The 72,089-nt window shown below is 36.6% G+C and overlaps 4 protein-coding genes across 4 annotated transcripts; all 4 read left to right on the top strand.

The window, feature by feature from the left end:
* Positions 1-32,321: 32,321 nt before the first annotated feature.
* On the top strand, positions 32,322-33,527 carry LOC137935315 (uncharacterized). The gene is made up of 4 exons (XM_068779986.1): positions 32,322-32,424; positions 32,663-33,024; positions 33,128-33,200; positions 33,247-33,527. The coding sequence occupies exons 1-4, from the start codon at positions 32,322-32,324 to the stop codon at positions 33,525-33,527; spliced, it is 819 nt and encodes a 272-aa protein (XP_068636087.1).
* Positions 33,528-58,886: 25,359 nt separating this feature from the next.
* LOC137935314 (uncharacterized) lies at positions 58,887-59,597 on the top strand. The gene has a single exon (XM_068779985.1). The coding sequence runs from the start codon at positions 58,887-58,889 to the stop codon at positions 59,595-59,597; it is 711 nt and encodes a 236-aa protein (XP_068636086.1).
* Positions 59,598-61,877: 2,280 nt separating this feature from the next.
* Positions 61,878-62,402, top strand: LOC137935313 (uncharacterized). Its single transcript, XM_068779983.1, has 2 exons — positions 61,878-62,174; positions 62,205-62,402. The coding sequence occupies exons 1-2, from the start codon at positions 61,878-61,880 to the stop codon at positions 62,400-62,402; spliced, it is 495 nt and encodes a 164-aa protein (XP_068636084.1).
* Positions 62,403-68,849: 6,447 nt separating this feature from the next.
* LOC137935312 (uncharacterized) lies at positions 68,850-70,410 on the top strand. The gene is made up of 6 exons (XM_068779982.1): positions 68,850-68,921; positions 68,984-69,117; positions 69,208-69,550; positions 69,703-69,840; positions 70,125-70,239; positions 70,328-70,410. Exons 1-6 carry the CDS (start codon positions 68,850-68,852, stop codon positions 70,408-70,410), a joined length of 885 nt encoding a protein of 294 aa, XP_068636083.1.
* The last annotated feature ends 1,679 nt before the right edge of the window (positions 70,411-72,089 follow it).

The raw sequence follows: 72,089 nt of genomic DNA, 5'->3' as shown, positions 1-72,089 counted from the left end.
GGAGTGAACACTCAGTTAAAAAGTCCACGCGCCCCCCCCCCCCCCCCCCCCCCCCCCCTTTTCCAATGATTGCAAAACCTTATATATGAAAAACTAAAAAATTTTACAATCCTTAAAAATCACAGATACTTTTCTGAATTATCTGTCTCATCATTTGTGCATTCCCATTTTGGATGTTAAATTTTTTTTCAAATCCAAACCTGAGTTTTCACTGTTCCTTTTTTTATCGTAAATAAAAAGAAAGGTAGATAGATCAAAACAAAATAATAATTTTAGAGTTTATGTATGCAAAAAATTGAAAACTTTAATATATGTAAGTGCAGAAATCTATTTCACGCACTAAAAATAAACACCAAAGTTTTTTTGTCCATGTTAGGAAAATTCCACTAGTACCACCCCCTAATAGCTTGGTGAAATTTTATAAGAAAGAGATTTCTAATTGATCATAACATGTTTTAAATGTGGATATGCATGCCTGAAACATGTTGAAGAAGCAAATGACCTAATGATCCAAATATTTCAAGGAGTAGAAAAAATTAAATTCTCAAGTTAACGTGCGGTGGGATATTTACCGGAGACAATAAACCCACTTGTTGCCTATTTTAGAAAAAGTAGACCTAACAATCATAGATTATCGTAAATGTTTAGATCGATTAATGATGTGTAACGGCTATAATTTTTGTTAGAAATGGCTTAAGGTTTGGGAGTCAACACTAAGTTAAAAATGCTTTACACCCCCCCCTTTTCCGATGATTGCAAAACCGAATATATAAAAAACTAAAGGAGATTAAAATTCTTTAAAACCACAGATACTTTTTGGAATTATCTCTCTCAGCATTTGTGAATTTCCATTTTGGATGTTAATTTGTTTTTCAAATCCAAACTTGAGTTTTCACTCTACCATTTTTATCGTAAACAAAAAGATAAGGCAAATAGATCACAACAAAATAATAATTTTACAGTTTATGTATACAAAAATTTGAAAACCATAATATATGTAAGTGCAGAAAATTATTTCACGCACTAAAAATGAACACCAAAGTTTTGTTATCCATGTTTGGGAAATTCCTCTAGAACAACCCCCTAATAGCTTGGTGGAATTTTATAAGAAAGAGATTTCTAATTGATCCTAACATGTTTTAAATATGGATATGCATGCCTGAAACATGATGAAGATGCAAATGACCTAATGATCCAAAAATTTTGAGTAAAAAAAATTAAATTCTCAGGTAAACGTGAAGTGGGATAATTACCAGAGCCAAACAACCCACTTTTTGCCTATTTTACAAAAAGCGAACCTGCCAATCATAGATCATCGTAAATTTTTTGATCTATTAATGATTTGTAATGGCTATAATTTTTGTTAGAAATGATTTATGGTTGAGGAGTCAACACTCAGTTAAAAATGACTCGCCCCCTTTTTCGATGATTGCAAAACCTAATATATAAAAAACTCAACGAGTTTACAAGCCTTAAAAATCACAGATTCTTTTTGGGATTATCTCTCTCAGCATTTGTGCATTTCCTTTTTGGATGTTCAATGCTTTTTCAAATCCAAACTTGAGTTTTCACTCTCCCATTTTTCTCGTAAACAAAAAGATAACGCAAATAGATCACTACAAAATAAAAATTTTAGAGTTTATAAATGCAAAAAATTGAAAAATAAAAAAAATGAAAGTGAAAAAATTTATTTCACGAACTAAAAATGAACACCGAAGTTTTTTTATCCATGTTTGGGAAATTCCACAAGTACACCCTAATATCTTGGTGGAATTTTATAAGAAAGAGATTTCTAATTGATCCAAACATGTTTTAAATGTGGATATGCATGCCTGAAACATATTGAAGATGCAAATAGCCTAATTATCCAAAAATTTCAACAAGGAGAAAAAAATAAATTCTCAAGTTAACGTGTTGTGGGATATTTAGTAGAGTAAATAAACCCACTTTTTGCCTATTTTACAAAAAGCGGACCTAACAATCATAGATCATCATAAATGTTTTGATCGATTAATGATGTGTAATGGCTATAATTTTAGTTAGAAATGACTTATGGTTTGGGAGTCAACACTTAGTTAAAAATGCCTCACCCCCTCTTTTCCGTTGATTATAAAACCTTATATATATTAAACTAAAAGTGTTTAGATTTCTTCAAAATCACAAATACTTTTTGGAATTATCTCTCTCAGAATTTTTGTATTTCAATTTTGGATGTTCAATTTTTTTTCAAATCCATACTTGAGTTTTCTCTCCCATTTTTCTCGTAAAAAAAGGATAAGTCAAATAGATCACTACAAAATGAATTTTTTTGAGTTTATGTTTGAAAAAAATTGGAAGCTATAATAAATGTAAGTGAAGAAAATTATTTCACATACTAAAAATGAACACAAAAGTTTTGTTATTCATGTTTGGGAAATTACACTAGTACAACCCCCTAATAGCTTGGTGGAATTTTATAAGAAAGAGCTTTCTAATTGATCCTAACATGTTTTAAATGTGGACATGCATGCCTGAAACATGTTGAAGATACAAATGACCTAATGATCCAAAAATTTCAAGGCATAGAAAAAATTAAATTCTCAGGTTAACATGCGGTAGAATATTTACAAGAGACAAACAACCCACTTTTTGCCTATTTTACAAAAATCCGACCTAAAAATCATAGATCTTCGTAAATGTTTTGATTGATTAATGACGTGTAACAACAATAATTTTTGGTAGAAAAGATTTATGGTTTGGGAGTCAACACTAAGTTAAAAAAGCCTCGCCTCCCTTTTCCAATGATTGCAAAACCTAATATAAAAAAACTAAAAGAGTTTACAATCCTTAAAAATCATAGATACTTTTAGGAAAAATGACTCTCAATATTTTTTCAAATCCATACTTGAGTTTTCAATCTCCCATTTTTCTCGTAAACAAAAAGTTAACGCAAATAGATGACTACAAAATAAAATTTTAGAGTTAATAAATGCAAAAAATTGAATACTATAATAAATGGAAGTGAAGAGAATTATTTCATGATCTAAAAATGAACACCAAAGTTTTGTTATCCATGTTTGAGAAATTCGACTAGTACAACACCCTAATGTCTTGGTGGAATTTTATAAGAAAGAGATTTCTAATTGATCCTAGCATGTTTTAATTGTGGATATGCATGCCTGAAACTTATTGAAGATGCAAATGACCTAATGATCCAAAAATTTCAATGAGTAGAAAAATATAAATTCCCTAGTTAACGTGCAGTGGGATATTTACCAGAGCCAAACATCCCACTTTTTCCCTATTTTACAAAAAGTGGACCTAACAATCATAGATCATAAAAAATGTTTTGATCGATTAATGATGTGTAGTGGCTATAATTTTTGTTAGAAATGACTTACGGTTTGGGAGTCAACACTCAGTTAAAAATGCCTTCCCCCCTGGGCCTTCTCCGATGATTGCAAAACCTAAAATATGAAAAACAAAAACAGTTGATAATCCTTAAAAATCACAGATACTTTTTGGAATTATCTCTCTCAGCATTTTGCATTTCCATTTTGGATGTTCAATTTTTTTTCAAATCCAAACTTGATTTTACACTCTCCCATTTTTCTTGTTAACAAAAAGATAAGGCAAATAGATCACAACAATATGAAAATTTTAGAGTTTATGTATGCAAAAAATTGGAAACTATAATAAATATAAGTGAAGAAAGTTATTTCACGCACTAAAAATGAACACAAAAGTTTTTTTATCCGTGTTTGAAAAATTCTACTAGTACTACTCCCTAATAGCTTGGTGGAATTTTATAAGAAAGAGATTTCTAATTGATCCTAACATGCTTTAAATGTGGATATGCATGCCTGAAACATGTTGAAGATGCAAATGACCTAATGATCCAAAAATTTCAAGTAGAAAAAATTAAATTCTCAAGTTAAAGTGTGGAGGGATATTTACCAAAGCCAAACAACCCACTTTTTGCCTATTTTACAAAAAGTGGACCTAATAATCATTGATTTTGATCAATTAATGATATGTAACGGCTATAATTTTTGTTAGAAATGACTTACGATTTGGGAGTGAACACTCAGTTAAAAATGCCTAGCCGCCCTTTTCCAATGATTGCAAAACCTAATATATGAAAAACTAAAAGAGTTTACAATCCTTAAAAATCACTGACATTTTTTTGAATTATCTCTCTCATGATTTGTGCATTTCCATTCTGGATATTCAAATTTTTTTCAAATCCAAACTTGAGTTTTCACTCTCCTATTTTATTGTAAACAAAAAAGATAATGCAGATAGATCACAACAAAATAATAATTTTAGAGTTTATGTATGCAAAAAGTTGAAAACTATAATAAGTGTAAGTGCAGAAAATTATTTCACGCACTAAAAATGAACACCAAAGTTTGTTATCCTTGTTTGGGAAATTCCACTAGTACAACCCCCTAATAGCTTGGTGGAATTTTATAAGAAAGAGATTTCTAATTGATCCTAACATGTTTTAAATGTGGATATGCATGCCTGAAACATGTTGAAGATGCAAATGACCTAATGATCCACAAATTTCAAGGAGTAGAAAAAATTAAATTCTCAAGTTAACGTTTAGTGGGATATTTACTAGAGTCAATAAACCCACTTTTCGCCTATTTTACCGAAACCCGACCTAACAATCATATATCATGGTAAATGTTATTATCGATTAAATATGTGTAACGGCTATAATTTTTGTTAGCAATGACTTATGGTTTAGGAGTCAACACTCAGTTAAAAATGCCTCGCCCCTCCTTTTTCGAAGATTGTAAAACCTAATATATAATAAACTAAAAGTCTTTAGAATTCTTAAAAATCATAGATACTTTTTGGAATTACCTCTCTCAGCATATGTGCATTTCCATTTTGGATCTTCAATTTTTTTCAAATCCATACTTCAGTTTTCACTCTCCCATTTTTCTCGTAAAAAAAAAAAAGATAAGGCAAATAGATCACTACAAAATGAAAATTTTTGAGTTGATGATTGAAAAAAATTGGAAACTATAATAAATGTAAGTGAAGAAAATTATTTCACGTACTAAAAATGACCACAAAAGTTTTGTTGTTCATGTTTGGGAAATTCCACTAGTACAACCCCTTAATAGCTAGGTGGAATTTTATAAGAAAGAGATTTCTAAATGATCCTAACATGTTTTAAATGTGGATATGTATGCCTAAAACATGTTGAAGATGCAAGTGACATAATGATCCAATAATTCCAAGGAATAGAAAAAATTAAATTCTCTAGTTAACGTCAGTGGGATATTTACCAGATCCAAACAACCCATTTTTTGCCTATTTTACAAAAAGCAATCCTAACAATCATAGATCATCATAAATTTTTTGATCGATTAATGATGTGTGACGGCTATAATTTTTGTTTAAATGATTTATGGTTTTGGAGACAACACACAATTAAAAATGGCTCGCCCCCCTTTTCTGATGATTGTAAAAAAAATATAAAAAAAAACTAAAAGATTTTACAATCTTTAAAAATCACAGATACTTTTTGGAATTATCTCTTTCAGCATTTGTGCATTTCCATTTTGGATGTTCAATTTTTTTTCAAATCCATACTTGATTTTTCACTCACCCATTTTTCTCGTAAACAAAAAGATAACGCAAATAGATGACTTCAAAATGAAAATTTTAGAGTTTATAAATGCAAAAAATTGAAAACTATAATAAATGTAAGTTAGTACAACCCCTAATACCTTGGTGGAATTTTATAAGAAAAAGAATTATAATTGATCCTAACATGTTTTAAATGTGGATATGCATGCCTTAAACATGTTAAAGATGCAAATGACCTAATGATCCAAAAATTTCAAGTAGTAGAAAAAATTAAATTCTCAAGTTAACGTGCGGTGGGATATTTACCACATCCAAACAACCCATTTTTTGCCTATTTTACAAAAAGCAAACCTAACAATCATCGATCATCGTAAATGTTTTGATCAATTAATGATGTGTTATGGCTATAATTTTTGTCAAAAATTACTTATGGTTTGGGAGTCAACACTCGATTAATAATGTCTTGCCCCCCCCTCCCCCCCCCCCCCCCCCCCCCCCCCCCCCTGGCCCCTCTTTTTTGATGATTGCAAAACCTAATATAGAAAAAACTAAAACAATTTACAATCCTTAAAAATCACAGATACTTTTTGGAATTATCTCTCTTAGCATTTGTGCATTTCCATTCTGGATGTTCAATTTTGTTTCAAATCCATATTTGAGTTTTCACTCTCCCATTTTTCTCGTTAACAAAAAGATAAGGCAAATAGATCACAACAAAAAGTAAATTTTAGAGTTTATGTATCAAAAAAGTTGAAAACTATAATAAATGTAAGTGAATAAAATTATTTCGAGCACTAAAAATGAACACCAAAGTTTAAGTATCCATGATTTGAAATTTACTAGAGCCAAACAACCCTCTTGTTACCTATTTTACAAAAAGCAGACCTAACAATGATAGATCATCACAAATATTTTAATTGATTAATGAGGTGTAACGGCTATAATTTTTTGTTAGAAATGACTTATGGTTTGGGAGTCAACACTCAGTTAAAAAAAATTATTTCACATACTAAAAATGAACACCAAAGTTTTGTTATCCATGTTTGGGAAATTCCACTAGTACAACCCCTAATAGCTTGGTAGAATTTTATAAGAAAGATATTTTTAATTTATCCTAACATGTTTTAAATATGGATATGCATGCCTGAAACATTTTGAATAAGCAAATGACCTAATGATCCAAAAATTTTAAGGAGCAGAAAAAATTAAACTCTCAAGTTAACATGCGGTGGGATATTTACAAAAGCCAAACAATCCACGTTTTGCCTATCTTACAAAAAGCGGACCTAGCAATGATAGATCATCCCAAATGTTTTGATCGATTAATGATGTGTATCGACTATTATTTTTTTATAAATGACATATGGTTTGGGAGTCAACACTGAATTAAAAATGCCTCCCCCCCACCTCCCTTTTCCGTTTATTGCAAAACCTAATATATATAAAACTAAAAGAGTTTAAACTCCTTAAAAATCACAAATACTTTTTTGAATTATCTCTCTCAGCATTTGTGCATTTTCTTTTTGGATGTTCAATTTTTTTTTTAATCCAAACTTGAGTTTTCACATCTCTCTCAGCATTTGAACATTTCCATTTTGGATGTTCAATTTTTTTTCAAATCCAAACTTGAGTTTTCACTCTCCCATTTTTCTCTTAAACAAAAAGATAAGGCAAATAAATCACAACAAAATGAAAATTTTACAATTTATGTATGCAAAAGAAATGAAAAATATAATAAATGTAAGTGCAGAAAAAATTTTCATGCACTAAAAAGGAACACCAAAGTTGTGTTATTCGTGTTTGGGAAATTCCACTAATACAACCCCTAATAGTTTGGTGGAATTTTATAAGAAAGAGATTTCTAATTGATCCTAACATGTTTTAAATATGGATATGAATGCCTAAAACATGTTGAAGATGCAAATGACCTATTGATCCCAAAATTTCGAGTAGAAAAAATTAAATTACAAGTCAACGTACGGTGGGATATTTTCCAGAGCCAAACAACCCACTTTTGCCTATTTTACAAAAAAATGGACCTAACAACCATAGATAATCGTAAATGTTTTGATCGATTAATGATGTGTAGCGGCTATAATTTTTGTTAGAAATGACTTATGGTTTGGGAGTGAACACTTAGTTAAATTTGCCTCGCCCCCCATTTTTCGATGATTGCAAAACCTAATATATGAAAAACTAAAAGAGTTTAAAATCCTTAAAAATCACAGATACTTTTAGGAATTATCTCTCTCAGCATTTGTGCATTTCCATTTTGGATGTTCAATGTTTTTTCAAATCCAAACTTGAGTTTTCACTCTCCCATTTTTCTCGTAAACAAAAAGATAAGGCAAATACCTCACAACAAATGAAAATTTTAGAGTTTCTGCATGCAAAAAATTGAAAACTATAATAAAATTAAATGAAGAAAATTATTTCACGTACTAAAAATGAACACCAAAGTTTTGTTATCCATGTTTGGGAAATTCCACTAGTAAAACCCCTAATAGCTTGGTAGAATTTTATAAGAAAGAGATTTCTAATTGATCCTAACATGTTTTAAATGTGATATGCATTCCTGAAACATGTTGAAGATGCAAATGACCTAATGATCCAAATATTTCAAGGAGTAGAAATAATTAAATTCTCAAGATGACGTGCAGTGGGATATTTACCAGACCCAAACAACCCACTTTTTGCCTATTTTACAGAAAGCGGACCTAAAAATTATAGATCATCGTAAATGTTTTGATCAATTAATGATGTGTAATGGCTATAATTTTTGTTAGAAATGACTTTTGGTTTGGGAGTCAAAACTTTTTTAAAAATGCCTCGCTCCCCCTTTTCCAATTATTGCAAAACCTAACATATAAAAAACTAAAAATGTTACAATCCTTAAAATTCATAGATAATTTTTGGAATTATCTCTCTCAGCATTTGTGCATTTCCATTTTAATGTTCAATATTTTTTCAACTCCAAACTTGAGTTTTACTCTTCCATTTTTCTCGTAAACAAATAGATGACAACGAAATGAAAATTTTAGAGTTTATGTATGCAAAAAATTGGAAACTATAATAAATGTAAGTGAAGAAAATTATTTCACGCACAAAAAAGGAACACCAAAGTTTGGTTATCCAAGTTTGGGAAATTTTACTAGTACAACCCCTATAGCGTGGTGGAATTTTATAAGAAAGAGATTTCTAATTGATCCTAACATGTTTTAAATGTGGATATGCATGCCTGAAACATGTTGAAGATGCAAATGACCTAATGATCCAAAATTTTCGAGTAGAAAATTTTGAATTTAGGATCCCTTTTCCATGATCACGAACAAGAGAAAGAAGAAAGAAAAACGAGAAAAAGGGGAGGAAAGTTCTCGATAGAGAAGAGAAAATATAAAAAAGAAAAGGGTGAGTTGCACAAGTAAGGAGAGGGAGAAAGAGAGAACCACGCAATTGAATGTCTGATTTTTTTTAATTCTAACTACAGTTCCTCTATTTATAGTGGAGGAGGAAGTAGAGTCCTTATACAACTTGTCATTCAATCCTAATTACATTCCAACCCTAACTCGTCAGTATAAGTAAGTCAATTCAAACTAGAACTCCTAGAAGACTAATAGGAGTAGAACTAGGAATCCTTTATTACCCACGAGATTATAAGGGATAAGCCAGCTCGTGGCCTTATCCTTGTGGGCCCCTCATGATCCTCAAGCACACCTTGATAAGAGTGCCAACTCGTGAGATCTTTGTGGGTCCCACTTGATCTTCAAGTCTTCTAAATCAATTCAGTTTGTGCTTCTTGATTCCTTAACTCGTGCTTGCTTTGGGAGAGGACTCTTCTTGGTGTCCCAAGTCCTCTAGTATTCTTCTTGATGACCTACGTCCTCATGGTGGGTCCCACAGCTCGAGCACCATGGTGGGCCCCACATTGTAACATTCCCCTTCAAACTGGGGGTGAGAAGATGTCATAAACACCTAACTTTCTGCATGTGATAGACATAATATTGTCAGTGATTGGTTTGGTGAGGATGTCTGCAACTTGATTTTGTGATGAGATGTGCATGAGGGATAAGAGACCAGCTTGAAATTTTTCTCGTATAAAGTGTTTTGTCCTCTCATGGAAGACTGGATTCGATGCAATATGTATTGCTGCTTGGTTATCAAAGTATAGGTCCATTGGAGCTTCTTTATTAAATCCCAATTCAGTGAGAAGGGACCTTAGCCATAAAAGTTCACTTACAATGTGTGTCATGGCTCTGTATTCTGCTTCTGCACTTGACCATGCTACTACATTTTGTTTTTTGCTTTTCCCTGTCACGAGATTTCCTCCAACCAGAAGTAGATTTTCTATAAAATGGGGATCCAGTCCAGTCTGCATCCCTGAATCCCTCAATGTTGAAGTGACCATGTTTTTTATAGAGGAGCCCCTTTCAGATAACATAGTATCCTCTCAAGTACTTGCCAATGACTAAGTTGTGGCTTGTGCATGTACTGACTTACCACACTTACTGCATATGAAATGTCTGGCCTCGTTACACATAGGTAAATAAGTCGTCCCACTAACCTTTGATATTTGCCAAGATCAACATCTTCACCAGTGCCTCCACATAATTTTGTATTTGCATCCATAGGAGTGTCTACCAGTTTGCATCCCATCATACTTGTTTCCTCTAGTAGATCAAGTGCGTATTTTCTTTGGGATAGAATAACCCCATGTCTGGATTGTAAGACCTCAATCCCCAAAAAGTATTTCAGTAATCCAAGATCCTTTATCTTAAATTCAGCACATATTCTTTCTTTTATTTTTTGAATGCCCTCAGAATCACTCCCAGTTATAATAATATCATCAACATAAACAGCTAGAATCACCTTACCTCTTGTTGTGTTCTTAATAAAGACTGAGTGGTCTGCGGAGCATCTGTAAAAACCTGCCCGTATGATTGCTTGACTAAATTTCTCAAACCATGCCCGTTGGGATTGCTTTAGCCCATATAGCGATTTTTTAAGGCGACATACGGACTCCCCCTCAACCACATATTCAGGTGTTTGTTGCATATAAATCTCTTCTTTGATATCACCATTGAGAAATACGTTTTTAACATCAAGTTGATATATGGGCCAAGAGAATTAGCTGCCAAGGATAATAATATACGTACCGAGGTCATTTTTGCCACTAGAGAGAATGTCTCATCATAATCAATGTCATAGAATTGAGTGTAACCTTTTGCAACAAGTCGAGCCTTCAATCGTGCAATGGTCCCATCCGGATTATGTTTTACTGTATAAACCCATTTGCAACCAACGGGTTTTTTATCTATAGGTAGTGGAACTAGAGACCATGTGTGATTATCATTAAGGGCCTTCATCTTTTCATCCATTGCTGCCTTCCACTGTGGATGTTGTAGAGCCTCCTGATATGACTGAGAAGAAAAAAACTGACAACATGAGGTGAGAGGCGATCATGAGACACAAAATTGGAGATAGGATGAGAAGTAGAAGGTTGAGTGCATGAACGAGGTTCTTTTCTTATAGCAATAGGACGAGTATCAAATTCAGGACCAAAAATGACTGGTGATGAAGGACTTACCTCTGGTGGATACGACAACTCGACAGGTGTGGTATCAGTCATTGTCTCTGGGGCCTAAACAATCTCTGTATCATGAGGCACAACCGGTCGAGTAGAACTTGGTACTGCTGACATACCAGGTGGAGCGCTATCAGAATCATATGAGGAGTCTTCAAAGAATGTTACATCCCTGGACACGAATAAATATTGCAAAGAGGGACTGTAAAAAACATAACCCTTTTGTGTTCAAGAGTATTCCAAAAAGATACACTTTATAGATTTAGGGTCAAGTTTGTTGTGTCTAGGTAAAGTATTATGAACAAAACATTGAAAACCAAAGACTTTCAATAGTAATGCAAATGGATCATCATGTGGTAAAAGTTTCAAGTAGGGGGATTTATTCCCAAGAACAGTAGACGATAGATGATTTATAAGAAAACACACTGTAAGGACAGTATGTGGCCAATAAAAATATGAGACTTTCATGGCATAAAATAGACCTCGAGCTACCTCAAGAATATGACAATTTTTTTGTTCAGATACACTGTTTTGTTGAGGAGTGTAGGAACATGATGTCTGATGGATAATGTCATTCTCTTGACAAAAGGAGTCAAGGTCTTTTGAAATATACTCTTTGGCACTATCAGACCGAAGGATTTTTATCTTCTGACCAAATTGTGTGAGTACCATCGAATAAAAAGATTTAAAAATGGATGGTATCTCAGAACGCTCCTTAAAAATAAACAACCAAGTTGTGCGAGTGAAATCATCAATAAAAGTGATAAAATATTTGGCTTGAGAAATATTAGAGACACTCAAAGGCCCTCAAACATTAGTATGAATCAATGAAAAAAGGAATGTTACTTTTGACTTATGGACGAGGAGAGTATGTACTCCTTTGATGTTTACTTAACTGACATACCTTTCAACTGAATTCTGACCTTATCTTAAGAGATGGAAACATATGATTAAGAGATTGTATGGAAGGATGTATATTAAATAAATAATTCTCTAATTCTTATTTAAAAACTAAATATCAAACAAATAGTTGTTCACAATCCAAGCTTAGTTTGTTACAAAAATCAAATGGTATCTATATTTAAAGAGTCATTAGGCTTAATATACATTGTTGTTCTTTTGGATGAGCCAAGCCCGTTGGACTTTCTTTCATTGTAAAGTGTTTTGTGCTCTTGTGGATGGCAAAATTCTATTGGGTTTGGTTGTGGTAACATAATTCCATAGAAGTTTTTTTATAGAATCTCAATTCAATAAGAAATTGTGTGTGCCATAATTTTGTATTCTGTTTTTGTATTTGACTTTGCAACAATTTTTGTTTCTTTATTTAACTTTACCTTGAGGTAAGTAAGTTTTTATAAATTCTTGGCATTTCTTCTCTTTGAGTTTTGTCATGCAATCCATTTAAGATGAAATCATTTACATAAACTGTTTGTAATAGTTTTCTCAAGGTATTCTTGAGAACCTTGTAATAATCTAATAAATATCGATTGATTGCAATATTGTTAGGTTAAATTTGTCAAACCAAATCCGAGGAGATTATAGAGACTTCCTCAATTTGAATATTGATTCTCCTTCAACCTCAAAATCAAGTGGTTGATGTATATAAATCTCTTCTTTTATGTCTTCATTCAGAAATATATTTTTTACATCTAATTGATATATCGGCCAAGAGGAATTAATAGCTAAATTTGGTATTAGTGCCACCTTAATTATATCATATCTTTTAACTCTTTCCTTAAAGCTAAGAGATAATGATAGTGATCTTATTTTGAACCAAATAATATAGATGTAGTAATAAGTTCGGTAGAAATGGGTTATAAAATATAAGTCAAAACTAATTTTAAATGATTTCGAACAAACATAGTGATAATGATTACTAAAATGGGTAATATTTACAAGACCATAAAAATAGGGTTTCGAAAGAGTTAAAACACCTATATAAATAAAAGCGACCAACCAAAGTAATGCTCCAATAGGGTTGGTCAAACTTGTCTAGCCAATGGGTAATGGATAATGAGGAAGATACAATGCTAAGGCCACCATGTGTTTTATTTTTCGAAGAAATTCAAATTATGTATTAGACAAACCAATGCCAACAACAGTTAGCAAATAATGAACCTAAGGCAAGCAACTGGGGAGTTCTTAGCAGTAGTAGAAATGGGTCAATGCCCTAATAGTATGTACCAAATGTGTAGTTGTATAGCAGTGGATAATCGGTAAATTTAAACATGAAATAATTCACAGTAAGTCCATCAAGAAGTGGTGCCCCTAGTAATAAGTTCGATCTGAGTAATAGACTGCCAATAATAAGTTGAACCCAATAATAAGTTGACGTATAACTCCATAACTAAACGAGTTCTGAAACCAAGTAGGCGAAGCCAAATAATAATTGTTGAACTAGTGATTTGCTGCAAATAAGCAACAAAATGAACCTGGATTCTTCATTGGGAATCCAATTCAGTAATCTTCAATTTATATTATCCAAACAACATTCACAAAATACTTGTTGACTCTGATATAGATAGTCCAAATTTGATGGGCTTTATATGATCCCCACTAGTTGCAAACATGTGTGCATCCATGATACCCCATGAAGAGTAATTATTGACCAGCTAGATTCAAACAAAAGATGAGAAGGTGCTGCTTAAATCCCATTGCTGATTACAACAACTGATTCACCTGCTTGATAAAAATAGTAACGGTGATATGTTTCAGCAATAAATCAAAACAAGCTTATTAAATCCATTGTTGGTTACAACAGCTGACTCGCCAACTAGGTAAAACAACCGTCTTGTTGGAATTCAAAAAAGAGGCTACAACGTGACCTTGATTTCAAACTTCATCATCATCGTCTCCAAACAGAAATCTCATTCTGTATAAAGTCTGCTGCTGGTAATTAAAGTCTGCAAATACCTCTTCAACAAGAAAATATAATGGGCGCCGTCATCAAGAAGATGATCACTGCTGTATGCAGTAGCTTGTAGCAACGACAACAACAAGAAGATAATCACTGCTACAAGCAATAGATAGCAGCAACACTAGTAGAAAAAAGATAATCTCAAAGGCTCAAGTGCAATAATTTCAAAGGCTGGAAGAGTTGTAGGCCTCTCTGATGATCATAAACCAAATAGATGGCTGCTGCAAAGTTATCTCTTTACTCTGCTGATGTATCTAGGTAAATAAAGAGGAACAAAGTAATTTCAAAATCCAATGCCTACACCAAGTAAGATACCGCCAATGATAAGCATAAAAATGTTAACAACAACAACATTAACGACTATACCCAAGAAAAAAACTAGTACCAGAAAACAAAAGAGTAAAAGACAATAGACAAGACAGGTTCAAATTTCTGATTTGATAAGTTTATGACTAGAACAATTACTGTGTTGAACCAAGTAGGACTTGATATGGATTGTTGTAACTTCCTGAAAAACATGATTGTTGATCAGCCATAGATATTAAGAGATAACTAAAAGATAAGATACAATATTATTTGAATCACGTGCACTCACAAACCAATGAAGAAAACACGCAATAAAAAAACTGCCATGATGTAGCAGAAAATGTTTTGTTTTTATCCACGATGATAAAGTTACTGGAAACCAAGATCCATAAACCAAAATGCCACGGCAGCAAAGACAACACAAATTGATAGATTGATCATCACAAAACATAGAAGATGATTCTTAGAATAAGAATGTAAAGAAAACAAAGAAATGGCGATTCTCAGAAAAAGACTCCGTTAGCTTTCTTAAAAATAACAATGCCTTCATGAAGTATAATCCGAGCAGGAAAAAATAGTTAGAATCCTCAAAATCACTGCTCTGATACCATGTTGATTTTCAGGATTCCATAGATCACATTGTTATGCAACGAATAGAAGAAAGAAGGAGAAGTAAAACGAAAAACAAAAGAGACAACCAAGGATAGGGAGAGAGCACGTTGAGAAAAAAGGATTAATTAGGGTAGTTGATTTCACACCTTCCCCATAAGCTTTATATATATACTTCAGATATACAAATATTACAAGTATACCCTTCACCCTAATAAGAGTGAAAAAGAGACAAGAAACTTAAACTAAGTACATTAGTCCCACCCTAATTACATCATATCTTCCAACAAATATGCGTACCGAGTTTCATTTAGCCACTAGGGAAAATGTTTCCTCATAATGCATTCCATAACACTGAGTGTATTCCTTGGCAATGAGTCGGGCTTTGAGGCAAGCAATAGAACCATTTGGATTGTGCTTGATAGAGAAAACACATTTATAGCCAATGGGTTTCTTGCCGGGAGTAAGAGGAACTAGGGCCTAATTCCAATTCTCAAATAATGCATGCATTTCTTCTTCTATGGCTACTTTCCATCATGGATATCTCAGAGCCTCCTGATATAACTGTGGAACAATGACAAAAGAAATAGATGCAAGAAATTGATAGAATAAAGAAGACAATCGATGGTGAAAAACAAAATTGGATATAGGATGAGAAGTAGAGGGCCTAATGCAAGTCTGAGGCTCATTCAGAAGAGCTATGGGTTGAGTATCAAATTGTGGGCCAAACACAACAATGGAAGATGGGCGTATCTAGGTGGGATCCGTAAACTCCATACACTAGTCTTTGGGGGGCTGAAGTAGATCAACATCAAGTGGCACAATGGGCTTCAGAGATGCCTAAACTGATGAAAGACCCAGAGGTGTATCTTTAGAAGAGTAAAAAGATGTGTTCTAAAAAAAGTGGCATCCCTAGAAACAGTTAACTTCGAAAGAGAATGATTATTACAAACATAACCTTTTTGGGTATGAGAGTAACCCACAAAAAATACACTTAAGAGACCTAGGCTTAAGTTTCTTACTCTTTGGAGGGGATGTGACATGAACAAAGCATGTGCATCCAAAGATCTTCAAAGGAAGGCGGCATGGGTCTTCATCAGAAAATAATAATGAATATGGGGATTCATGGCTAAGCTAGTAGAAAAAATTAGGGCACCTAATAGAATAGGGAAGCAGGATGTAAGAATGGCATGAAGCCAGTAAAATTAGGGCACCTTAGTAAAATAGAGTAGGCCATGGGCTACCTCGAGGAGATGTCGATTTTTTATTTTGGCTACACCATTTTGTTGAGGGATGTAGGTACAAGATGTTTGCTGGATAATGCTATTATCCAGACAAAAGATTGAAATTCACTAGATAGTTACTCTTTGGCATTATCTGATCGAAATACTTGTATTTTTTTTCCAAACTGAGTGGACACCATGGCATAAAAGGATTTACATATGTAAAAAATTTTAGACCGTTCTTAAAATAGAAATAACCATGTGACTCGAGTGAAGTCCGTTATGAATTAGACGCCCTAATTCTAAACTAATGAGAGAATTAATAATAATCACAGAAGAAAGAAATATAAGCACGAGAATAAAACAAGATTTATAAAGGTTCGCCTCAAGGTGAGACTACGTCCTGTCTTTTGTCGCTACAGTAACCCACTATAAAGATAAAATAGTTTACAAGAGAAATCGCAATACTTACAGGTGTTTTCTCTAACCTCTCTCTCGGGCCACAACTCAAGATGCTCCTTGGATTAATAAAACCCTAATAGCAGCACCCATAAATATAAAGAAAAAAATTGGGCAACCGGATTACAAGTGTGAAATCCTCAAACTACCCAAGTGGGAGTTGGCCATGAAGGATGAGTTGGATTCACTGTTATCCAATAAGACATAGCAGTTGACTGAGTTACCAAAAGGGAAGAATGCCTTGCAGAATAAATGGACGTACCAACTAAAAGACGAACATGATGGCGACAAGCATTACAAGCCAAGATTGGTGGTAAAAGACTTTCAACAAAAAGAAGGCATTGACTACACTGAGATTTTATGTCTAGTAGTGAATTTGACTACTATTAGAACAATGCATGGACTAGTGGCAAATGAAGACTTTTATTTAGAGCAGTTGGATGTAAAGACATTCTTTCTTCATGATGATTTGGTGAAAGAAACTTACCAGCCACAGGGTTTCAAAGCACAAGGAAAGGAGAAAATGGTGTGCAAACTTCAAAAGAGCTTGTATGGTCTTAAACAAGCTCCAAGACAGTTGTATAAGAAGTTTGACACTTATATGAGTAGTAATGGTTTCTTGAGGTGCCAGGCAGATCATTGTTGTTAGGTGAAGAAGTTTGAAGACACCTATATCATTCTACTACTATATTTCGATGATATGTTGATAGCAGGTGCTTGCAAAATGGAAATAGAAAAGTTGGAAAGGGAGTTGTCCAAGAAGTTTGCCATGAAGGATTTGGGTGGTACAAAACAAATCCTTGGGATGAGGATTACTAGGAACATTGATGTCTTGAAATTGTCACAAGAAGAATATATGAAGAAGGTGTTGAGCAGATTCAACATGAATGATGCAAAACCAGTAAGTACTCACTTTAGGCTATCTAAGGAGCAGTCAGTTCTACAGAGCAGGAGCAAGCCAACATGGCCAATGTACCTTATGCTCCAACTTTTGGCAGTCTCATGTATACCATGGTGTGCACTAGACTAGACATAGCTCATGTAGGGGGACTTGTGAGCAGATATATGAGTAATCCAGGTAAGCAACATTGGGAAGTAGTGAAGTAGATTCTCAGGTTTTGAGAAGCACTGTAGACTCAGCCTTATTGTTTAGAAAGTCAAACTTTGGATTATAGGGTTAAGTAGATGCTGACATAGCTGGCTGAAAGAGTACCATTGGATATGTATACACATTGGGTGGTACAAAAGTTAGTTGGGTCTCTAAGTTGCAGTAGATAGTTGCACTTTCCACCACTAAGGTAGAATATGTTGTTATGATCGAAGCAAGCACAGGGATGGTATGGTTGCAGTCTTTCTGGGAAGAATTGTTGTATTGTGACAGTCAGAGTGCTATTCATTGAGCAAAGAATCCCGTTTATCATGCCAGAACAAAGTACATATAGGTGCATTATCACTTCATCAAATCGACTCTGGAGGATGGAGTCTTAGCACTTGAGAAGATTCAACGAAGTCAAAATTTGGCTGATATGTTGACAAGACTGTTACGATTTAGAAATTGAAGTTGAGTACAACTTCAGTTGGACTTCTCTCTAAGGATTGAGAAGTTGTTGCCATTCTAGAGAAGATATTGATAATGAATTAGTCTCAAAATCAGAGATTGTTAAGTTGTGGAGCCTAATCAACACCCTACGTTGAGCCCAGTCCATGATATATTAATTGTTGTTTCATTAAAGGCAGTTTAGAAATTTTATTCTTGTATCGCGGTTGCCCTAAATTTCTCTTAATAATTGAGGGGCGCTGATATTAGGGTTTTATCATTGATGATCACCAAGAAGGAGTTGGACTTGTAGCCCAATAAAGGTTAGATAAAACACATGTACCTATGTGTGATTTATCTTGTCAACTATCTTGTCAACCTTGCGGCGGACCTATCTAAATCTTTTTTTTTTGTGCTTGCTTTTCCTTTCTTCCGTAATTATTATTATTGCTCTCGTTAGTTTGGAATTAGGGCGTCTAATTCCTAACAGGTCAGAGAACCTAGTATACACTGACTGTGGTGGACTAAACCACCTGGTAGACTTGTTTAAAGATTCATGGCAAACCGGATTGGTTCACTGCCAACCAAGCCTCAGTTCATAATGAGAAGAATGTTACCCAATTCATGTCACAATGAGGAAAGAAGACTCTCACCGATGATGATTATTATCTCTTTGAGAGGATGAAAACTTTGATGGTATCTCCTCCATCTTCTCCAACACCTTCAACTATTGTTGTTGTCACTACTGCTTCAGGTATGCTTTCTGCCACTTCCTCCTCTTCATCCTGAATTATCAACTCAGAGGCCTTTGAGCATCTTAAAGGTAATAAGAGTTTGTTACATTCTCTCTCTCCATGCCTACCAAGTAAGTTTGTTACCATTGCCGACGGATCACAAACCAAAGTTCTTGGGAAAGGATCCTCCCTTGTTACACCTTCTCTTTCGCTTATATATGTCTTATTTGTCCCTCAATTTCCTTTAAATTTGTTATCTATTTATTAGCCAATTAACTAAAAATTTTAATTGCTCCATCACCTTCTCACCTTCTTGTTGTGTCTTCCAAATTTTCACAATAAAACAAGTGATTGGTGGCGGCTATAAATAGAGGGGCCTTTATTACTTGAACTTGCCTCCAATCATTGCGATTGCCACTTATCAGACAGAGGCAAGGCTATGACACAATCGGCTTGGTCATCCATCCAAAACACACTTTGAAACTTACTTCCATCCTTAAAAAACTTTATCAAATTTCAACTGTGAAGTCTATCAATCGAGCAAACACTAGAGACCATCATATTCTCCTAGAACCAAACTTAAAGGTGTTGCTCCTTTTTCATTAGTTCATTCAGATGTATGGGGGGACCCTTAAGTGTCTCGAACATATCTCAAGTTAAATATTTTGTCATTTTTTTATGACTTTACTTGAGTCACATGGCTATTTCCATTTAAAGAACGGTCTGAAATGTTTTCCATATTTAAATACTTTCAAGTTATGGTGTCCACTCAATTTGGAAAAAAAATACAACTATTTTGATCAGATAATGCCATATAATACCTATCTAATGAATTTCAATCATTTTGTCACAATAATAGCATTATTCATCAATCCCTTCGATGAAAATCAGACTTGGGCCCTTGTTCCTCTTACTCACCGCAAGAAACCCATGGGTTGTAAATGGGTTTTTACTATCAAACACAATCTATATGGTTTTTTTGCTTGCCTCAATGCCTGACTCCTTACTAAGGGATACACTCAATGTTATGGAGTGGATTATGAGGAAACGTTTTTCCCTTGTGGCTAAATTAAACTCAGTATGTATCTTATTATCTCTAGCTACTAATTCCTCTTGGCTGGTATTTCAATTGGATGTCAAAAATGTTTTTTTGAATGGGGACATATAAGAGGAGACACTAGGGAAAATCATTTGGTTTTGTGGTTGAGGGCGAGTCTGTATGCAAATTGAGAAAGTCTCTTATCTTACAACTTAAGTTCTTATTTTTCAGCCCTTACAGTAGAAGGGCAATTAAGTAATATTTTTACCTTTTCATTTATATATAAATAGAGCTAGTGGAAGGATTAGGGCTTTGAGTCTCTCTCTTCTTGTTCCTCTCTCCCTTCACATCTCTTTCTCTCTTCGCCTTTCAACTTCTTCTTACTGAAAGGCTTCTTAGTAAATCTACATGGAACCCTAACATTTAACAAGGAACTTCAGCAACAAATTATGGTACACAAGCCTAAACCAACAAAGGAATTATCAACTCCTCACCCTTACTTACAACAAAGGTTTTCACAAGCATGGTGTGTAGATTAATGGTCTTCCCTACATAAGGCTTGACTGGTTATATTATAATGGTCACTTTATTACAATTCAAACACATATACAATGTCTTTGAAGTAGGTTGATGGAATAAGTGGGAGAGGTTGCCCAATATCCACCGAAGAGGGGGTCTGGCCAATGGCAATGGGGTAAGTCGTGTTATAAGAAAACTCAGCCTAAGGCCAGAAGCAAGCCCACTCCTTTGCTTTCTCATCAACAAAGCATATCGGAGATATATTTAAAGGTAATGATTTAGCACTTACATCCTTCCTTCTATCTCTGGATAATATCCAGAGCTCATGGCTAACCTTGTGCCTTGCAAACCAAACAACTCATGTCCAAAAGTACTCAGAAAGACAACGTCATAGTCTAAAATAATAGATTTGTGCATACCATGGATCTGGATAATTTGTCTCATGAATGCTTCTACCACTTATTTGGCTGTGTACATATGGTGAAAGGTGCAAAAATGAGCAAACTTGCTAAGACAATCAACTACCATGAAAATAACTGACATCCCTTTAGATTTAGATATCCCGTTAATAAAGTCGAGGCAAATGTCTTCCAAATAGCTTTTGGAATAGGCAAAGGCTGCAGCAATCCGACACGGGCAGCAGTATTGGACTCGTTGCTTGGTCGGTAGAGCATTCAAGCACAGGAAAACCCACAACTGCTTGATAGTGGTAGGGATCGGTCAATCCAACATAGCTTGGATTTTTCATGTCCAACCTCTACCTTATTGAGCAAAAATCCAAAAAATACAGGCAAAAAACATCATTCATAAGATTCTAAAATGTGGTTGGTGCATTGGTCAAATGGAAAGGCATTGGTCAACCCCAAACATAGGTCTAGCTTTGAAACAATAGAGTTGCCATGCAACTCATGTATATAATGTGTCAATACATGATAGTCCACACAAAATTACAACAAGACATTCTTCTTCTTCACTAGCAGCACCATTAAGGGCTTCAACAAGGTTGGATAATTCGTTGCTAGAGAATCCCCTTGACAAGTTTCTCAATAATGCCTTCTGATTATGATGGTCATGTGTGTGAATGGCAGTGCAATGGAAGTCTGTAGACCAGGCTTCCATCAGCCAAAATCGACGGATCACTGATCCGGAACCAACGGATCACCGAGCCAGAAATAGCCATTTTCTATTTTCAATTTTATGTATAAATACTACATGTAATCTTAGTTGTAATCATATTGAATAAAGAGTTTTTCTTAAAGTTTTACATGGTATCAGAGACAGATTGATCTTTGTTTCTCTTATCGCCATTTTTTCTGGTAAAAGCCTCCCGTCGATCTCCTATGTGCTCATCATAGCTCAGCTTTGCTGCTAGCCACCGTTGTGCACCGGCATAGTCGCCGCCACTCTAATTCTTTCCCGACGTGATGGCCCACGGTGTTCCACCTTTTTCCCGCGACGTCTCTACCTTTCACCGGCGTATCCTTTTCACCTCGACAACCCTTCCTCCAAGGACAGGCTGGCGTAGCTTGAGGCCACCAACCCCTCGGTCACCAACGGGAACTGCGCCACTCTCACTATCTCCTAGCAGTGATTGTGCTGAGAGTTTGCCAAACACTGTAGACAATCGTTCTCCGTCCCGACATGAAGGTTCACCAAATGCTCCTCAAATAAGCTGGTATTTTCTCTCGAGGGACCACCAGAATCGGTGTCCCGTGATTATTTTTTATTTTTTTTATTCCGAATCGATCCAAGAGTTAGCCAGCCCACATGAACCCAAGTCGGTCCATGGTTCAAACCTGAACCCAACTCGGTTCACAGATCTTTAAAAAAAATGGTTGTTGAATCCTTTTCTCATATTCTCCCTTTTCATACCCTCATCCATATGATTACCATTAAACTCTCTTCCACAACATATCTTTTTTGGAAAAGCTAATTTCTTCCTCTTTCTGAATGTAATAATCTTCTCAACTATGTGGATGGAACCCTCACGCCACTATCTCAGTTTGCTGCCACAGATTCTACCACCCCAACTGCTGAATATTTTCAATGGATCAACGCCTTCTCAGCCTCTTCCTTTCCTCACCGAGGAGCCAATGGCTGAAGCCGTTGGCTTTCCACTACACGCGAGGTCTAGTTCGCATTGAAAAATGACTTCAATCATCGATCGAAGGCTTGGGAAATCTAACTCAAAGATGATCTCCAGTAGTTAAAGCACGACAATCAATCTATTATCACTTATACTCATATTTTCAAGGGTCTTTGCGATCAACTTCACGCGATCGACAAATCTATTGACAACATCGACAAACTCCGCTGATTTCTTCGTGGACTTGGCACCGAATTTTCCACCTTCTCCATCACACAAATGGCCTTCATGCTTCTCCCCCGCTTCTCTGACCTCGTCTCCAGAGCCAAGAGCTTTGATCTCTTTCAAAAATCACTAGAAAGTTTTTTCTCTCTTGCTCCTTCTTTCACTGTCGCACCCCGTGGATCAGACCGGTCGGTTCACCGCGGCTCTGATCGAGCCCATGGCTAGACAAATGGTTCAAGCCTCCATTATGTCAATCGAGGCCTAATTCATTCAACACAAGGGCACCACCCTCCTCACTGTCATATATTCAGTCTTGATGGTCACTATGTTGATTGATGCAACCAATGTTATGCCCGCAATGAGTCCAATGGGTCTCATGCCCATCTTGTCGAGGCTTTCATTGGATCATGCGCTCTTACTAGATCTGCACTCTTCGACTGGTTCTTGGATCTGTCCACTCCGTACACGGCTAAGGACTCTATAATTGTGGGGAATGGTGCCTCCTTACCTATCTCACATACTAGTATTCTCTCTCCTACACCAAATATTCAGTTTTTAGATGTTTTAGTTATTCCACATCTCACTAAAAATCTTCTCTCCATCAGTAAATTAATGTCTAATTTTCCTTTAACCATTAATTTTACTAACAATCTTTTCACAATTCAGAATCGTCTCACAGGAATGGTGGTGGCAACCGGTAAGAGAGATGGAGGCTTATATGTGTTGGAGTGTGGCAACCTTGCCCTTCTTTCTATCCTTAAAAATAAATTTTTACATGTTTCTTATGATTTATGGCATGTTCACCTGGGACATGTAAATCATTCTATTATTTCTTCTTTACATACACATGGAAATCTTTATCTTACCTCTTTATTGCCTTCCCCATCCTTATGTAGTTCATGTCAACTTGCAAAAAATCATCGTATACCTTATCCACGTCATGAACATAGGTCGTCTCATGTGTTAGAATTTATTCATTATGACATATGGGGCCCTTCACCTGTCAAATCCCATTTAGGATATGCATATTATGTTATCTTCATTGATGATTTTTCCCGATTCACTTGGCTTTATCCTTTGAAATTCAAATCCAATTTTTTATGATATTTTTACCCAATTTCAAAAACTTATGGAAAATCAATATTCGACACATTTTAAAATTTTCAAAGTGATGGTGGAGGCGAATTTACAAGTGCTTACTTCCAGATTCATCTTCGTACCTTTGGAATCTATCATCAACTTTCTTGACCATAGACACCTGCCCAAAATGGACATACAAAACGCAAACACCGTCATGTAGCAGAGACTGATCTGGCACTTTTTTTCACTCCCATCTCTCTGTTCTCTTTTGGGTTGAAGCCTTCAACACTAAAGTATACATCATCAACCGTTTTCCCACATCACTTCTTGATGGTAAATCACCGTTTGAACTTTTATATGGTTCATTTCCAAATTATGAAAATTTTCATCCTTTTGGTTGTCGTGAATATCCTGGCTTACGTTATTATATGTCTTACAAATTTTCACCTCGTAGTTTTCCATGTATTTTTTTAGGTTACAGTCCCTCTTATAAATGGTTTCACTGCCTTGATCCAATCACCTCACGAATCTACCTCACCTGCCATGTTCAATTTAATGAAAACAATTTTCCTTTCATAAAATCATCTCAGGCTCACCCGCTTCCTCTCTCAAATTTTCCAACTTTCTGGAACCCAATCTTATCCAAACAAAAAATCCTCCTTCCTCCTCACAACACTCTCTGCACATTACTCAATTCGGATTAAACCCATGTTCAATTTGTACTGATCCGATAGATGAGTCCATGCAGACCACTGATTCTTTTGCAGGTCCCTCCTCGTCGCACCAGATTTCCAGTGCAGAACCTCTCGAGACACGAATCACTCCTCCTTCTCCTACTCCAGTCTCTACACTACCGTTGGGTTCTCATCCTATGCTAACACGAGGTAAAACTGGTATTTTCAAACCACGCCATTCGGCTAACCTTGGTATCGTGGGCTACTCTGGACTTCTCTTTGTTCTCCTTGTCTCTACTGCGCCTAAAGGTTTTAAATCTGCCTCTAAGAATCCTGCTTGGCTTGCTGCCATGGATGAGGAAATTCGAGCTCTGCAAAATAATTGGACCTAGATTTTGGTTTCTCGATCTGCCAACACCAATATTGTGGGCTCCAAATGGGTGTTTCAGATCAAATACCTGCCTAATGGATCCAATGAGCGTCTCGAAGCATGCCTCGTTTCCAAAGACTACACTCAAATCCCTAGTCTTGATTACTTTGAAACCTTTAGCCCTATGCTAAAAGCTACTAGTATCCAAATTTTACTCCCTAATGTTGTGACCAACAAATGGCCTCTTCACCAACTTGATGTCAAGAATGCGCTCCTCAACGGTACTCTCACTGAAAATGTTTACATGGAACAACCTCTAGGGTAGATTGACCCTCATTTTCCATATTGGACCTGGATTTTGGTTTCTCGATCTGCCAACACCAATATTGTGGGCTCCAAATGGGTGTTTCAGACCAAATACCTGCCTAATGGATCCAATGAGCGTCTCGAAGCACACCTTGTTTCCAAGGGCTACACTCAAATCCCTAGTCTTGATTACTTTGAAACCTTTAGCCTTATGGTAAAAGCTACTAGTATCCGAATTGTACTCTCTAATGTTGTGACCAACAAATGGCCTCTTCACCAACTTGATGTCAAGAATGCGTTCCTCAACGGTACTCTCACTGAAAATGTTTATATGGAACAACCTCCAGGGTAGATTGACCCTCGTTTTCCGCATCACATTTTTCAGTTGCAGAAAGCTCTCTATTGTCTCAAGCAAGCTCCTTGTGCCTGGTTACAGCGCTTTAGCTCCTTTGTTACTCAACTTGGATTCTCTTGCAATCGTGTTGACACTTTTCTATTTGTCTTTCATAAGCATTTAGACACTATATATCTGCTCCTCTATGTTGATGACATAATTATTACTGGCAACAACTCAGCTCTTATCACCAAGTTCACTCGTGAGCTTATTCTGAGTTTGCAACTAAAGATTTGGGTCCGCTCAGCTACTTTCTTGGTCTTGAAGCGTTGACAACTACCGATGGATTATCTATCGGTCAGCTCAATTATGCATGGAATATTCTTACTCGAGCTCAGCTACTTAATAGTAAACTGGTTCCTACTCCTATGGTCATTTCACAGCATTTATCCGCATATGGTTCTCTATTTTCGGATCTCACTCTCTACAGGTCTCTCATTGGCGCCCTTCAATACTTGACCATCACTCGTCCTGACATAGCCCATGCAGTCAACTTTGTTAGCCAATTCCTGCATACTCCCACTGAAGATCATTTTTTTTATGTTCTTCACTATGTCAAAGGTATCATTCACTTTGGCCTTTCCTTTCGCCCATCTGCTACTCCTGGTGCTCTAGTTGTTAATCTTATGCTGACTGGGCTGGCTGTCCTGATACTCATTGCTCCACCTCTGGTTACTCCATTTATCTTGGAGACAATTTGATTTCTTGGAGTGCTAAAAAGTAACCTACGGTATCACGTTCCAGCTATGAATCTGAGTACCGTGCAATATCGCACACTGCAGATCCAGTTTCTCACAAGCACACCAAACATGTTGAGCTAGATTATTACTTCCTTCGAGAACTTGTTGTTGCAGACAAACTTCACATACAGTATGTGGCATCTCACCTACAGGTTGCTAATATTTTCACCAAAATCATTCCACTCCCTCTCTTTAAATTTTTTTTATCAAAATTTCATGTCTGTTCCAATCTGACACTTAGCTTGCGGGGAGGAGAGCTTTACAATGTGGTTGTGGAGGCTGTAGTCCCGTAGGTATAGCAAAGAGGCCAACAAATGCACTCAAAATCTCAGCAACCCCAAAGAAAGAAAAGATCTCAGTGGTAAGGTGTAAGAGTAAGCTTGTAGTTTCACAATGGTTGTAGCCAATTGGAGTCTGGTCCGAAGAGGCTATGGATTGCCAAAAGTCCCATAGAATCTGCCTAATCGTTTGCAACCACAGTATCCTCAGAACCACATCAGACCCCTTAATAGAGAACAAGAAAAACTCCATAACAATTGAAGTGCCCTAAACGTTTGAGATGTATTAATCTGCTCTTAGAGAAACAAGGCAATCTTTTCCCATCCCTAACCATCACCAAAAGAAAGAAAGATCTGAGTACGAGGGAGGCCTAACGTCTTTATGAATCAGCTGCTAATAAAGTTGGAGGTGATGTCATTGTAATCAAAACAAACACTCATACCTACTCGACAAATCCGGTCAATAACGTCATGGTTTGAGGTTGTGCAATTTCAGCTAAGAGGCCACTTATAAAACAGCCAACAAAAGTCTTCTCTGCCCATTGAACCTGGTTGGCCAGCTGCTACAATTCTGCTTGGTAAGCTTGCACGGTGCTCATTTGATAAGCTCGGTCTGGGCTACATCAAAATCTTGTTCAAATGACTCCCATGTGAGGCGCGGATCAGCCATTGATTACCACTGAAACCAAGGACCTCACTCTCAAGGTGAAATGAAGCAAGCAACATTTTTTTATCCTCGCTAGTGTTGTGATAGTTAAAGAACTGCCGTGCCTTGTAGACCCAATCTATTGGGTTGTCAATAGCTTTTAGATGTCGGAAAATTGACAAGCTATGTAGGGCTATAAAGAATTCTCGCCCTAGGGAAGCCTGTCCATTCTTTCCTATTGCAACATCAATTGCTATATTTTGTCCACAATTCAATCTTCCAAGGCTTTTGAGTTTTGTTTTAAGTCAGTTGAGTCCAACCTCTACACATTCAGGACAAGAGAGAGGTCATGCATATACTGATGATGGCATCAATCTTGTTGGTCATGGCAATTTTAGTTTGAAAATGAGTAACTTGTGCCATGGCTGAAAATTCGTTGAAATAGATGAAATAAAAAGTAATTACTCAAATTACTACTCCATTACCAGGTCAAGCAGGAATCAGAAGGGAGATGGTTGAACGTTTAATCTATGTGGCATTGTTGGTTGTGCTTAGTTTGAAGCATGAGGGTACTTTACTTCAAGCTTTATATTTCTCAAAGAAAATACAGATACAATGTTGTTATTGAATATGAACTTTGAACCTCTTGAATGCATATTTTCTCCTTTTACATACAAAATTTGGACCACAAAAGCCTACAAGTAGCTCAAGCTAGTTGATCTATTCCTCGAGCTTTGATTTCTATCATACAAAATATATTATTAATTTATACTACATAAAAATTTATCTTGTGTTATTAATAAAATATTTTATTTATTTATTTATTATATTTATTTATTACTCTATTAAATTAGTGAATCAAGAGTGCTAATTAAAATGTTATTGATAATTTAAATATTATTAAAGTAAGCATTTGATCAATTATTTTTGTTTAATTATTCATTTTTTATGTTAAAATATATCTTATGTTATTAACAAAATAGTATATTTATTTATTATATTTATTTATGTTATTGTTTTACTTTTTATTTATCTATTTTTTATAATTAATTAGTTCACAGTTAATTGTCACACATAATTATTGATTTAATTTATAATAAACTATAATTATTTATTAATATAATATCTTATTTAATTAATTAGTTTATTAATATATTTGAATTCTACATTAAATTACTTATTAGTATAGTAACCATGTTTGTTTTGGTTAATTATCTATTAAGGTATATCTTCTATTTAAGTATATTATAAAAAGTTACTCATTCTCTTGTTTACATCATACTTTTCATTTTTAGCACTAACACTGGAAACTGTTATTTAGTGTACTTGAACTCATCTACACTAACACCAACAAGTGTTGTAACTGGAACTTGAACCCAAAATGCACAAACAAACCCCCCCCCCCCCCCAATTCAGCTCTCTTCTATGTACTTCTTTCTCCTTTATATATCAAAATAGCCACACTTGGTCCAACAAATAACATTCCCAAGCCACTATTTCTACTTCCAATTTTGCCCCCCAAACACACTTTTGCACCTATCGACTTAATTGAACTCCAAGAGAGTGAAATTTATTGAAATTAAAATAATTACCTAGAGCCTAACAATTTGCAAATGGTTTTACACTTTAGGAACATTAAATAAACTAAAAGTTAAAGGAACCCATGACCTATAAATTAGACTTTTATGTTGCTTAGCACACAAAAAATAGCTCAATCATAACAAGCTTTAAAAGTCAAAGTTCAAATATATTTTCCAATCAATGAAATATTATTTAACAATCTAAGCTAAGATATATAAAAACGTTTTTTTTAAATCTCTTGTGCATTTAACTCTTTGGAAAACAAATGGAGTGGACTTGTATGTCCCCAAATCAACTTCTCATGATTATTTCAAAGTATAGAGTGCTTTGGAAAAGGGTCATAGTCACTATGACAACCTTCACACATGAAATGAGGCAAAAAATCAACTTAACTTCGAACATTTTAAAAAGTAGTCTAGGGGCATTTTGATCATTTCACCTTATCGCCATATTCATATTTTTATGTGATCTTGTTCCCAATGGTGAATTATGTCTATAGTCCAAGTTTCATGTGCACGACATATAGAACGAGAGATATATAGTGAAGGGTTTAACTTTAGTGAATGGTGTTTTGTCATTATACCAGATTCACTTAATTAAATAGGTTGGGAGTCATACACGATCCCCAATGCAACTCATTCTTGAGCCTTTTTCATTCTCTCTCTCTCTCTCTCTCTCTCTCTCTCTCTCTCATTTTTCGTTCACATCACTCTATGTTCTTAATTTTTTTCATGGTATTGGAGCAATAGATCATATCTATAAAAGTTTTTTTTTTTTGTCAGTAATCATCATTCTTTGACGAAGGCGATCACTAGATGAAGGGTTCTCAGATCTTTCTGTTATTGGTTGGTAAAAACTCAAATTTCCATCCCTTTCTTCTGCCTTAACCCCAGGGTTATTGGTTCTACTATTCCTAGAACAACTTTCTATGATTTAATTGCCCTAAAAAGGGTTTATTATGTTTGTCTTGGATGTGTGCCACCTACCCTTTTATCTTACCTGCATCATCTTGATTTAGGCTAACATCAGCCCTAATTGGTGGCTGATTGGATTAGTTTTTTGGAAAATGAGATTTTTTTTGTGATTAGAAGGGATTGTAGTGAATACATCACGATGTTTGCCCTAACCTTAATTTTACATGATGGGGCCCACATAGTTGGTCTATAAGAAGTACTTTGAAAAGTGAAATTGAAAAAAATTGTGATTCTATTCAAGCAATATCATTGATTCTGGTGAAGTATATACTCTATCTAGAGAATTTTTAGGTTTTGATGGAAAGGATAATATTACTATTAGTTCTGAGAAGTTGAATAGCTCAAATTATCTTAATTGGGTCAAATCAGTTACGATGTACTTGAAAGCCAAAAAGAAGATGAAGGGCCTACTAGTGCATGCTGAGGGAAAGTGAAAATGAATTTGAATTCACTTTCACTTACCCAAAATTTTTAGTGCACGACAAACGATTGAAAGTTGATTTCACTCGCTCTTTCTCAATGCAGCTTTCCTCCTCTCTCGACCCTCTGAAATCCGAGCTTCCTCATCATTGACACCTTCCTCTCTTCCTCAACCCTCTAATTTTTCTCCCTCTTCTAGTCGTGGTTCGGTCCCTATCTTTTCGTCGGACGACCTCACTCAGCCGCTGCTCGGACTCACCCTTGGCTGTTTTTTCCCTGATGTCACCGATCGACTCGTTCTTATGATCCGTTCCCATCACTATACATCCTCTCGCCGTCTCCTCTCTCAAAACTAAGAAAATTTACCATCTGTTGTGTTCACTAGTGCTTTGATGTCTTGATTACCGTTTTCCTTTGTTTGTTTCATGACATGCGACTCCAACGCACTGAGTAAGATCGAAAAGTGTAAATATTTTTGGAAATTGATCATACCATGCACAAATTGTGTATTTATTCTTCTACTTATTAGTGCATCAATTTTCTATTTGAACTTCAATCACCTATGCGGTATTTTGCATTTTCTGCACTTCCAACTCATGGAGATATTACCCATCACTATCCTTCAACAAAAATTTGTAGCTAAAGCCCTAAAAGCATTTAGATGGGATTCCAGAATTTCTGATTTTAGACACAATCAATCTACCTACAAAGCAGTGATACAGAAGATATGTATTTTTCGTTAGTTTCAAACTATAGATAATGTTCTTGAGGAACGCCAAGCACAGTTGTAGATGATGTTTGTGTTTCTTTTAAATTTATTTACATGATTTAACTTATTCCAAAAACACTAAAGAGTACAAATTGGATCTACTCTATTGTTCGTATTATATGCTTTCAAATTATTCATTTATTTTATGTTTGTAGATTTGATTTTTTGCATAATAATTATTCTTCAAAAGTAAGTAGTTTTTGTTTTTATTTAATTTATGTTTTAGTTTATTTACTTTCTGTATTATTTTAATTTAATTTAAATTATTTTAAATTATTTTAAAATTTTACCAATTTATTTTTTGTTCAACTTATGTGTGTTTAATCTATTCATTAAAAATTAAAAATACTTTAAAATCTATTAATTATTGAAAATCAATGTTTATTATTGTCTTAATTTTACTTTTTTTTTCCTTTTAGTTTATTTTATTTCATATTAAATTATGTACATATATTTATTTATTTTTCAATTTTTACTTAGTTTAAGTAACCATGTTTGATTAGGTATATTATTTTTTTATATTTAAATAAATTAATATTTAAATTATAATTGTAAATTATTTATATTATTTTTTAATTAAAAAGTTAAATAAAATTGTCTAAATAAATTTAAATCTATCAGTATTTTATTAATAACTCATTCTCCACTTTCCACTACATTTTTCATTATGCACACTAACACAAGAATGTACTTTACTCTGCACTTTTCATTAAACACACTAACACAAAAAATAATTCAATTTCACTAGTTCATTCATTTTCCATTTGGCTTTGAAAATGCACTAACCTCCCATGAAGTTCATTGGGGATGATCCCCCAATTCCCACTTATGATGATTGGGAAACCAAGTTATGCCTTGGATTGTCAACAACATTGATTCTACTCTCCAGAACCAGGTAATGAATTGTGAGACTGCCAAGGTTATGTGGATGTCTCTAGAGTCTTTATATGGTCAAGAGAGCAATATTTCTTGGATGCGTGAGTTATATGCAAATCTCTAGGTTGAAAAGAGGAAACAAGACAGTAATGGAATACTACTATTTCTTTCTGGGCATATGACAGGAAATCAATATATATCATCCATTTACTACGGATGAATGAAAGCTAAGAAAACAAAAAATTCAATTGTTCGCAGCAAAATTTCTCGATGGTTTAGTTGTTGAATTTAATGAAATCAAGGCTTATGTTCTCACCTCTTATGACATACCCACCCTATCCAGTACTTTCAAAAGGGTTATGAGAGCTTAAAAGACAATTGTACCCAAGATGGAGAAAGATTCTAAGATACGTGAAGCCACTGCTCTTACTACATCAGATACCGCATCATGTATAACCCAGGTCAAGGAAAAGATGGTAAATCAGAAAGGAAGTGTGTTCATTGTGGACGCACTAATCATTATTCCACAAATGTTGGATCAAGTTTGGAAAACCTACATCGGTCAATTCTACTATTCATGATGGCAGTAGAAAAGTGTCTGATGTTGGAGCACCTGTCACACCTGGAGCCCTAGATGAAATGCAAAAATTAATTCAGCAACAATAGTAGATTGTCGATGGCTTAGGTCTCCGCTGCATGTTTTTTTATCAACCTTCTTCCATTCTTGAAGGTAAAATCCTTATTCAAGTCATGTTACCATCTTCTCCTTTATTTCCTATACCACTCCATGTGTTTGGATGCATTTGCTTTACTCGTGATTTGGGACCATCCAGGGATAAACTGTCTCCTAGGGCTATCAAGTTTATCTTCTTAGGATACAAATATTTTTGTCCGTCTACTAGAAAGACAATTAAATCTATAGTTGTTACATTTTCCGAGAATGTTCCATTCTTTGACTCTACAATTTCTGAGATAATTCCTCTTTTTCCCTCTGTCCTCGAGTCTGCCATTCCTATACCAATTGATGATTGTATTCAACCTCCACAAGATGTCACTATTGAGAAACTGTTGCAAGTGTATCGGCATAGACCGGCAACATCTCACCCGATTCTACTCCTCTCTCTCACCAAGCCATGAATCTGAGTCGTCTCAAGATCTTGAGTTAAGTGATTTGTACCTTCCTATTGCACTCCAGAAGGGTGTTAGAAAAGGTACTCACCTCTATCTCATTTTGTATCCTTTGATTCCTTATCTAACAGTTATTGCAAGTTTGCCTTGTCCATCTCTGCATGTATTATTCCTTCTTCATTGCAGGATGCTCTTTTGTCTCCTTATTAGAAACAAGTCATCGATTTGAGATGGAAGCATTGCTAGATAGAGGTACTTGGGAGCTATGTGATTTACCTCTAGGGGCTGGAGTAGTTGGTTGTCGATTGGTGTATACAATAAACTGTAAGGCAAATGGGTCAATTGATATACATAGAGCAAGACTAGTCACAAAGGAAACACCTAGACTTATGGAGTTGATGTCTTTGAGACCTTTTCCCTTGTTGCTCGCATGTCCTCTGTTCATATACTGGTTTTTCTTGCAATGAAGCAAGGATGGTTCCTATACTAGCTTGACATCAAGAATGTTTTCTCATACGATGATCTTGAAGAAGAAGTGTACATGAGAAAAGTTCTCTGTTCATATAGTAATTTTTCTTGCAATTAAGCAAGAAGATCCTTTGTTTTATCAAGTTGTAGCCCTAAGGGCATTGTAAAACTATAAATAAAAGCATTGGCTAAGAGGTAGGGCATTGAAGCACTCTCCTCTCTTTCCACAAATTCGTCCAGCCCTCATTTTTCTTTTTGACGCAACCCTCTTCTCCCTCAATCCAAACTCTCTCCTTCCACGTCCTTCTTCTTCTTCTTCTTTCTTGTTGATCTAAAGTTCCTTTCACGAGATCCTAAATTCTACAAAGAAGTTAAATCACATTTGGCAACTCACTTCCAAACTACAAATTTGGGCCAACTGAAATATTTTTTGGGGATAGAAATAGCAAGAAGCAAAGAAGGAATTTTCTTGACATAGAGGAACTACATAACTAATATGTTTCAAGAATATGGTCTTTTGGGAAGTAAACCAATTGATACACCTATGGAGGTAAGCATGATCTCCATGATGAAAAAAGTACAAAATTGAAGATAAAATAATATATCGAAGATTATTAGACATGTTATATATGCTATAGCTACTCGACCATATATCTTTTGTGCGGTCTGTGTATGGAACATCCACGTAAGATTCATCCAGAAGTTGCATACTGAATTTTAAGATATCTAAAAAGAGCACCAGGAAAAGGTCTTCTCTTTAGACCTAGTGATCATTTGAGGATTGAAGCATTTTTTTATGTTGATGATGCAAGGTCTAAATTGAGCTAGAAATCAACCATTGGGTATTGTGTGTTTTTGGGAGAAATTTAAACAATTGGAAGAGAAAGAAACAAAATGTGGTTGTTAGGTCTAGTGCAAAAACGGAGTCGAGGGCAATTGCCCATACCATTAGTCAACTAATGTGAGTGAGATCCATCTCCGAGGAGTTGGGTATCTACCAGGAGAAACATATGACTATGTTCTGTGATAACCAGGCATCTATTTTTATTTCCAGTAATCTAGGGTAACATAAGACATCTAAACACATAGAGCTAGATTGTTACTTCATTTGGGATGTTGTGAAGAAGGTGGTGACCCCATATGTTTGGTTTGATGATAAGCTTGGCGATGTTTTACTAAAGCACTAGGGAAGAGTTAACTTATGAAATTCAATGACAAGTTGGGCCTCTTTGATATATATACTCCAGCTTGAGGGGGAGTATTGAAAAACTACTTTAGGGTATTTTGGTCAATTTACTTTATCACCATATTTATATTTTTATGTAATCTTGTTCCCAATGTTGAATTATGTTTATAGTCCAAGTTTCATGTACATATGACATATTGAATGGAGATATAAGGAAGTAAGCATTTTAACTTAAGTGAAAGGCATTTTTGTAGTTATACCAGATTACTTAATCAAATAGGTTGTGGGTTGTGCATGACCCCCAACGCAACTCATTCTTGAGCCTTTCTCGTTTTCTCTTTTCTCTCTATCTCTCTCTCTCTCTCTCTCTCTCTCTCTCTCTCTCTCTCTCTCTCATTCTTCACATCTTTCACTATTTTTAAAATCTTCAATAGTCATTAGGTTTTAATATGGATTTTTGTTCTCTAGTAAAATCCACTAAAAAAATTCATGAAAATAATTAAAATTTTCAGCTCAAACTGCTTATCGTAATGGCAGTTCATTGGTATATTTTTGTGACCTAAAGAGCTCAAATTGAAGCCCAAAATCCATTTCTACATATGTTGGAAAGAGTCGCCCAAAAAAGAGCATTATTCGAACATTTCTTCCTCTAGAATTTTTTTTCACAAGCTTTTTTAGAACAATCACCTCTTCTCAAACATTTTGCTCAAGAAACTTTTCTTCTATCATAATTTTTTTGAATACTAAAGTCTTGTTTGAACTTTTTTTTCTTCTTTTGACTTTTGGGGCATAAAATTGACTTCAAAACCTATTCAAACTTCACCCAAAAATACACGAATAGTTCCAAATGTTTGTTATCATTAAAACATGGAGGAGGGAGATCTTGAGACCAAATATTTTCTAATAGGAGGACTTTTACTTGAATTTTATTTACTTGTTTGTAAGTTTGACTATCTATGAAAGAATAAAGTGCTTAACAGGGGAGTCCACATTTAAAACCCTGCTCTATTTTCCCAATTCATCTACTCTCTCCCAATAAGATACATCTACTCTTTTTTACTTGCCTCCTTCCTAACTCTCTATCTCTCATTCTCCCCTAACCTATTGTTAAGATACACCCACATGTGTAGGGGTGCCATGGCTAGTAAATAAGGAGAACATTCATAGAGAAAGCATAGAATTGTAATTATGCAACCTGGGGTATATCCTCGTATGTCTATTTCCTTTTAAAACATGTAGTTGTAATGGCATTATAGTTATTGTAAACACCTTCACACAACTATAAATACAACCTCAAGGCATGGGTAGAGCATTCAAGCCTCTTCCTATTGGCTCAAATTCGTCCATACACCTCTCTCTCTTTTCCTCATTCTTCTCTCCTTTGGTTTCTTCTCTCCTCTCTCCCAATAGCCAAAATTCCTCACTTATCTTTTCATCATTCTTCTCTTCCTTGTTTATGTCTTGGCCCTAGAAATTAACATTGTATCAAAGAAAGCAAAGATCTGAGATGGAAAAGGTGAAGAAGATGGAGAAGGAAGGAAGGAGGAAGAAGATGAAGAAGAAAGAGGAATTTCTCATTTTTCTTTTAAGGGGGGGGGGGGGGGGGGGGGGGGGGGTGCTAGTTCAAAATGAATTGCACTTCAAAAACTCCCGTATTACTCAGTTTATTAGATTAGGTTGTTAGTGTGGAATGATTTCCACTTCATTTGAATCATGTAAGGTAATTCAATCAGGCAAAAATGAGGGAAATCAAATTCATATCTATTTTGTGAATCCACTTAATGAATTGCACTTCAAAAACTCCAGCATTACTCAGTTTATTATATTAGGTTGTTAGTGTGGAATGATTTCCACTTCATTTGAATCATGTCAGGTAATTCAATCTGGCAAAAATGAGGGAAATCAAATTCATATCTATTTTGTGAATCCACTTAATGAATCGCGTGTCCGGCGTTTCCTCCCACCCCCCCCCCCCCCCCCCCCTTCTGCTCTCCCTCTCGACCTCCGTCGCAGAGTATGGGAGGTCGAGCCTATCTTTTCCCTCTCGACGTACCGTCGGAGCACCTCCTCTATCGCCGTTGCCCACTGGCCCACCGTAGTCTCCTGCCATTATCGACATTGTGAGGAAGACGACGCGCGTCGAAAGGAAGACAAAGTGGTTTAATTTTTCCTAAGTCATAAAAAATTAAACCAGCGTCATAAAAATAATAATACTTATTTTTTATTTATAAAATATATTTTTATTTATTCAATATATTCATTTTATAATTACTGTATTAAATTAGTGATTTAATAGTCATAATAAAATATTGTTAAAATAAATACTTGATAAATTTTTTTGGTTTAATTATCCCATTGCTATAATTAATTAAACGAATGGTTTGAAAATTTGTGACAATATGTTATTAATAAAATAATATCTTTATTTATTTATTATATTAATTTTTTTATTATTGTATTAAATTAGTGGTTTTTAATGTTAAAATATATCTTATGTTATTAAAAAAAATTATTTCTTTATTATATTCGCTTATGTTATTTTTTACTTTTATTTAACTTTTTTATAATTATTCGAATCACACGTAATTATTATATTAATTTATAATAAACTGTAATCACTAAGTAATATAATAGAGTATTTCATTAATTAGTTTATTAATATATTTTAATACTACACATTAAATCACATATAAGTGTAGTAACCATGCTTATTTTGGTTAATTATTTGTCTAGGCATATGTTCTATTTAGGTATAGAACAAAAATTACTCATTCTCTTATTTACATCATATTTTTCATTTTGGGGCACTAACACTGGATTTTTTTTCCAGTGCACTTGAATTCATCTATACTAACACCCAGGGATGAGTTGATGTTCATTGTGGACTAACCTCCCCCCTAAGTTTTTCTTTCCCAATTCTTGTTTTTCATTAGATATTTTACTCTCTTACTATTTGTTTCCTATAGAAAATTACATACCGTTGGAAAGATCATTGAGTATAGTTTCCAAATAAAAAATAATAGTTTAAATCAATTTTTTTTAGAAATAGAAATCGACATCTGAAGCAGTAAAGGTTAAACACCATAAAAATTTCATATAGCAACAGAAAGCATCAACTTCCTGAATGGTTTGTACCAACATTACTAAGGATTTATATTGAGAATTATATCTCAAAATAAATCTATGTGAATCTACTTTCTATTCCAATAAACCATTTCTCAATCTGATATTTCTAGAAAGAGATTCCACATTGGAAGAATCAAAGGTCATGCTGGTATCTTGTTGCATGCAACGATCCAAATTTAAGCCGAATTTTTTGCTTCATTTTTTGAGTTGCTAAAGTGAGTTAAGTTTCCTATTTGTTTTCAAAATCTAATCAAGATTTTAACAACTTGAATATCTTTCCTTCCTTCAAATTTTATTTTGTTTGATCTCATATTATATTAGTTTCCGTAAGAGAAGTCTTTTCTATTATGAGTTTAGTTTTATTTTTTGACAAAGTCTGAAAATTTTGAATTAGAAAGTCTTTGTTGCTCCTTCAAAATTCAAAATATTAGAGTCCTAAAACCTTACTCATTCCTAAAATTATCTCTTAAATATTTTCTTTACAAATTGGCGAAGTTGTGTTAAAAATAATCACCTTATTAGAGAAGTCTATGTTTAGAAAGTTTCCATTATAATGTTCCATCTCAAAATATTCTTATTTGGGTTTTATTAAGTTTCCATAATAATTATGTTCATAGAGGAATTATTTTTTTACCTCCCTCTTATGTAAAACTTGGTACTTTTTATCCATCTATTGGTGTAAAAACACCTCCTTGTTACTTGGAAGTATGAAAAGCTGCATTGTGCGCATCATTCATTTTGAAGTATGAGAGCTTCTATATTTTTATTCACACCTTTAATTCCTCAAAGTATTTTTTTCAATTTTTTTTGTTAAAATCACTTTAGATCAATGCTGACCCACTACCTAAAATGTAGAGAAGTGTGCCTAACATCCATCTTGAGTTAAGTCTTTTTTATTTTTCACCTAAGAGGTGTTTTTCATTTGAGCTAACACTTAGAAAATGAGTAGTCTCTTTGTTGTGCAATATAGTTGGGATATTTTCCCGCCTTTGAAATTGAGCGGAGTTTGTTTCAAATTATGATCATTTTAACTAATGTATGGAGTTTTGTCATACAGTTAGGCTTGATTTTTCTTCTCTCACCACAATATTGTGCAAGTCTCTTGGTGAAGAACAAAGAGAACCCTAGTTTTTCGGGGAGAGGTAGAAGAATAAGTACAAGAAAAAGGTAACCAATAATGAAGAATTCCATGAGTTGTGGTAATCAAGTTTTATCTGAATAGAATATCCAAGTAAGGGAGAGACAAGATGAGAATAAGATGAAGAATACAAGCAAGATGTGAACAAGAAAAAGATGAGTCAAAACAAGTCAATCAAAATTTCTTTTTCAAACACATATTTTTACCTAAATACACCCAACATGTCTTCTACTGCTACTTAATACTATTCGGGTTTTGACCCTAATCTTGCCTGCTTACCACTAAGTTGGATAAATTTCTTATAGCAACCTTGTGGTTTTTAGAGGTCCACAAATAATACATGCTAACCGATGCGGTTCTTTAGCTGCTTCAACAAGGTAGAACACAACTCCGTTTCGTTTTCTACCTCAAAGCGTAATTGAACATTTTAAGTTATAGAAAAATTTGACGACTACTAATTGTCCATTTTTGTCCATCCTGCATTAAATTAGGATGTTCTTTATATTCTCTACTAGTTTCATGATGAACTTGAATGCTATTTTGGAGGGATGTGAAGTCAATTCCTATAGGTTCAGTCATTTTTGGAATTATATATAAGAAGAAGTTTCTTCTAGTTTTTGGAATAAGACTGTTATTAGTCTTTCCCAAATGGTGAATGGTGATCATAGGCATTGTACTACAAGATCCCAAAGTTCAACTTTGTTAGTTTTTTTTTTCAACTTTAGACATCAATTGGGACCTATTTATATTTTGAAGTATTTTGGTTCCTGTTGTTTTGATTATAATAGCCTAAATTTCTTCTTTAGTTGGTTTTTTTCTTTAAAACCTTTTCTTTTAATTCCAGGGATTGGTTCTTTGATTTGGGAATTATTAATTTTTTGTTCTACATAAACTTGTTGATCATTTAGAACATATAGCATTGGTTTGGTAAAATTTGCCTTTAATACATCTAGATGAGTTATGAATTCCTCTCGAAGAATTTCTAGTATATTTTTTATTTCAATTTCTAACCCTTGGCATAAGAAACCGATATATTTGGGAGAATATTTTTCATTACAACTTTTATCATAAAAACTTTGGTGTAAATCTCTGACTAAATCAATGATATTATTTAGTACAGGATTTTCTTCACTATGCTATCCACGTGGATAGCCTAGAATAAGACATATCTGGGTTTGTCCTAATTTGAGTACAGTGCTACTGGAAGGACCATTAAGTCGTTTTTAACTTACAAATTATGATTTTTGATACATTTTTCTACCAAATATATGGGAATTGACCTAGCAACATATCGTAACCTTGGGATTATGTTACCTAACATTGGATCTAATATACAATTACCTCTGATACCATTTTTTAAACACACATTTTTAGCTAAATATGTCCAACTTGTCTTCTACTACTACTTCATAGTATTCAGTTTTTTACCCTTATCTTGTCGGTTTACCATTAAGTTGGATAAAGTTTTTATAGCAACCTAGCGGTTTTCAGAGGTCCACAAACCATACATGTTTTTGAGTACACAATAGCACACCGAGTCACCCAAAGGAGGCAGCAATGACTCACTGAATTAATTACTTTTAAATTTCATATTTTATATTGCTTTAAGTACATTTTTTCATTAATTATGTAATGATCCAGGATGTAGGGGCAGAATTATCAATTTAAGCCCTAAAACTCTAATGACGTCAAACCCTATTTAGAGGGTAGAGAAATAGAAAAGAGGCAAGTATTGAATTAGGTTAAACAGAGTTTGGAGTTCTCCTTGACAAGGTCTAGGGTTGGGAGGTCTCCTTGACGAGCTTCAGGTATAGTTCTCTCTTGATTTGGGTTTATTCTTTCTCTCTTTGAATTCCGATTTGCATTGATATTATCCAAACCAAGAGAAAGGACTTGAATTACTGTTTGAGGTTGTAGCCTCTTCCACGTTCACAATAGCAAGAGGGAGTTGTTCTCCTTCATTCCAAGCAAGAAAGTGAGGTTCTTGAATCCCTAACCTAGCAGCACATTTAAAAGAGGTAGCTTTAGCCTCTAACTAAGCAAGACAGGGTTTGGAAGTCCTAATCCCTCCTAGGTGAATAGCAACAACCTTCCAAGAGGGTCCCTACCCTCTTAGACGTGAGCAGCAAAAAGGGTTCAACCCTTCTTGGCCGAGAACAGCAAGGGACTTCATCCATTACCCGAAAAGGTTAAGAAAAGGAAACTCCTTTTCAATCTTACCGAGAACAGATAAGGAAAGGAGGCTCCTTTCCTCCTTACCGAGAGCAAAAACTCCATTATAGTGCTAGATTCACAATTTTCACGCCAAGTTACTCGATCCATGGCTAGGGACCATAACACATGCTAATCGATGAGGTTCCTTAGCTGCTTCAGCAAGGTAGAGAGCACAGCTCCATTTCGTTTTCTACCTCGAAGCGTAACTAAACATTTTAAGTTACAAATAGATTCGTTGGTTGACATAAATTATAAAAAATTATTTATTAAACACTATTCAGTATGAACACTATTTGTAAAATATTATTCAAACACTATTAAAAAATTACTATTCCATAATTACTATCCAAAATTAGTATTCAAAATTACTGTTCATGATTATTGTTAAACATAATTACTTTTCTTACATACCATCACTATTCATACATACAAATATTGTTCATACATACTGAGAAAATAATATTGGAAGATAGCCCCAAGCCCACATGACCAAGGAAGGCCACAAGATGGGCCCAAGCACATAAGAAGTAAGACCCACCATGATTACAACAAGCTGACATCCTTATCACATAAGTTGGAAGATCAAGAAGGACTCACAAAGACATCTTTATCTTATGGTCACGTCCTAGAAGAGTTCTAGTTTGAGTTACGTTTGTCTTTTATCTATATTGAGTTATTTAATTATGCTTGGACTTATCTTTAAGTATTAGAGTTTGGGTATAATTGGGACAAAGGTAGTTTTATTGTAATTGGACTCTACTGCCATCCTCAATTATAAATAGAGGTCCATGTACTCTGATTATAATAAGTCAATGAATTATTTCTCTTTTCCATAAATTCAACATGGTTTCAGAGCAGGTTCTGTGAGTTGACGTCTTCAACCCACAAAGGTAATGTGATCCTTTTCTCTAAACCCTAAACCCTAAGTCTAGGTTCGTAGTTATTTTTTTCAGTCCCTACACCCATATTTTTATTTATATTTTTTTCACATCTATACGAAGCTTTTCATATTTAAAATTATGTATTGATGGAAAGATATTTGAGTTGACTTTCCAAGGAATAACAATTTTGTCCAATCGGAGTTATCTACAGAGAGACATCGATATTTGAATGAGCAAAGGTCAGATTGCAAAAGAGGTTCGAGCATCAGCAGAAAGCTTCAAATTCTGAGGTATTTTATGCTATCAAGAATTAGACTTTATACAGATGAGTATATATCAAAAGAAATATATGTAAGTATATTCTTTTACCTATTCAACCAATCTTTTATCTGAGTTATCTGCAAAGAGAAATTGATAATTGAAGTAGCTAAGGTCAGATTTCAAAAGAGGTTCAAGCAGCTGTAGAAAGCTTCAGCTTCCAAGGTATTTTATGCTATAAAGAAAGAGACTTTATATAAATAATTATATATCAAAATAAATATATGTAAGTCTATTTTCTTACCTATTCAACTAATTTTAGGGATGAATTTTTTATAAGAAGATATTGATCTTGGAAGAGTCAATGGTTATTCTGAAAAAAAAAGGAGAAACAGTACTTAGTTCGGCCAGATGATAGAGACCGAAATCTATCAGAATATTTATCTTTTGATAATTATATTTTATGAAGATAAATTATATTTGGATGAAAGGTATTTAAGTCTACTTTCAGAAGGAGAAATTTTTATTTCAATCTGATCTATATTTAAAGAAATATTCGGATTGGAAGAATCACCCAAAGGTCATGTTGGTATTCTATGACATTGAAAAATTCGAATTTAAGCCCATTGTTTTGAGTCACTTTTTGACTTGATATATCAGGAACATATCTCACTTCTCCCTATTTTGAGGGCTTATTTATATATTTATGTTATTTGGGTTTATTACTACATCTATGATACTTGGTTCAAACTGGGATCACTTCTATTACCTCCCAGCTTTAGGGGGAGAAGTAGAAGAAGTACAAGAAAGAGGAATTTTATTCCATATATTGTAGATAAAGTTTATGTAACCAAAATATTCTAGGAAAGGGGATCACATATTTTTCATCTAAGAAAAAATATTTATATCGGATTATGATTATTTCATGGGTCCTTGTACAAGGTTTATTATTTTGGTTCGTGTTATATGTGTTGGAAAATGGCCGTGTTACATTAGAGCTTCTACTATTATGTCTCTTTGGATTAAACAATATTATTGAAGAAGAGGTGGCCTCAGTACCTTTTCTCATACCGTAATTTATTTTACTCTAAAAAATATCACGGTTGGGACACCATGAAAAATTTAACTTTCAAAAATATCACGGTTGGGATACTATGAGAGTCAGTGTCCGGATTGGGACACCATTATAAATAACCTCCAACTCCCCCCCCCCCCCCCCCCCCCCCCCCCCCCACCTACACACACACACACTCTGTAATGGATTTTATTACTCCTACCACTTCAGAGTCATTGTCATGTGGAGGGACATGGTGCAGGACACTTCTGAGCAATGCCGATAGACACACTACTACAGAAGACAGAGTGTGCCCTACATCTAACATTAGGATTGATCAATGATTTATCAGCTAGGAGTAAGTTTTACTCTTCACTTATATTATGCCAGCATGGCCTCATGGAAGGACGAAACAAGATGAGGGAGAGTATTGGAAGATGTGTCATTTTATACAAAAAGATTTTATACATCGTTTGCAACAATCTGGGAGTTCATGTTGTTCTCTTACCCCCAGCTTGAGGGGGAGTGTTGGAAGATAGGCCCAAGCCCACATGACCAAGGAAGACCCACATATCTAAGAGTATTATAAGATGGGTCACACGACCAAGGAAGGCCCACAAGATGGGCCCAAGCACATAAGAAGTAGGACCCACCATGATTACCACAAGTTGGCATCTTTATCACATAACTTGGAAGATCAAGGACTCACAAAGGCATCTTTATCTTATGGTCATGTCCTAGAAGAGTGCTAGTTTGAGTTATGTTTGTCTTTATCTATAATGAGTTATTTAATTATGCTAAAACTTATCTTTAAATGTTAGAGTTTGGGTGTAATTGGGACAAAGGTAGTTTTATTGTAATTGGACTCTACTACCATCCTCTATTATAAATAGAGGTTCATGTACTCTTATTATAATAAGTCAAAGAATTCAATGAAGTATTTTTCTTTTCCATAAATTTAACAAATTAAATTAAAATAATACAGTTACTATAGTACTCCTAGGGTTACCGATTGATCACCGAACGGTTCCATGTTTTTACTTAGCCATTACGGCTGAAAAGGCACATACCATGTTTTGTTGTAGGAAATCACCTTCGCTGAAAAACTCTTCTCCAATTTCTCGATTTCTGTTTTTTATTTTTTGATTTTATCCCTAAAAGGAATGGTTGTAAGGGTGTAAGGACATTCTTGACCTTTCCTTTAATTCCAAAATTACCCTTGCATTATTGGGCAAGGGTGATGAAAGTAGGGCTAATTTGGTCTTTTTATGTAGTGACATCAACTTTGCTAACGTAGGAGCACCTTTTTTTTTGTCATGTTGACATAAGCTTTGACGGTGACAAACGTCGTTTGCTGATGTATCTTCTTATACCAACATGAAGTCTTCTGCAAAAAATTTCTTTTCACAGAGCTTGTACGAGTGTTTTGCTTAGAGTGGTTCTTGAGCAATGTCGCAATATTTTTCTTTTGTGTTGGAAAAATTTCCAAGTCTTATTTTCCTCTCAACCTCTTCTAATGCTTTTTGTATAGGAGTTGGTGTCTCCTTGAAGCTTTTTGACAAGATTGTTTGAGGGACATGTGTCTTGTAGACAAACGCTTTCTTTTTTAGGATCAGTCGTTGAAGATATTGCACCATGATCCTTATGCCAATTACACGGCGGTAACACTACTTGGCTTCGGGGCATTCCTTCATTTTTGGGTTTGTTTTCGGGTTGAGCTATGGAACTTCACCATCTTTTTCTAAGGCTTCAAGAGTAATTACTGTTGGAAGATAATCTCAAGCCCACACAACCAAGGAAGGCCCACATATCTAAGCCTATTATAAGATGGGCCACATGATCAAACAAGGCCCACAAGATGGGCCCAACCTCATAAGAAGTAAGACCCACAATGATTACCATGAGCTGGCATCCTTATCACATCAGTTGGAAGATCAAGACGGACTCACAAAAGTATCTTATCTTATGGTCACGTCAAAGAAGATTTTTAGTTTGAGTTATGTTCGTCTTTTATCTATATTGTGTTATTTAATTATGTTAGGACTTATCTTTAAGTGTTAGAGTTTGGGTGTAATTGGGACAAGGGTAGTTTTATTATAACTGGACTCTACTACATTCCTTTATTTTAAATAGAGGTTCATGTACTCTTATTACAATAAGTTATTGATGTCAATGAAGTATTTCACTTTTTCATAAATTCAACATGGTATCAGAGCAAGTTTTGTGAGTTGACTTGGTCAACTCACAGAGGTAATGTGATCTTTTTCTCTAAACCTTAAACCCTAAGTCTAGGTTCGTAGTTATTTTTTTCAGCCCCTATACCCGTACTTTTCTTTGCATTTTTCACCTCTATATGGAGTTTTTCATATTAAAAATTATATATTAATGAAAATATATTTGAGTCTACTTTCCAAAGAAAAATTATTTGTTCCAATCAGAGTTATCTATAAAGAGATGTGGATATTTAAATGAGCGAAGGTCAATTTTCAAAAAGGTTCAAGCAGCAACACCAATCTTCAGATTCTGAGGTATTTTTTGCTATCAAGAACTAGATTTTATATGGAGAAATATATATAAAAATAAATATATGTAAGTCTATTATTTTACCTATTTAACCAATTTTTTATCTGAGTTATCTACAAATAGAAATCGATATTTGAATAAACAAAGGTCAGATTGAAAAAAAGGTTCGAGTGGCAGCAAAAAGCCTCAACTTCCGAGGTATTTTATGCTATAAAAAAGAGACTTTATATGGAGAATTATATATTAAAAGAAAAATACGTAAGTCTATTTTCTTACCTATTCATCCAATTCTTGGTATGATTTTTTATAAGGAGATATTATTCTTGGAAAAGTCGATGGTAATTCTGAAAAAAATGAGAAACAGTACTTAGTTCGGCTAGATGACAGAGACCGAAATCTATCAGATTATTTATCTTCTGATAATTATATTTTATGAAGATAACTTATACTTGGATGAAATTTATTTAAGTCTACTTTCATAATGAGAAAATTTCATGTCAATCTGATCTATATTTAAAGAAATATTCAAATTGGAAGAATCAAAGGTCATGCTAGTATTCTGTTACATTGAAAATCCGAATTTAAGCCAATTGTTTTGTGTCACTTTTTGAGTTGATATATCAGGAAAATATCTCACTTATCCCTAGTTTGAGGGCTTATTTATACATCTCTGTTATCTAGGCCTATTGCTACATCTATGATATTTGGTTCTAGCTGGGATCACTGTCATTACCTCCCAGCTTGAGGGGGAGAAGTACAAGAAGTACAAGAAAGAAGTATTTTATTTCATATGTTGTGAATAAGTTTATGTGACCAAAATATTCAAAAAGGGGGGAGCACAAAAAATGAAGCTTGTGCATCTAAGAAAAAAATTTATATCGGATTATTTCATGGGTTCTTTTACAAAGGTTATTATTTGGTTTGTGTTATATGTGTTGGAAGATGGTCGTGTTATATACAACAACTGCTATTATGTCTCTTTGGGGACATTATTATTGAAGAAGAGGTGGCCTCATATCATCATGCATTTTACCCTGTCAAAAAATATCATGGTTGGGAAACCATGACGAAGGATACCCTATCAAAAAATACAACGGTTGGGAAACCAAGATGAGCCCTATCAAAAAAAATAAAAATCACGGTTGGGAAACCATGACGGATGATACCCTGTCAAAAAATATCACGGTTGGAAAACTATGATAGAGGAACTTATTATTACATCTATGTCATCTTCCCCCCCCCCTGTAATGGCTTTTATGACTCCTACCACTTGAGAGTCATTATACTGTGGAGGGACACGGTGGTGGACACTTTAGAGCAATACTGATAGACACAGTACCAATAGAAGACGGAGTGTGCCCTACATCCAGCATTAGGACTGGAGTATGAAGTAATGGCTTATCGGCTAGGAGTGATTTTTACTCTCACTTATATTATGCCAACAGAGCCTCATGGAAGGACACAACAACGTGAGGAGGAATGTTGGAAGATGAAGGCATATTGGAAGATGTGCCATTTTATACAAAATTATTCTATACATCATTTGCAGCAAGCTGGGAGTTCATGTTGTTCTTTCACCCCCAGCTTGAGGGAGAGTGTTGGAAGATAAACTCAAGCCCAGGCGACCAAGGAAGGCCCACATATCTAAGCCTATTATAAGATGGGCCACACGACAAAGGAAGGTCTACAAGATGAGCCCAACCCCATAAGAAGTAGGACCCACAATGATTACCATGAGCTGGCATCCTTATCACATCAGTTGGAAGATCAAGACGGACTCACAAAAGTATCTTATCTTATGGCCACGTCAAAGAAGATTTTTAGTTTGAGTTATGTTTGTCTTTTATCTATATTGAGTTATTTAATTATGTTAGGACTTATCTTTAAGTGTTAGAGTTTGGGTGTAATTGGGATAAGGGTAATTTTATTGTAATTGGACTCCACTACCTTCCTCTATTATAAATAGAGATTCAAGTACTCTGATTACAACAAGTTAATAGGTCAATGAAGTATTTCTTTTTTCCATAAATTCAACAATTACCGAAAGACTCGGTAAGAAATTATCAGGCCCAATGATTTCTGCAATTGCCGATACGAACTTTAATCGAATCGACTTGTATTTTACCACTGTACTAAATGCCTTGCAGCATTGGTAATTTCCTTTGGTAATAACTCATAAGGTGTCCAGTCATTTACTTGTAAGAGAATTTGACTGATGAGGCCATATTCGAATAGTATCCAAATATAATTAGATTCAATCTCTAGATATATGATTGTCCTATTCTAGAGTCCGCTAGAGTCAATAGTCATAAAGAGAGTATGATTCCCTTCACCAATCCTCTAATTCCACACTTGGAACTAGGCTTGATGGTCAATAGTTTCTTGAAGACTAGCACTAATAGGCCCCTTGGGCCTTAGTGAAATTTCCTCATAAATTATATCAGTGAGTTTGAGTGGTTTTATTTTCCGAAGAAAGTCAAACTCACTTGGCTCACTACTTACCGGTTTACTCAGGCTTTTCAACAAAGTGAACTTAGAAGGGGTAACCAAATGCGTTTGGAAAGATTTCTCTTTCACAAGTGTCTCCGTTTACTTTGATAGAGAATTCATTTTTACCACTTCCTTTCCAACTCGAGATTGGTAGGTAGAAGCCCCTAATTTCTTTGTCTTGCAAGAAGACTGAGTTGTGATTGCCTTTTCACGCTTAGCATGATCTGTAGAAATCCTGGGTCGACCTTTACTCAGTTAAGTAATATAGTCATCCATCTACCTGGTTAAAGTAGTCGTTATGGCTTCCTTTTTCTCGCAATGGAGATCCAGTAGAAGTTCCAACTGATCTTGGCGAATCTAGTCATATATAATATTCTTTTAGCTCGTCAGTTAATTGCTTAACCTTAAAAAAATATCTTCCACGTTAAACCCATAATGGGCACAATGTTCATCAATATCTCATTTTTCATGAAGAATTAAGAGGTTATCAAACAATGATTGTAAGGTAGAAAGCAAAATTGTAAGAGTGGAGAATGTTGTTACCAAATCATGAAGGTAGTCGCTGAGCGGATCGATTGCCATTTTTTTCTATCTAGAACACAAGAAAATTCTCAAGACAAAGAATCAGATAAATAATTATTTTTCTCCTTTAATATGTTTATCTATAAAAGAGAATTTAAAAACCATTTTTTCCACCAGAGTAATCTTCCTCGACAAACTAAATCTTCGAGGTTTCTTTTCATGAAACCTACTAAGTTTTTGCAATCGATACGTACTAAAAATTCCTTAGGAGAAAGATATGGAATTTTTTAATACCATTTTTAACAGCTAAAATCTCTTTTTCATAAGAATGATAATTTAGTTTAGCTACTTTAAATGCTTCAGAAGTATATTTGCATATTTTTTGTGAATCGTTTTCTATACATTTTAATACAGCTGCCCATGTGTGATATGAAGCATTTCTTTCTAAAATGAGAAAAGAATTTGGATCAAGTAATGTTAATGTTGGAAAAAATTTTAACATTTGTTTGATCTGAATTATTCTTTTACTGTCTTTAGGGGTCCATTCACATTTAACAGTCTTTTTTAACTTCTTTTGAAATGGTTTTCGAATTTTTGCAAGATTTTTGATAAATTGTTCAGCATATGTGAGACAACCTAAGAACCTTTGAAGTTGTTTTATATCTTCAATGTCATTTGGAAAGGAATATACTTTTTCAAGGATATAATTTTTGGAAAATTATTTCTCCTAAGGAAATGTTTAATCCTAAGAAATCTATTTTATTACAAAAAAATTAGTTTTCATTTTACTGAGGTCAATTCTTGCAGTTTTTAAAGCTTCTAAGACTTGTATTAACTGTTTTGTATGTTGTTCTCTTGTTTCGAAAAAAAACTAATATGTCGTCAACATACACTATACAGAATCTAAAGAATTGTTTTAAAATATCATTCATTCTTCTTTGGGAAATATTAGGAGTTTTTTTTAGGCCAAAGGGCATAACAAGCCATTCATAATGCCCGAAAGGACAACTGAATGAAATTAGAGGAATGGTGTGCTCGGCAAGAAAAATTTGCCAAAATCCTGATTTGTAATCAAATTTGGAAAACCATTATTTTCCTCAAATGGATGCAGTTAATCTGTCCTTATTAGGGAGATAATAGTCATCCATTTTGGTGGCTTCATTAACTTTTTTATAGTTAATCACCATCCTAACTTTTCCACGCTTTATCTCTACACGATTTTTGACAAAAAATACAGGGGATGTATGCGAAGAGTGACTTGCTCGTATAAGGCTTTGTGTAAGCAAATCGCTTATTTTTTAGGAGAATTCTTCAACATCTAAAGGGGTATAAACCATGGGTTATACTCGAATGAGCTTATTGAGATAAATAAGTTCGAGATCGAGGAATGGTTTTTTTTTTTTTTTGTCCCCCATTCCAAAGGTTTATCAGAGGAAGTGGATTCAAGAAGTGTTTGGACTTCGTTGTTGGTGGTTTGTGCAATGAGTAGTGGTTCTAAAGATGGAATCTCACCACGTTTGTTGCACTTTAGAAATGTTGATGGAGAATGTGTGCATTCCCAACTATTGCATAAGCCTGCAAGGGTTTATAGGCATAGGAAAATACCGTGTCTCCATTGATTTCTCGTCTAGTATGGGATTTTAGACGATAATATTCTAGTGTTTGTTCAACATGTGCGTGGAACATTAACTAGTAATTTCCTAAAACTAGGTCGGGTCCTATTCTTACAATGTTTTTTATGCGTAATAAAAAGTGAATTAAAATTTTTTTGCCTCCTATGTCGAGTTGAATTTTGTAAACTTGATGCTAAAACTGCATTATTTCTCTAATCCAATAGTGACACGATGTGGGTCAAGGAGAGGTTTCCAAAAAAATTCTGGAAGTAGTGTATGTCGGGCTAGATAATAGGTACTTCATGTATCTACTAGAGCATGGATATAGAATTTGTTATATCCAGGTAGTTTTAAGACTACAATGATATAAGAATTTTCGGATGAAACATTCTCAATTTCAATCTGGAGACTAATTCATTAATCCAAGATGAGTCAAACATATTCTCTGAATTTTTGGAATCGGAAGATTCAGATTTTAATTGAATATCATAAACTTCATCTTCGGATTGGATGCCATCGTAATGACAAATTTCTAATCCTTCATTTTTGGCCAGTATCATATAGGTGTTTTATCTCTTGCAAAATGTCCTTCTTTTTGCCAAATTCAACATTTGCATTTAGTAAGACGTTTTCCTTTTGGCCAATAATGATATGATTTTTTGGAAAGTTTTCTTTCTAAAACATCTCCTTTTTGGAGAATATTTTTTTTCTGAAAACTTCTATGTATTTTGTACTTCTTTTTAGAAAAAATTTTATGAGGTTTCTTTGTTTGGAATAATGGTTTGTGCTACCATATTCTCCTATTTTATTTTGTTGTGTATAACAAAGGGTCTATTTATATGCATGACTATTTTTATTTTGAAGTCGTTGCATTTCACATAGACTGGCAAGCTTATCTTGCATAAATCTCATTCTTCTTTCTAGAATGTCTATTTTTAGAAATATTTCCATAAAAAAAAATTGGAAATTCTGGGTTGTTTCGCCAATATTTTGCTACATATTCTTTTTCACAGTGTGTAGCAAATGGTTCTGGTAATTTTGAATAAAAGATAGAAAGATAAGGTTTCCAATCTTCTGTTTTGAGTTTGTAGAAATAACTAACAAAGTCGCAATAATATTTTCATAGAAAAAAATATTATAAATTTGTTATTTGTTTAGTTTCTGTATTGTTCCTAGTCTTGTTCTAGATTTGTTCATTGCTTCGAGGGAAGGATGAATGCCTACGAATTCTTTTGAAAATTTTGCTTCATTGTTTTTTAAGTTTTCAGCAATGGAAGTGCTTCCATCTGGTTTTGCCTTTTAGTCTCCGGGGAGATTATCCCACCAATTGGCAATATTACCTTGTAAAACACGGGTAAAGGAATTATATGTTGAATCCTTAGCCATTGATTCATGCATATTATCAACATTGTTCATGCTTCTTTCCCGAGCTTTAAGGATTTTTTCTCCATCTTTTGGACAATCTAAATTGAGAAAAAATCTAAAAAGAGTTGATGTTATCTGAAGGGTGATACCCTTTGTTAGCATGATTCAAGTCAACAAAAGAGTATTTTTTTTAAGTATCTTTGTCCTCCTCGGGAGACTTTGTTATGAGAATATCAGTTATGACTGTTATCCTCAACAACAGTCTTTTTTCTCTATTCAAGTCAACAAAAGAGTATTTTGTTAAGTATCTTTGTCCTCCTAGGGAGACTTTGTTATGAGAATATTAGTTATGAATGTTATCCTCAACAACAGAGTCTTTTTTCTCTAGAAGATTCAGCTTCTAAGTTTGCTTGAAGCATTTTAAATCTTTTGCCAGTGTCATCTGCAAGTTTATCTTTTGCATAATAATAGCACTTTTTAGCAATTTCGTTAGCAATGTTGTCTTCAAACTCCCAAGGCTCTGGATCACTTTCATGTTGCTTAATTTTTCCTTTGCTAGAGGATGGTTTTTCCTCTTGAACATAATAGATTGGTTTTTTACCAAATGTATTATATTGAGAATAATCAACTTCTTCTTTAGAAGTGGATGTTATATTTAACGCCATTCTATAATTTGAAGTTTCAAAAGGTATTTTTTGTGGTGCTATACACACAAGTTTTTTAAGTCATCCTGTTATGTTAGGAAGACCTAAGGGTAATGGAGTTTCTAACTCAATTAAGTAAAAAAAACTCATTCATGTACGAAAATCCAATGGGTAAAAGGATTTTTATACCTTGAAATTTTTGTTTCAGGAACTAAATGTTCTTTTATATCTAAGATTTTTTCTAAGATAATTTTCATTTTATCTTTGTTTAGATTCTCTAAAATCTTTTTGAGTTCTATTAGTTCTCTAAACAAAAAAAAACTTTTTCCATCATTTATCTTTTCTAGAATTAAGCCTAGAATTATTTGACATTTTAAAATTTCTTAGTGACTGCTTGAATCATACATGAAGTTTATTTTTGTTTGCATATGCTATAATGCGACTTCCATTTTTTCTAAAATATTAGTACAAGATTCTAACGTTTGTTGGGAATAAGTGACTACTTTCTGTAGGTCATTATTTTGGACAGGAGCCAATGCTCTTGAGAATTGGCTTTCACTATGTTCCATCACCTATATGTAGAGGAACATAGGCATTTAGCCGGGGGTTTTCTATTCTTTTGAAAGTGGAATTAGTAGAGGGTCTAACTTGTTCGAGGAAAAAGTTGTTTCTAGTGTTGGTGATAACCAGTTTTTCTTCTATCTCTTTTGTTGTTTTTCAATACCAACTTGAGGGGGAGACACCCACGTGTGTGGGGGTGGCATGGCTAGAGTAAATAAAAAGAACTTTCATAGAAATGACTTAAAATTATAATTATGCAACTTGGTGTATATCCTCTTACGTCCTTTTTCTTTTGAAGCATGTAGCCCTATGAGTATTTTAATCATTGTAAACACCTTCACATTGTTACCATATGTTGGAATGTATATTAGATAGGTTTTATGTTATAATTTGTTGTATAATTTATGTCATGTATATAGGGTAATTAGAAAAGGTTTAGTGGGTTGGGTTGCATTGTATTGAGCCCATGGGCTGTAATGTAATTACCTAACCCAAAGTTTAAATAGAAAAGGAAGAGGAGGGAAGCAGCACCCCCGTTTTTCCAGCCCCTTTAGTGTCTTCTTCCTCACGGTGAAACCAGAGCTTGAAGCTCTTCTCTCAAGTTGTTCCGTCTGCCTCTGGTGGTGGTGGTTCTATCCACCGAACTCAGAGCTTGGAGCTCTTGGTGTAGGTTGTGCCGTCAATCTCAGGTCGTGGTGGTTCTGTCCACGAAAACCCAGAGCTGGAAGCTCTGGTCTTGGTTCTTCTGTCAGGCTCCGTTTGTCATGGTATCAGAGCTTGGAGCTGTTCTTGAAAGAGTTTCTGGGAGTGGTGGTTTAGCTTCTTTGTGCTGAACGTGAGCTTGGAGCTCAAGCTCTCTCTGTCCGACGAGTCTGAGCTCTATTCAAGCTCACGGTTTCCGTCCAAGGAAGTTGAAAGGTCTCTAGTCGGAAGTTTCTGTCCGAGCTTAGAGGGGTGGGCTGAAGGGTCATTGTTCAAAGTCTCTGTCCAAGGAAGTTGAAAGGTCTTTGGTCGGATAGTCTTCTCGAGCTCAAAACTTTTGGGCTGAAGGTTCTTGGTGGCTGCTGGTGTCTCTCTTTGAGCTCAGAATTTCAAGGCTGAAGGTGCTTGGCTACACAGTGTTGTGGGCTCTTTTCATCCCAAGGCTAGCTGTCCATTGGTCTCAGTCCCTTGTTCTCATTCCAATCTCGGTCTAATCAGTGCTTCTTCCTAGCTGCTATTGCTCAGCTACACTGTTGTTCAGTAGTAAGGTGGTATTTCTAAGAATTTTCAACAATGGTGGGGGTAGATCTGGAATTTTCAGCACCCGTGGGGGTAAAGCTGGAATTTTCAGCACCAGTGGGTGTAGATCTAGAATTTTCAGCAGTAGTGGGGGTAAATCTGGAATTTTCAGCGAGGTGGTTTCTGAAAATTTCAGCAAGGGTTTCAGTCTATTTGTTGCCTTCGGAAAACATATTTGTGAGGATTGTATTCAGCCACTCTAGCTCTCATCATGTCAATGGACAAGTTAGATTTTTCTCCTATTCGGTTCATGGGTAAGAACTACAGTGCCTGGGCATTTCAGCTCCAGTTATTTTCCTGGGCATTTCAGCTCCAAGTTAGATTTATGGGGTCATATTGATGGATGTGATCTGGCACCTCGTAAGGCTGAAGCGTTGTCAAAATGGACCACCATGGATGCTAGGGTCATGACCGGGATACTTGGATCCGTTGAGCCTCACCTAGTTCTTAATTTGAGGCCTAATAAAACTGCAACAGATATGTAGAATTACCTCTACAAGGTTTATCAACAAAACAACACGGTTCGAGGGTTTCAAGTAGAATATGAAATGGCTAACTTCACGCAAGGAAGTCGTTCCATTGAAGAATATTTTTTGGGTTTTCAAAATCTTTGGGCTGACTATACTGATATCGTTGATGAGAACGTCCCAGTTGTTGCTCTCTCTACTGTGCATGTCATACATGAAACTAGCAAGAGAGATCAATTCTTGATGAAGCCTCGTCCTGAATTTGAGATTGCTCATTCACATCTGAAATCGTCATCCAGTGCCGTCTCTAGATGCCTGTTTGAGTGAACTTCTTAGGGAGGAGCAACGCATTGCTACTTAGGCAGGTCTGGAACATCAGGTCAAGGCCGATACCTCTGCTCCTATGGCCTATGTAGCACAAGGGAAAAATAAGGGTCGGGACATGAGTTCTGTCCAATGCGTTCACTGTAAGGATTATGGTCACTTTGCTCAGGAATGCCACAAGAAGTCCTGTAACTACTACAAGAAATTGGGTCATCTCATCGCAGCTTGCCCTACTCGACCTAAAAAGAAGAAGAATACTACTTGTCATGCCTCCACTAGTACTTCTAGTTGTATAGCACTGCCGACTGTGGTCTTAGTTACTACAATTCTTGTTCCTCCAGCACCCGCAAATTCGAACACACTCACCCTTGAAATGGTACAACAGATGATCATCTCTACATTTTCTACTTTTATCTCTTAGGTAAGCATAAAGTCTCTGCTTAGCCATGGTATTTTGATTCCGGTGCTTCTAACCATATGACCAACAATGCCGTGTCTCTTTCAAATGTCTGAAAGTATGGTGGATGCCAGAAAATCAACACTGCTGATGGCAACTCTCTGCCTATCAGTGATGTTGGTGATCTCTCTCCCACCTTAGTTGATGTCTTTGTGTCCCCTGATCTATCTACAAATCTTTTTTCTATTGATCAACTGGTTGATAAAAATTGTAATGTTCAATTCTTTCGCTCTAGTTGTGTTGTGCAGGATCAAGCATCAGGGAAGGCGATCATGAAGGGGCCTAAAGTGGGACGACTATTTCCACTTAAAGTTTTTCTCTCCACCATTACTTCGTGCACTCCTGAACTTTCTTTTGCATGTAATATTGTTGGCCATGGCACTAAGATGTGGCATAGACCCACCCAAACTCTGATGTTCTTCATACAATGTTTAAATCTTGTTTATTAGGTAGTCCAACATGCTCCTCTTGATCTTTCTTTTGACTGTTCATCATGCAAAGTTAGCAGAAATAAAGTTCTACCTTTTCCTCATCATGTCTCGCATGACTCCCACTGTTTTGATCTTATTCATAGTAATGTTTGGGGAATCGCTCTTGTTGTCTCGCATGCGCAATATAAGTACTTTGTTACCTTTATTGATGACTTCAGTTGTTTTACCTGGCTCTACTTCTTATGGGATAAGTTTGAAGTTTTTGTAGTATTTAAGCGGTTTCTTGTGCTTCTTGAAACTCAATTCTCTGCTCACATTAAGGTATTGCGCTATGAATCTGGAGGCAAGTGCATGTCTACTGAGTTCCAGGATTTTCTTAAAAAAAAAGGCATTATCTCTCAACATTTTTGTCCCTCAACACCGCAACAAAATAGGGTTGTTGAGCGAAAAAATCGTCACCTTCTTGATATGGTTTGAACCCTTCCACTTGAATCATCTGTTCCTCCCCATTTTTTGTGTGAAGCACTTTCTACCTTAGTTCATTTAATCAACCGCCTGCCCTCTCCTACCTTGCTTCATGTTTCTTTATTCTTTAAGTTATTTGGTTATCCTCCATCATAGACTGATCTTTGGATGTTTGGTTTTTTTTGTTTTGTGAATCTACCTGATCATGAATGACACAAACTTACAGCCTAATCAGTTATGTGTGTTTTTCTTGGTTATGCCATTTCTCAAAAAGGCTATGTTTTCTTTGATCCACATGCTCGTCGAATCTGTGTTTCTCGGAATGTGGTTTTCTTTGAAAATCAATATTTTTTTCCATCTCATGTTACACTGCCATCTGCATCTTTGTCTAATCTGCTTAGCTTTGATGAGTCTCGCCCCACTTCATCGATGCCCCCTCCTGATCTTGACCTGGCACCTGCTCCTGATCATCACTCTGCTCCTGCCTCCACCACTCTTCACCGGTCTACTCGGCCTTCTTGCCCCACTAATAGGTATGGTTTCTCCTCCCATGTATCTCTTGCGGCTACTTTATCATCTATTTCCATTCCCACTTGCTACAAACTGGCAATGGCACATGAGTGTAGGCAAAAGGAAATGCAAACAGAACTACAAACTCTAGAGGAGAATCACACTTGGGACATTGTTACTTGCCCTCTGCTATTCGGCCTCTTGGGATTAAATGGATTTTTTCTTTGTCAAACTGCGTTCAGATGGATCTTTGGATTGGTACAAAGCCCGCATCATAGCCCTAAGGAATAACCAGCAATATGGGATTGTGTTATAGACTCCATTGCATCTAGAGTCATGGCTAGACGCAGAACTTAGGTAGGGTCACTTTCAAATAAGGTTAAGGGTTGGGTCAAATGTAATTTTTAGTTATGTTTTGGGCTCGTCATGGTGGTTTGATTCAAGCTTGGGGAAATGGTTAGGGTGGTTAGAGTCAGGCTTTGGGAAATGGTGGTTAGTGTCAGACTTTTGGACGAGTATGGTTGGGAAAATGAAGGGACATCATGGGAAGAGAATAGCTTGGGAAATGAGTGGACGTCATGGGAAAATGTGGGCTTGGGCAGTGTAACGTCATGGTCCTTCTTGTTATAAGAAGGAAGGTAGTCTAAATGTAATCAAGCTTTGATCAATAGAATTAGTACAAGGTTGGATTCTCCCTTCTAGTCTAGGTCTAGGGTGAGCTACCCTTTACAAGCTTAGTTATTCATCATCTCGTATTACACTATTGGTTGATCAAAGAATTCCAAGCCTCCTTCAACGTCGCACATCAACCTGGAAGGTAGGAGTGATCGGCGGGTGACTCGATCTATGGCGAGTGAACCTAACATCATGGTATCAGATAGGACCACCGTCAGTGATTCCTCTTCCCCTACGGATGTGAGTAATCAGGTGGATGCACTCCGAATGGAGACAACAACATTCTGTAGCTTCTGTCCGCACAGAACTCATTGAATTGTGGGACTCCTTCCAAAAATTTGCTCTTCGAATGGAGGAGTTTATGACACGGGCCACTGCCCCTCCTGCTTACCCGCACCACCAGCACCACCAGCCACCTCCCTCGCCACCACCAATGGCTCCTCTGCTCCCAGCCCACCCTGTTCTAGAAGGACTTCACGCCAATAGCCCTTCAACAATGCCCAGGTACACTAAGCTGGACTTTCCTCCTTATGACGGGTCCATTGACCCTCTGATTTGGTTGCAATGGTGTGACCAATTTTTTTTAACCAACGAACCTAGCCAGATGACCGGGTTCCATTAGTAGCATTTCACATGCTGGATGAAGCCAACCTGTGGTATCATCAATTTAAGTCTGAGCATCTGATGCATGATTGGGAATTTTTTAGAGATTTTTGTATGTTGAGATTTAGTCCCCCCCCCCCCCCCCCCCCCCCCCCCCCCCCCATAGCAATCCTCTGGGGGATTTGGTCAATCTGAAATAGACAGGTTCCATTGAGACCTACCTAAAAAAATTTCAAGAACGCCTTGCCCAAGCTAGTCCATATGTGCATTCCAATCAATATGTTAATCTGTTTACTACTGGCTTAGTGGAGGCACTTCGCCTCGAAGTGGAATTGCATGACCCCCCCTTCTTTGGCCCATGATATGAATTTGGCATGCACGTTGGATGCCAAACAACAAATTCTGAAAGACTCTATGGGGCGTTGCCCACCATGGCCCAACCGAGCAGCTACTGGAAACTCCTACGGCCACAACTCCCCTATGTCCCAAGGGACAAATCCTACTCAGACCACAGAGCTTTCCCGGTCCACTCCCCCACCATAATACATTAAGCGCCTATCCAAATCAGAAATGGAGCAGCACAAGGCACAAGGGCTTTGTTTTAACTGTGATGAAAAATATTTACTAGATCACTTATGCAAGCGGCTCTTTTGGTTGGAAGTAGAAGATCTAGAGGAGGACTCCCCACCACTAGATGAAGAAACCCCTGAGGAGGAAGAACCAGCCATTTCCATCCATGCCATGATTGGCTTACACAGCACCAACAATATGCAAGTACATGCGGGCATTCAAAACTTTCGGTTACTTGCCTTGGTGGATTCGGGTAGCACCCACAATTTTCTGAGCCAAACAGCAGCCACCCATTTGGGATTAGCAATTCAGAAGAATTCTGGACTCTCCGTTTCAGTAGCTAATGGGGAAAAGCTCACCAGCATTGGTCTCTATTCAGCAGTGCAGTTTGTTATTGAGGGCCACCGCTTTGCAGCGGATTTCTTGGTTATTCCATTGGCTGGGTTTGATCTCGTCTTGGCCATTAAGTGGCTCCAACAGTTGGATCCAATATTGTGGGATTTCACTTCATTAACCATGGGTTTCACTTCGGGCCAGCACCACATCACCCTTGATAGGACTCATGCCCCTTCGATGTGCGAACTCCAACACCTCAAGCGGCTGATTCCGATCACAGTCACTTACACTCTCTCATTGCAGAATTTTGGGATTTATTTATGGAGCCGCAATTACTCCATCCTATCCGTAACAGTGACCACCGGATTCGTCTGAAAACAGGAACGAAACTGGTAGTGGTAAGACCATATCGTTACCCACATTTGCAAAAAGATGAAATTGAACGCCAATGCCACCAAATGCTCAAGCAAGGCCTCATCCAAGCCAGCAGGTCTCCCTTTGAAGAAAAAGGATCATACTTGGCATTTTTTGTGTCGATTACAAAGAATTAACTCCCTTTGAAGAAAAAGGATCATACTTGGCATTTTTTGTGTCGATTACAGAGAATTAAATGCACACACCGTCAAGGATAAATTCCCCATTCCAGTGGTCGATGAGCTTTTGGATGAACTACATGGCGCCAAATTCTTTACCAAGTTGGATTTGCACTCCGGAAACCATCAGATTCGTGTCTACCCTGCAGATGTGCAAAAGACCGCCTTCTGCACCCATCATGGACATTTCGAGTTTCTGGTCATGCCATTTGGGCTTTCCAACGCCCCCTCCACTTTCCAAGCGCTCATGAACGAGGTATTTCGACCCCTTTTACGAAAATTTGTACTGGTTTTCTTCTATGATATTTTGATGTACAACTCTACCTAGGAAGGCCACCTACAACACTTGCGTTCCGTATTCCACATATTGTGTGCTCATCACTTATTTCTCAAGCATTCGAAATGCTCTTTCGGCTACCCAGAGGTCGCTTATTTGGGACATGTTATTTCAGCCTCTGGCGTCAAGGTTGACAGTACTAAAATTCAGGCCATTATTGACTGGCCTTCTCCTCAATCAGCAACTGCGTTAAAGGGCTTCTTGGGCTTATCAGGCTACTATCGCAAATTTATACAAGATTATGGCCAAATAGCAACTCCACTGACAAGTTTGCTGAAAAAGAATGCTTTCATCTAGTCTAAGGCCGCATCTTCCTCCTTTGCACAACTCAAGCACGCCTTAGCGTCAGCACCAGTGCTCCATCTTCCTAATTTTGAGGATCTCTTTATTATTGAATGTGATGCGTCTGGGGGCGGCATCGGCGCGGTATTACAACAGCACGGCCATCCTATTGCTTATTTCAGCAGACAACTGGTTATACATCATCACAAATTGGCGGCTTATGAGTGAGAACTTATTGGCTTAGCCAAAGTCATTCAACAATGGAGACCATATCTGTGGGGCCGCCACTTACTTATTCAAACCGATCACTACAGCCTGAAGTACTTATTGGAGCTACACCTTACCACTTCACCCCAGTAGCACTGGCTCAGCAAATTAATGGGATTCAATTTTCGGGTGGAGTTCAAACAAGGCCAACTCAACCGAGGTGCCGACACCTTGTCACGCAGAGATATACTAGCACCACAACTCAATGCAATCAGTCAGCCTTCGGTTCTTGTTGCTGGATTCAATTCGGGATGAAATTCAACAGACACCGAACCTCCTCACCTTATTGCACAACATAGAACGACAGGCCATGGACAGCAACTGGGCCATCCAGGACCGCCTCATTTTGTATAAGCAACGGCTTTATCTTCCTGCCACCTCGGCCTTACTGCCCACCATCCTTTCCACATATCAAGACAGTACCCATGAAGGGCAGCAAAAGACTTATTTCCGCCTTAGCCGCGACTTTTATGGGAAAGGAATGAAAAGAATGATAGCTGACTAGCCTGCCAAGTCTGCCAACGCAATAAAACAGAAACTTTAAGCTCAGCAGGCTTACTCCAGCCACTTCAGCTCCCTACATAGATTTGGGCCGATGTCTCCATGGACGTCATTGAGGGTCTTCCAAAATCATCGGGTAAATCTCTCATATTAGTGGTGGTGGATCGTTTTTCAAATTATGGGCCTTTTATTTCCCTATCAAATCCATATACAGCTCCCCACATTGCTCAAATTTTCATGGATCACATTGTCCGACTCCACGGCCTTCTGGAATCCATCACCAGTGACAGAGATGTCATTTTTACGAGTAACTTCTGGAAGGAGTTTTTCAAGCTACAGGGCACCAAGTTGTCTTTCTCCTCTGCTTACCACCCCCAGACAGATGGGCAAACCGGGGTAGTCAACCATACTCTCAAAATGTATTTGTGTTGCTTGGCGGGCAATCATCCCAAAACTTGGGTCCATTGGCTTGCGTGGGCCGAATTTTGCTACAATACTTCCTATCACACCACGCTCAAGACCACCCCCTTCCAGGTGGTTTATGGTCGGGAATCCCCTCGACTTGTCTCTTATATTGCTAGTTCTGCTCGGGTTGTTGCTATTGATCAGGCATTGGAGGAACGAGACTGCATGATAGCCCAGGTTTGAGCGAACTTACAAAAGGCTCAAGCGCTCATGAAGAATACTTATGACAAGAGCCATCATGACCAATCTTATGCTCCCGATGACTATGTGTGGTTACATCTTCATATGTATTTCCAGTTGTCCCTCTCTGCATCCCAACGCCAAAAACTCTCACCCAAGTACTATGGCCCATTCCAGGTCTTGGAGCGCATCGGTAGCATGGCTTACCGTCTCCAGCTAACCAGCGACACCCAAATTCATGATGTCTTCCATGTATCACTGCTAAAGCCTTTCAAGGGTGACTCATCGTTGTTGCACCCTCCTCTACCGGCCCTTCATGATGCTCGTGTCTTACCCACTCCAGCCCGTGTCTTTTAGGCTCGCCGCATCAAGGATATTTGGCAAATCTTAGTTCAGTGGGTGGAGACGGATCCAGTGGAAGCCTCGTGGGAACCATTGGCAGAATTTCAGGCCCTCTACCCCAACTTTGAGCTTGAGGACAAGCTCTTTCTCCAGAAGGAGAGTGATGTTATAGACTCCATTGCATCTAGAGTCATGGCTAGACACAGAACTTAGGTGGGGTCACTTTCAAATAAGGTTAAGGGTTGGGTCTAATGTAATTTTTAGTTATGTGTTGGGCTTGTCATGGTGGTTTGAGTCAATCTTTGAGAAATGGTTAGGGTGGTTAGCGTCAGCCTTTGGGAAATGGTGGTTAGCGTTAGAATTTGGGAAGAGTATGGTAGGGGAAATGAAGGGACGTCATGGGAAGAGAATAGCTTGGGAAATGAGTGGACGTCATGGTCTTTCTTTTTATAAGAAGGAAGGTAGTCTAAATGTAATCAAACTTTGATCAATAGAATTAGTACAAGGTCAGATTCTCCCTTCTAGCCGAGGTCCAAGGTGAGTTTCCCTTCACAAGCTCAGTTATTCATTCTCTTGTATTACACTATTGGTCGATCAAAGAATTCCAAGTCTCCCTCAATGTCGCACATCAACCTGGAAGGTAGGAGTGATCGTCAGGTGACTCGATCTATGGCGAGGGAACCTAACAGATTGATTATGAGGATACATTTACTCTAGTTGCCAAGATGACCACAGTTCGCACTATATTAGCATTTGCAGCCTCCCTATATTGGCCACTGCATCTGATGGATGTAAAGAATGTCTTTCTACAAGATGATCTATAGGAGGATATCTACATGAAGCTCCCCTCTGGTATGACTACTGTAGAATTTAGGATCTTGTGAAAGGAGCTTTAGATCAACGAGGAAGAAGAAGAAGAAGAAGAGAGAAGGAGAGGAGAAAAAGAAGGACGTGGAAGGAGAGAGTTTGGATTAAGGGAGAAGAGGTTTGCGTCAAAGTGAAAGTGAGGGTTGGACAAATTTGTGGAAAGAGAGGAGAATGTTTCAATGCTCTACCTCTTAGCCAATGCCTTTATTTATAGTCTTTACAATGCCCTTAGGGCTACAACTTGATGAAATAAAAGACATAAAAAGAACACATATTTACACCTCTATGCCATCTTTAAGTGAAGTATCATATTTCACACATATGCAACTCCTTTGGTATGTGAGTTTCTTGACTTGAGCTTGTGGGCTTGAGCCCATCTTCCAACACTCCCCCTCAAGCAGGAGGAGAAAAGACATCATAAATACCTAGTTTGCCACATATAAACGATAGGATTTTAGATGTAACAAGTTTAGTGAGAATATCAGCTACTTGCTCTTGAGATGACACATGTTTGAGAGAGATTATTCCTACTTGAAACTTCTCCCGTATAAAATGACAATCCACCTCAATATGTTTAGTTCTTTCATGAAAAACTGGATTTGAAGTAATATGAATGGCTGCTTGATTATCACAATGCAAACCCATAGACTTTTTTATAAAAACCTAATTCGGTAAGAAGGGTCCTAACCCATAAAAGTTCACTAACGGTATGGGTCATAGCTATGTACTCTGCTTCGGCACTAGATCTTGCAACCACATTTTGCTTCTTACTTTTCCATGTAACCAAGTTTCCTCCAACCAGAGTACAATATCCTGATGTAGATTTTCTATCATCAAGTGATCCAACCCAATCTACATCTGAGAAGCCTTCTATGTTGAAGTGCCCATCAATCATCTTCCTGGAGCTCCTTTTAGGTATCGTAATATTCTCTCTAAAGCCTGTCAATGGGTAATTTGTGGTTTGTGCATGAATTGACTCACCATACTTACAACATATGATCTATCTGGCCTAGTTACTGTGAGATAAATCAGTTTTCCCATGAGTCTTTTATATTTGCCAATATCAATATCTTCTTCATTTGTGGCACATAATTTTACATTTGTATCCATAGGTGTCGACTAGTCTACAACCCTTCATTCCTGTTTCTTCAAGGAGATCCAAGACATATTTCCTTTGAGACAATATTATCCCACGTTTGGATTGAAGAACTTCTATACCCAAAAAATATTTAAACATACCAAGATCTTTAGTCTTGAATTCCTGACATAATATCTTCTTCACCTCTTGTATGCTCAGAGCATTATCACCAGTTAAGATGATATCATCCACATATACGGCCAATAATATTTTCCCTTTGACAGTATCTTTATAATATACGGAATGATCAACCGAGCACCAATGAAAACCAAACCGTAGAAGTGTTTGACTAAATTTATCAAACCAAGCCCGAGGGGACTACTTAAGCCCATATAAATATTTTTTTAACTGGCATACTGACTCCCCCTCAACCACATAACCAGGTGGTTGAACCATATAAATTTCCTCACTTATATCACCATTTAAAAAAATATTTTTAACATCCAATTGATAGACGGGTCATGTTGAGTTAGCAACAATAGATAAGATGATGTGCACCGAATTCAATTTTACAACAGAAGATAAGGTCTCCTCATAATCTATCCCATAGCACTGCGTATAGCCCTTAGAAATGAGTCGAGCTTTAAGACGAGCAATCGATCCATCCGGATTACGTTTTCCTAAAAAAACCCATCTACAACCAACCGGTCTTTTACCTTTTGGGAATAATGTTGAGGACCATATTTGATTTTCTTATAAAGCGTGCATTTCTTCATCCATAGCCGCCTTCCATCCTGGATGCCTCAGAGCCTTCTGATACGACTGTGGAATGGAAGTAGAAGAAAGAGACACAAGGAACAGAAAACACTCGGAAAACAAGTGATGGTGAAACATAAAATTTGAGATAGCATGTGAAGTAGTACAAGAATGACGTTCCTTTCTTAAAGTAATAGGTCGAGTATCAAATTCAGGCCCATACATAGGAGGAGGAGGACTTACCTCTGGTGGATCCGACAACTCCATAGGTGAAGGTACGGTTGGTGCATCAGGGGTTGGGTTAACTTCAAGATTGAAAGACACAAGCGGACAAGGAGTGGTAGAAGGATAAGTCCATCCTAGAGGAGCATCATGACAGGAATAGAAGGAGGTGTCCTCAAAGAAAGTCACATCCCTAGAGATAAGTATCCTCTGAATGGTAGGATTGTAACAGACATAATCTTTCTGGGTGCGAGACTACCCCAAAAAAATGCACCTCATAGACTGAGAATCAAGTTTATTTTTATGTGGGGATGTAACATGAACAAAACACGTACATCCAAACACTTTCAAAGGAAGAGAAAAAGGATCTTCACCATTAAATAACACAGGGTAAGGAGTTTTATGATGAAGAACTGATGAAGGTAACCTATTAATAAGAAAGCATGTTGTAAGTATAGCATGAGGCCAATAGAAATAGGGTACCTTGGATGCCCCGAGCAACTTCAAGAAGATGACGATTCTTCCTTTCAGCAACACCGTTTTATTGAGGAGTATAGGCACATGATGTTTGATGGATAAGCCCATTACTCTCACAAAATTATTTGAATTCATTAGACATGTATTCCTTAGCATTATCAAGTCTAAGGATTTGAATTTTCTTCCTAAATTGTGTAAAGACCATATCATGAAAAATTTTAAACAAAGGAAGAATTTATGAACGCTCTTTAAATAAATATAACCAAGTCACTCGGGTAAAATCATCAACAAAAATGATAAAATATTTAACTTGGAAAATATTTGAGATACATAAAGGTCCCCATACATCAGAATGTATTAGCTAAAAAGGAGAAGTACTTGTAGTTGTAAGACGAGGAGAATATGTACTCCTAATATGCTTACTTAATTGACAAACCTCACAACTGAAATTAGAAGTTCTTTTAAGGACGGAAACAAATAATAAAGTAAAGGGGTAGACGGATGACCAAGTCGGTTGTGCCAAATTTGGGCCTCGGATGTAGTAGATGATAATGCAGCTAATGGTGGAAGAGTGAAGCAGTACAAACCCCCTGTTCATGGCCGCCACCAATCACCTGCTTCGTAGTGAGATCTTGAAATACACAAGAAGACGGTGAGAAGGTGATAGAGCAATTTAATTGTTTGGTTAATTGACTAACTGAGAGCAAATTTAAAGGAAATTGAGGGACAAACAAAACATCTTGAAGGGAAATAGATGAGGTAAGAGAGAAGGAACATTTCCCAAGGACCTTGGTTTGGGTACCAGTAGCAATAGTAACAAATTTCTGAGGATAACAAGGAGACGAGGACTACAACAAGTGTTTGTTACCTGATAGATGTTCGGAGGCCCCAGAGTCGAAGATCCAAGAGGAAGAGGAAGAAGAGGAAGAAAGCATACCTAAAGCAATAGTAGTAGTAGCAGTAGATGATGAGGGTATAGAGGATTCCATGAAGGTCTTCATTTTCTGAAATGCAACATAGTCTTCAACAGTAAGAGTCACATTTTCGGAGGATGATTCAGCCTTATCTTCATGTTTCTCAACACTAACAGAGACTGGTTTAATCGTGGCCCAATCAGGCTTGCCATGAAGTTTTCAGCCTGTTGCCATAAGGTGGTTCTAACCACCACAACAAGTGCAAAGTCGAGGCTCAGTACAGAAATTATTTGGACTTGTTCGACCACCTCTATTTTCAGCCCCTCTCATAGTTCAACCCCCTCTCATATTTCTGCCCCGTCCTCGGTATGATGAAAATGTACCCCGATTGCCGGAGAACATCGCCGATGGGGCATCAATAAGAGGAGGGGATGGATTAGGTATCCGAAGTAATGTACCACTAATGTCATCGAAAGATGGAAGAGCAGAAGAACTTAGAAGCGGAGTTTTTGCAACCACAAGGTAAAGTTTAATATTCGATAAGCAAATGGTTGTTGCCAAAGCTTCTCGTTGTCGTTCTTAAACGGCAATATTAATGGAGTATAGCAGAGCTATTTTTCTTTCTTGGAGAAGGCCTCGAAACCGGGCTAAAAATTCGTGAATATTATCTCTATGTTTCGTATGCAGCATATTTTGTAAGACATCATATAGTTTTTGTAATGAGGCAGTACTTGAGTAAAGCTTAGCACAAGTGTCCCATATGTCCTTGGCGGTTTCTAAGTGGACCACATTGTTGGCCACATGCTCTTCCATGCTATTGATGAGCCAACTTATCACCATGTTATCATTTTTAACCCACTTGTGGTAGGTCTCCTCTTCTTCATCAATCAGAGGAGAAAATTTAATAATGTGGTTTAAGAGGTCACGAGTAATAAGAACCCTCTGGACCGATTGTGACTAGCTAATGTAATTGGAGAGACCTTTCAATAGAATCGTAGTAATACAGAGTATATCACTCTTATTACTATTGTGTCCATTCTCCATGATGAGGCAAGTCAAATGTGGAGGTCAAGGGAAGGGTCCTTCTTCAAATAACAATTAAATGTAATTTGAAGAACCCATGGACCCAAATCAGTGACCAAAAAAGGAGAACAAGAACCAATTTCTTTCACAAGAGAAAGCACTAAATTATCAATAAATTTGTGCCTTTAGCAAGTGAGAATAAAATCCAGCCATCACTCAACTCCTCTTGTATTCTTAAAAACAAAGAGAAGAAGGTAGATACAACCGATTAGGCCTTAATCCAAACTCCAACACAAACCGAGAGATAGAAAAAAATATTTAGAGAAGATTTAAAGGCAAATCAAGATACTTGGAAGAAATTTATCTTCAGCTCATGGGATACGTCAACGTAAAAAAAATCAATTGTTGAAGTTCAAAAGAAACTACAAAGGGTAAATGACTACTGGAATTTCACCAAACATATAATGGGCATCCAACAACATAACACAAACCCATGAGCAACATTAAGTAGGAGAAGTTATAGCAACATGTGTTAGAAATCTACCTTAAATGAGATTGATCCAAGTTACATGAAGGTAATTGAATCTCACCCATTAATCTTAATAAGACGCAAACAGCAAATGATTTTGATCACACTTGTAATTGATTTACAAGAAAATCAAGATTATAACCTCAACTTAGTCATAAAAATAAATCTTCACAACATATAAAGATTTATCTTGACTTGATGTGATTCAAAGTTCAAGAAGTAGAAAAACAGTAAAGAGGAGTATGTAAATAAGGGAATGAAACAAAATGTAAATAAGAAGAGAATGAGCTTATCTCTTCATGACTGAACTCCTTCTTTTACAACTTCTTGAACAGATTCCATAATAACTTCATCAAGAAGGATCTTAAACTCCTTGTTCTGATACCATGTAGAATTTAGGATCTCATGAAAGGAACTTTAGATCAACGAGGAAGAAGAAAAAGAAAAGAGAATGAGAGGAGAAGAAGAAGGACGTGGAAGGAGAGAGTTTGGATTAAGGGAGAAGAGGTTTGCGTCAAAGTGAAAGTGAGGGTTGGACGAATTTGTGGAAAGAGAGGAGAGTGTTTCAATGCTCTACCTCTTAGCCAATGCCTTTATTTATAGTCTTTACAATGCCCTTAGGGCTACAACTTGATGAAATAAAAGACATAAAAAGAACACATATTTACACCTCTATGCCATCTTTAAGTGAAGTATCATATTTCACACATATGCAACTCCTTTGACGTGTGAGTTTCTTGACTTGAGCTTGTGGGCTTGAGCCCATCTTCCAACAACTACTTCTTCTCCTAATGATGTCTACAAGCTACGCCGTCCTCTGTAATGGCTTTAGCAAGCTCCCCGAACTTGGTTTAAGAAATTTCTCGGTACACTTATTCTCCACAAGTTTACACGGAGTCAGTATGATTCCTCTTTCTACTATCACAAGTATGTCGTGGACAAGGTCATTCTCTTGGTTTATGTGGATGACATCATCATTACTAGCACTGACTCTAGCCTGATTACTAAGCTTCAACAGGTGTTGCATGCAACTTTTCATATGAAGGATCTTGGCCAGTTCACGTACTTCTTAGGGTTGGAAGTACATCATCGACCTAACAGTATTTTCTTAAACTAACATGAGTATATTCAAGATATTATTACTCTAACTAGGTTGGAGGACACTTTTTCGGTCACTACTCATATGGAGGTCAATGTTAAATATAAGAAAGATGAAGGGGCTCTTCTTGATGATCCTACTTTCTATCGACGCCTGGTTGGGAGTCTCATATACTTGACCTTATTCACCCGGACATCTCCTATGTTATTCATCAGATCAGTTAGTGTATGTCCTCTCCTCAGCACCTTCATCTTGCGGCAATTCAATGCATCATCCGCTATCTACAAGGTTCTCCTATTCGTGGATTATTCTTTCCTACAGGCTCTACACTTCAACTGGTTGCCTACAGTGATGCTGATTGGGCTGGGTGCCCTGATACCCGTCACTCTACTACAGGTTGGTGTATGTTTTTAGGGGATGCATTGATTTCTTGGAAATGGAAAAAACAAGATCGGGTGTCCAAGTCCTCTACCGAGGTCGAGTATCGTGTCATGTCTACTGCGTGCTCTGAAGTTATATGGCTAGGCGATCTTCTTGCTGAGCTCTAGTTTCATCAGACTTCACCTACACCTCTCCATGCGGATAATACGAGTGCTATTCAGATTGTTGTTAACTCTGTTTTCCATGAGCGCACCAAGAACAGTGAGGTTGATTGTCACTCAATCCGTAACATTTTGGAGCGCCAGGTAATATCTCTTCCGTACATCTCTTTGAATCTTTAAGTGGCCAATATCTTTACCAAAGCATTGTCTCAACCCCCAGCATAATTTTATGGTTGGCAAACTGTTGCGGGTTGACTTCCCAGCATCAATTTCAGGGGGGATGTTACCATAAGTTGGAATGTATATTAGATAGGTTTTATGTTAATATTTGTTGTATAATTTATGTCATGTACATAGGGTAATTAGAAAAGGTTTAGTAGGCTAGGTTGCATTGTATTTATTGAGCCCATGGGCTGTAATGTAATTAGCTAACCCTAAGTTTAAATAGAAAAGGGAGAGAAGGGGAGCAGCACCCCCGTTTTTTCAGCCCCCTAAGTGTCTTCTTCCTCACGGTGAAACCAGAGCATGAAGCTCTTCTCTCAGGTTGTTCCGTCAGCCTTTGGTGGTAGTGGTTTTGTCCACCGAACTCAAAGCTCGGAGCTCTTGGTGTAGGCTATGCCGTCATCCTCAGGTTGTTGTGGTTCTGTCCACGAAATCCTAGAGCTGAAAGCTCTGGTCTTGGCTGTTTCGTCAACCTCTGTTTGTCACACATAACTATAAATACAACCTTAAGGCATAAGATTAAGTATTCAAACCTCTTCCTCTTTGCTCAAATCCATCCATGCACCTCTCTCTTTTCCCCTTCTTTCTCTCTTTTGGTTTCTTCTCTCATCTCTCCCATGAATTAGAATTTCTCTCTTCTCACTTTCCCTTGAGATCTCTTGGGTTTATGTCTTGGCCATAGAAATCAACGCATATTTCTCTTCCCCCTCCCCCATCCCAGTGACAACTTGCATGATGGTGGTGAGAAGTAGACCACTCCCCATCTTGGTGTCAAATTGGAAGAGGGCCAAACCAGCCCCTACCCCTTCCTCTTGCCAATAGAGGCCTTTCACCCACCTAAAAGAAGAAGGGAGAAGTGGGGCTAACGGCAACACAAGCACACCCCCTGCGTCAGCTTTCTGCATATAAGGTAAAACCTGATTTAATTAGGTTCAACTAGACCCAGTCACATCTTCGAGGTGGTAACCAGTAGAGTACTCAAAAAGAGCATCACAACAAACAATGGTATTTTGAAGGTTTTCATGTTCCAATATGCACTTGACCAAAGTAATTGAAGGCTTTATTAATTTTGTTTCTTCTAGTATGCAGTATTGGACTATTGATGTCTAGAGCCACATCACTCAAGGTAAGGAAGAATGAGGTAAGAGTAAATAGTTTACCTTTGCTTCATAAGCTTAATGATTGTACAAGTCATATTATGTATTTCAGAGCTAGTATATCTTCTGCATTCAACAATTAAACAGCTCTGAAAAACAGCAGCCAAGTTGAGCCTTACGGGTGACACATATATTTGCTACCTCTGAGTGCACCATTCACAAGGTTGTCTTCTTCCTAGAAACCAAGATTTGTTGTGTCAGATGTATGGAGCTTCTGTACACAAAATTGTGTGCATAACATTACACCCCCCTTGGAAGACGAACTTATCCTCAAGCTCGAAAGTAATGTCTGTATGTCGACGTCTTCACAGGTGCTGAAGTAGCATCTGCGATAGCTATGACGCCCCTTCTGTTCGCCCATTTTTTTTTTTGGTGGGCCGGTCCGAGTTAAGCTGGGTTAACTCGGTTCCGAAACCCGGTCCGGAGTGAGAGTCAGCGGATCGGGAGTCGTCTTCTTCCTTCGGCACTCCCGAACTGCGGCCGGCGGTTCCGTTCCTCACGGCACCGACGAAGTCCGGCGACGGGCGCCTCCTTCCTCTCTCCCGACACCGACGGAATCGCCTGATTTTTCGGTGGCGAATCGCAGCCCGTCGGGGCTTCGCCGCCTGGATAGTTTTCGAGACAGAGGGGTCTCGGAAACTTGTGAATCGTCGTTGCTCAGCCCCCAGGAACCGAAATCCCTTGCGGAAAAGTTGCTTACGACGCCGACAAACTATTCTGCTTCGCCGGTGGCGACGAGAAGCCCGCTGAGGCGTCGCCGCTTGGAATTTTTCCGAGAGAGAGGGCTCTCGGGTAGTTTGTCGATGGACCCGAGGGACGCGACTGAGTCGCCTGCTACTCCGGCGGCGAATCGCACCACTGGTAGGCGAATCGTAGCCCTTGGAGGCATTTCGGGAGTTTTGCGCTTGCTCGGAGATTTCGAGTGCCGTCAGAATTTCCAATGCAACTTTTTTTGGAATTTCGGAATCCCCAAATTTCGATGTCATTGCCGCTGGAGCTCCTGGCCCTTGGCCT

Source organism: Aristolochia californica, unplaced genomic scaffold, assembly GCF_029961685.1.
Source record: "Aristolochia californica isolate CCGP_79_NKW_82.1479 unplaced genomic scaffold, dmAriCali1.0.hap1 SCAF_6, whole genome shotgun sequence".
Taxonomy (NCBI): Eukaryota; Viridiplantae; Streptophyta; class Magnoliopsida; order Piperales; family Aristolochiaceae; genus Aristolochia; species Aristolochia californica.
This window is presented reverse-complemented; position numbering and strand designations above follow the sequence as displayed.

What these genes read in the sequence shown, in the direction of transcription:
- LOC137935315 (XM_068779986.1), top strand. Translation starts at nt 32,322, where the DNA reads ATGGAGAAAGATTCTAAGATACGTGAAGCCACTGCTCTTACTACATCA. An exon ending in GATGGTAAATCAGAAAGGAA is followed by an intron (nt 32,425 to 32,662) that starts GTGTGTTCATTG and finishes CCATTCTTGAAG; the next exon opens with GTAAAATCCTTATTCAAGTC. An exon ending in TTATCTAACAGTTATTGCAA is followed by an intron (nt 33,201 to 33,246) that starts GTTTGCCTTGTC and finishes TCTTCATTGCAG; the next exon opens with GATGCTCTTTTGTCTCCTTA.
- LOC137935314 (XM_068779985.1), top strand. Translation starts at nt 58,887, where the DNA reads ATGGAGCAGCACAAGGCACAAGGGCTTTGTTTTAACTGTGATGAAAAA.
- LOC137935313 (XM_068779983.1), top strand. Translation starts at nt 61,878, where the DNA reads ATGAAGAATACTTATGACAAGAGCCATCATGACCAATCTTATGCTCCC. An exon ending in CGGCCCTTCATGATGCTCGT is followed by an intron (nt 62,175 to 62,204) that starts GTCTTACCCACT and finishes CGTGTCTTTTAG; the next exon opens with GCTCGCCGCATCAAGGATAT.
- LOC137935312 (XM_068779982.1), top strand. Translation starts at nt 68,850, where the DNA reads ATGTCTACAAGCTACGCCGTCCTCTGTAATGGCTTTAGCAAGCTCCCC. An exon ending in TACCCGTCACTCTACTACAG is followed by an intron (nt 69,551 to 69,702) that starts GTTGGTGTATGT and finishes GCTGAGCTCTAG; the next exon opens with TTTCATCAGACTTCACCTAC. An exon ending in GTAACATTTTGGAGCGCCAG is followed by an intron (nt 69,841 to 70,124) that starts GTAATATCTCTT and finishes TAATGTAATTAG; the next exon opens with CTAACCCTAAGTTTAAATAG.